This window comes from Cetorhinus maximus, chromosome 2 (genome assembly GCF_964194155.1).
Source record: "Cetorhinus maximus chromosome 2, sCetMax3.hap1.1, whole genome shotgun sequence".
NCBI classification, from domain to species: domain Eukaryota; kingdom Metazoa; phylum Chordata; class Chondrichthyes; order Lamniformes; family Cetorhinidae; genus Cetorhinus; species Cetorhinus maximus.
In genome coordinates, this window is record NC_135880.1 from 31,745,288 (window position 1) to 31,817,376 (window position 72,089).

Below are 72,089 nucleotides of genomic sequence, written 5' to 3' on the forward strand. Positions count from 1 at the left end.
CCAGCGGGGGAACATTTAGGAGACAGTGATCATTGTATTATACATTTTAGGATGATGATAGAAAAGGACAATAGGCAATCCAGAGTAAGAATGACTAACTGACTTCGATGGGGCAAGAACGGAGCTGGGCCAGATAGACTGGAACAAAAGATTGGTGGGAAAAACTGTAGCTGAACAATGGGCTACCTACAAAAAAGAATTGGTTCGGGCACAGTCAAGGTATATTCCATTGAAAGGGAAAGATAGAGCAAATAAATCTAGAGCTCCCTGGATGAAAAAGGAGATAGAAATTAAGATAAAAAAGAAACAGTGTGCTTATGACAGGTGTCAGGTAGAAAATACAGTTGAGAACCAAGAGGAATACAGAAGGTTCAGAGGGGAGGTGAAAAAGCATATTAGTGAAGCAAAGAGGGATTATGAGAAAAGACTGGCAGCCAACATGAATGGGAATCCCAAAGTCCTCTATAGGCATATAAATAGTAAAAAGGTGGTAAGAGGAGGAGTAGGGCCAATTAGGGACCTAAAAGGGACCTAAAAGGGAATTTACATATGGACAAAGGGGCCATGGCTGAGGTATTAAACGAATACTTTGCATCCGTTTTTACCAAGAAGGTAGATGTTATCCAGGCCATGGAGACAGAGAAGGAAACTCTGTCACTAGAAGGGTTCAAAATTGATAAGGAGGAATTTTGAATAGACTGTTGGTACTTAAAGTTGACAAGGCACCAGGACTGGAAGAGACGCATCCAAGGATATTGAAGGAAGTGAGAGTCGAAATTGCAGGGGCACTGGCCATAGTTTTGCAATCTTCCCTAGACTCAGGGGAGGTGCCAGAGGACTGGAGAATTGCAAACATTACGCCCTTGATCAAAAAAGGTTGTAAGGATAAGCCCAGCAATTGCAGACCTGTCAGTTTAACTTCAGTGGTGGGCAAGATTCTATAAACAATTATTTGGGATAGAATTAGTTGTCACATGGAAAAATATGGATTGATAAGGAAGAGCCAGCATGGATTTCTAAAGGGGAAATCGTGTTTAACTAACTTGATGGAGTTTTTTGAAGAGGTAACAGAAAAGGTTGATGAGGGTAATGCTGTTGATGTGGTGTACATGGACTTTCAAAAGGCATTTGATACAGTGCCACACAACTGACTTGTGAGAAAAATGATTGCTCATGGAATGAAAGGGACAGTAGCAACGTGGATACAAAATTGGCTGCAAAATAGGAAACAGAGAGTAATGGTCAATGGATATTTTTCGGGCTGGAGGAAGGTTTGTAGTGGAGTTCCCCAGGGGTCGGTATTGGGGGCCTTGCTTTTCCTGATATATATTAATGATCTAGATCTTGGTGTGCAAGGGACAATTTCAAAGGTTGTGATGATACGAAGCTTGGGAATATTGTAAACTGTGAGGAGGACAGTGTAGAACTTCAAAAGGACATAGACAAGTTGGTGGAGTGGACAGATAGGTGGCAGATGAAGTTCAATGCGGAGAAGTGTGAAGTGATGCATTTTGGTAGGAAGAACATGGGCAGGCAATATAAAATAAGGGGTGAAATTTTGAAGGGAGTGCAGGAGCAGAGAGACTTGGGTGTATATGTGCGTAGATCATTGGCAGGGCAGGTGGAGAGAGCAGTTAATAAAACATATAGTATCCTGGGCTTTATTAATAGGGGCATAGAGTACAAGAGCAATGAGGTTATGCTGAATTTATGGCCTGAATCTTTTGGTTGGCTTATTGGGGCGGGCCCTGATCGCTGATGCTTAAAATGTCGCGCAGTAATGTAGGGCATGCGTCCCGATGTCACTGCATGTCATTCCGGTCTTCAGTTCGGCGGGCACATACCAGAGTCGGCTACGCGCCCGTCGAATTGTCAAAGGCCAGTTAACAATTAATTGAGCTGATAGTCTGGGCTGCCCATCCAACCTTAAGGCTGGCGAGCCGGCGAAGAGCCCAGACAGCCTTTGCATTTCTCATGAAACCATATCCATCGGCGCGATGAGGTTTCATGAAAGGTTTATAACTTTAATAAAAAATGTTAATAAAATTCATAGACGTGCCCCAGCTCATGTGACACTGTCACATGAGGGGACATGTCCGAATAATTTTTTAAAATCTTGTTTTCAGTTTTTCACAATCAAATTAATCTCCCTGAGTCAGCTCCGTGCCTCAGGGAGATTCCTGTGCTCTTTCATACGCATGCACGAAAGAACACATGCCCTGACTCTCCCTCCTCCCCCCACCCGCACAGGGAGCGCTCAGCACTTCAGGGTGCCTGTCACACACGTAAATGGCAGCACGCAGCAGATTGCAGACGGCGATCGGCTGCGCGCCTGCCCACGCCTGCTCCCGCCTAGCCCGCACGACGGGGAGAAAATTCTCCCCATATATGACACTCACGAGACCTCAGCTGGAGTATTGTGTACAGTTCTGGGTGCCACTTTATCGGAAGGATGTGAACACATTGGAGAGAGTGCAGAAGAGGTTTAAGAATGGTGCCAGGGATGAGAAACTTCAGCTATGAAGATAGATTGGAAAGTTTAAGACTGTTCTCCTTGGAGAGAAGAAGGCTAAGAAGAGAGTTGATAGAGATGTTCAAAATCATGAGGGGGCTCGATAGGGAGAAGCTGTTCCCGCTCGTAAAAAGATCAAAGACAATGGGCACAGATTTAAAGTGATTTGCAAAAGAAGCAAATGTGATGTGAGAAAAAACTTTTTCACTCAACGAGTGGTTTGGGTCTGGAATGCACTGTCTGGAAGTGTGGTGGAAGCAGGTTCAATCAAGGTATTCAAGAGGGCATTAGATGATTATTTGAATCGAAACAATGTGCAGGGGTATGGGGAAAAGGCGGGGCAATGGCACTAGGTCATAATGCTCATTTGGAGAGCCGGTGCAGACACAATGGGCTGAATGGCCTCCTTCTGTGCCATTAGAATTCTATGATTCTGTGATATAAATTAAAATCTCCGATGATTATGCCTTTCAGACAAGCTCCAATTATTTCTTTCTTTATGCTTAACCCTACCATGTGGTTACTATTAGGGGGCCTGTTTACAATTCCCACAAGTGATTACTTGCCTTTACCATTTCTCATCTCTACCAAATGTTTCCACATTCTGGTTTCCTAAATTTAGGTCATCCCTCTCTATTGTGCTAATCCCATTACTAACTAACAGAGCCAACCCTCCACCTTTTCTTCGCTTCCTGTCCTTCCTAAATATCCTGTACCCTTCAATATTCAGGTCCCAATCCATGCCCTTTTGGAGCCATGTCTCCGTAATGGCTATCAAATCATAAGTATTTATTTCTATGAGCGCTCTCAGTTCATCTGTTTTTTCTTTTGAATGTTGAGTGCATTCAGATACAGAGCTTTTAGTGTTATCCTTTTATTCTTTTTATAACCTCTAGTTTCATCTGTTGATTTATTGTTAGATTTGTACTCTCTATCCCTTCCTGTCACAGCCTGTTTTTCATTTTCTGTAATAATACCTTTTTCTTTTGCCTTGTCTCTACTCTTTGGTTTACCACATCCTCTCAAATTTGATCCCTTGCCCCAACTACTTAGCTTAAACCCTCTCTACTTCCCTAGTTATGTGGCTCGCAAGAACACCAGTCCCAGCATGGTTTGGTTGTAAACCGTCCCAACGTTACAGATGCCACTTTCCCCAGTACTGGCCTCAGTGTCCCACGAACCGGAACCAGTCTTTGAACCACACATTCACCTCTCCAATCTGATTTGTCCTATGCCAATTTTCAAGTGGCTCAGGTAATAATCCAGAAGTTATGACCTTTGAGGTTCTGCTTCTTAATTTGGTGCCAAGCTCCTCATACTGACTATGCAGAACATCCTTCTTTGTCCTGCCTATGTCGTTGGTACCAACATGGACCGTGGTGACTGGGTTCTCCCCATCCCACTGCAAGTTCCTCTCCAGAATTATCTGATCGTGCAGCAATAAAATTTTTCACAAAGTGAATTTGTAACTGCGCTGTGTTAAATGATGACTAAACAAAACCGTTTTTAAAACATGAAAATTCAAGATTTCCCATAAATAAGTCCAGACAAGTTTAAATAATGTTAATATTAATTTAAAAGGATTATCATACATTCTGCATCTCTGCAATTATAGGTACAGGTTTGCCAATGTACCCCTGTAAGTTGAACCAGGAGATGACGACTTGCAAACAACGGAATGGCGCACCCCATTCACTGTCATTATCATAGTCCTGCAAGCAGTGATGAAAGATATAGGATCCATGTACTAGAGCAACCTATTCCAAAGTAAATAAAACATAAAATTTATAAGATCAAAAGTGCTTATAACTGAGTTAAAATAGAATTCTTTTCCCCAACCTGCGGCCTACTAATGCACTACAGTATTAAAAATGCTTACAATGACAAATAATTCTGTTAATGTGGTTATTTTGCTTTACTTAAGCAGTGTATAGTTTTGTAAATTTAGACACGTACCTTAAATTCATCAGGGTTGGGAGCAGGAATATACTTATGTATATCTCTCAAGTACTCAGCTGCTATCTCATCACTTGGAAAACGATAAGCCATGCGACGGCGGAAGACGGGTTTATCGCCTAGACCAAGTTCAGCATGCAGCTCCTGGACACATCAAAAAATGTATAACTTTTAAGCTGACAACTTCATAAGATCCTTAGGTCATCATTTAAAGAATATTATCTTACAAACTATGACAATAGTTCTAGCCTAAAACCGCAATCAAAAAAATCCATAAGGCTCTAAATTCTGCAATATCTTGGTTATCCTTACTATAATCTACCTAATAACAGAGGATAGCTACATATCTGGCAGCTGCTAAGACTGCTGCTCTTTACGTCACAACAACTTCCAATTCCAGAATTAGAGCTGCATAATTAGATCCTGTAGAAAATGTATAGATTGCAGTTCCACTCTATCCTGTCCCTAGATTAGAATGTCCTTTGACGTCGCAATGTCTGCAATGGATGCAATCAGAAAAGCATAAAGCACAGGATACATTTCAAATGGTAGGCAGGCATGGTCCTTTCCCAATGGGCTGAAGTCTAAACTTAATTACTAGAAATCGAAATGGATGGGGAATATGACTTCCACTCTTCACTGATACTGCCAGGCATATTGAGTTTTTCCAACACTTTGTGTTTTTATTTCAGATTTTCAGCATCTGCAGTATTTTGCTTTTATTTAAGGATATACTTGCCTTGGAAAGAATTCCAAGACTGATTTCTGGGATGAAAGCATTACCTTTTGAGGAGAGATTGAGTAGACTGTGGCTATATTCCCTTGAATTTAGAAGATGCTATCATTGAAATACATATCAAATTCTTAGAGATTAAAAAGGTAGATGCTAGAAAGATATATCCCCTGGCTGGGGAGTCTAAAATTAGGGTCAGAGACTCAGAATAAGACGTCAGCCATTTAAGACTGAAATAAGGTAAAAGTACCTCCCGATATCATTCCTGAATGGCCTAACTATAATTTTGAGATTATATAGAATATATAGAGGAAGGTGTGACATGCCCTGCACAACATGAAGCTATTAAAAATTTTAAAGCTGTACTTTAAAAGAGGCACAACAGCTTTTACGATGGCTAGCAACGTGTATTGTGACTTTGGTAATATCAGCTCCAGACAGACCTAAAATTCAAGTAAATATGGACAATCACAAACTGTGGTGAAATTCAAAAGCCCCTTTATTAGGGATGAACTGTCAACAGAACAAGGCTTTAACATATTGGCCGACTCACTCTTCTATTTCATCCTGTGCCACAGAGACATTGAAACTCAATGAATTTTCCTGAAAGGGAAATTTAAATGGAAAGGGTCATTCCATTACAAAAATCCTGGCTGTCTCAAAACTCTCAAAGTGTGAAAGGCTATAACACAGGATGTGTTCAGCCCAATCCAACTTATTTTTTTTTGGAAGAACTTTGGACTCATCACAGGTCACGTGGTTAAGGCAGCATGTTTATTACCTGTTGTTTTAAAAATTACAGCAGGAGCTATTCAGATCTGAAATATTGTGACCGATACCATCAGATGCACCATCTAAGCCATTGAACCAGCTGCATGACAACTGCGCAGCCAAGGTAATGTACAGATATACTTTGAAAGCGGGAGAATGACTCTCCCTCAAACTGCTCCAACTTCAAGTTTACCTGAGAGCTGACCTCTTGGCAATTCAACTACAAGAAGCCTCGCCGCTTACTGATTATCCTCTGCTTTTACAAGGCCCCCACTCCAGCTAAAGCATCAATTCATTGAAGAAACCACAGGCTTGCTATGTAAGAGACTGAAATAATTCCAGATTGTAATCGAATTGTTTTCTTCATCTGTATCTACTCCTGGGCCAGAATGTTACACTTGTTGGGCAGGCGTGTGCCCAACCTGAATGAACATAAAATGACGCGTGATGACGTCGGGTGAGTGTCCCGGCGTCATTGCGCAATTGTGCGATATTTCGGTCGGCGGGCGCGTGCACGGGAGTTGGCAGCGTGCCCACTTACAATTAACAGGCCTATTAAGGCCATTAAAGTCCCAACTAAATGTTATTTCTTGTTGCCTGTCCATCCTTACAGTTGGCAGGCAGACAAAAAGGCCAAGCGGCCTTTGCACTTTTTAGGAAACCTCATCCATTTACTGCCAGTTCAAGGGACATCACCATTCACTCTCTCGCACTCACCATCATTGTCTTCATCCTGTCCATGGGACCACCCACCACCCACACAGGCCAGGCACACTTATCATCTGGCTTGGCAGATGTCCTGCTTACACTTTCTCCATCTCTATTCATGTAAGACAAGCTGGCACACAACAAGAGGGAGAGGTCACAGACTGATGGCAGAATGCACAAGATCAAGGTCAGTATGGACTTTGAAAACAGAGCCATCCAGCTGCCGGCAACAATCTGGACCGTCCCTGTGCTGATGGTGAGGTCGGTGGTGCTCTACCTAGTGAGGGTCCAGCAGTGTGGCATCTATCGGCAACCATGCCGTGAGTGATGTGTCCTGTTTCACAGGCCACTGCCATGCACTAATTATCTCCCCTTGCTTTCACAGGCATATCGATCAAACAGCCAACAGTGTTCTCGACCCAGTGCATCCAATCAAGCCCCGAAGAAACTCTAAAGAGGGACCTGGAGGCATCCTCCCTGAAGTACTGCCACAGCGCTCACCCACACCCTCCGCCAATGCAGAGACACACAACTCGGTGGGACCTAGCTTTGGAATAGCCTTGGAATTACAACCTGGTGAACACATTTACAGCAGGTGGAGGCAGGGACTTGCCAGGTGTCCGGCACTCAGGGGACTGCTGGAGGCCATAAATTTGCTGACCCTAAGTCAGATGATGAGCCTCTGGACTCGGTCATGTCACAGTTGCTGGAGCTGCAAAGGCAAGCTCGGGAACATCAGGAAGGGATGTCCACTGCACTCCTCAGATTGAAAGACACTTCAGGTTGAGGTGATAGCACCGGCATGCCAACACACCGAGATCAACACTGGTAGGATGGCGGCCACCATAGAGACCTTGGTCCAGGACTTTGCTCCTGCACTACTGAATTGCTGATGCCATAGTTGGCCTCCAACAGCATGCACGCGAGAGGGGTGCCGGGCTGCTTGATCTCATTCCAGCTATTCCTGCTTCTCAAGGAATCAGCCTGGGGCTTCGAGGCACCCATAGGGAGGAGGATCAGCAAGTGCACAATCCGGGCCCATCCATTCAGGTGACTCTGACAGTGCCCAGCCCATCCAACTCCCCTCTTCCTGTGACCTCAGCAGCTCCAGCTCCACAGGACGAGGAGGGTGGCACTGCCACACAGCAGGACCCCAAAAGCAGGCCGGGGCCCTCCAAGTCTCGGCCCTCCAGAGACGCCCGCCAAGGTCTTCACAGACAGGGCATCTGAGTCAGCAGGGTGCCTCCACCTCCACTGTGGATGTTCGGGGAGCGCCAAGACATAGCGGAGAATTAGTTGCACAGCCTGGGCATGGGTGTTAATCACATACTGTTCACTATTGTCAATAAACTCTCAAGGATGTCTCCCTGCCTATGGCTCCTTGTTCTGTTTCACACTTAGGTGTGAAAACTTTCTGCACAAGATAAAGGCAGGTGTCTCAGCCCAGGGCCTCTTCCCTCTGCACTGTGCAGCCTTCAGACCAAATTGTTGGTCTGGCCTCACTCTCCCTGGAAACATTACTGATGCCTGCCCCTTGGCGATGCGGGTCATTGCTGCCAGAATGTCGTGGGCAGGCGTCACAGAGTTCTCTCATTCTCTCTGTGTGCTCTCAGCACTTTTAAGGAGGGGCTGGCCTCCCATCTCTTCAGCATTTGTGACCAGTGATGTTGTGCTCCTGAGGGGCTCAAGTGCTAAAGGTGGACAAAGGATCAGATGCTTTTAAAGTTTCATGGCTGCGTCTCTATAATATGGCCTTGACCATAGAGCGCAAGTGATCTACCCTTGGCCAGACAGGAGTCAGACATTCTCAGAGGCCATGTGAAGACCTATAGAGTGTCCTCACTGCATGTCATCATCATCTTCCTGGAATCGAGCGACTTAGGGCCTCCACTGCGTCTCCATGATAGGAGCATTCTCACAGAGGGTATTTGCGCTGCCATAAGCTAGACCAGAGTCAAACATTCACAGATGCGATGTGAGGATCTATGGTGTCTCCTCACTGCATGTTGTCATCATACTCCACAAATCTAGCAGCTGTGAGGGCCCCCCAAGAGCATCTGCCTCATCGCCGCCCCCGAGGACCTCCTCACTTTCATCCCTGTTGGCATCCTCCTCATTGGAGGAGATGTGCAGCTCCTCCAAGTCTTCCTTAGCCAGCTCCTCTCCCCGTTGCAGCACCAGGTTGTAAAGGGCGCAGCAGGCAACGATGATGCGTGACACCCTCTGCGGACTGTATTACAGGGCTCCACCAGACCGGTCCAGGCACCGGAACCTCATCTTCAGCATTCCGATGGTCTACTCCACCAAGTTGTGAGCTGCAGCATGAGCCTCATTATAGCATAGCTCTGCTGCAGTCTGAGGCCGCTGCAAGGGTGTCATCAGCCATGGTCTCTGTGGATAGCCCTTGTCCCCGAGGAGCCAACCCCGCAGCTTCTGTGGAGCCTGGAAGACCCCAGGGATCTGTGATCGACTAAGGATGTAGGTGTCGTGCACACTCCCTAGAAACCGTGCGCACACCTGCAGGGTGCGTTTCTGGTGGTCGCACACCAGCTGCATATTCAGTGAGTGGAACCCCTTGCGGTTGATGTAGTTCACCGTGTGTTGTGACAGAGATCTGAGCATCAGGTGAGTGCAGTTGACCGCATCCTGCACCTGTTGCAAACTCGAGATCTGGGCAACTCCAATTGCTGTTGCGTCCTGGCTGTCCTGGTCCCAGGCAAAATGCACAATGTTGTGTGCCCTTGCAAAGATAGCACCCGTGACCTCATGGATACATTTGTGGGTGGAGGCTTCTAAGACCTCACAGAGGTCAGTTGTGGAGCCCCGAAAGGAGCCACTGTCACTTTCATGGCCACTGGCAGTGGATGCCCTCCATGTCCCCGTGGTGCCAAATTGTGCAGTAGCTGGAAGAGGTGACCGATGAGTTCCCTAGACATGCTCGGTCTTCGGCAACACTGATTCTCGGTCATCTGCAGGAATGACAGGCGGCGTTTGTAGACCATTGGTGTCGCTAGGCGCTGACCAGCCACAGTTCACTGTGGCTCTTTGGTGGTCTGTGCAGGAGCCCCGGCCGCCCCTTCTTCCTGATGGTTGCTGCTCTTGTCTCCGCGCAGCCAGGAGCCTCAGTCAGTATCTCCTCCGTCAGTATCTTCACTCTCTGTAGGCCATCAGACATACAGCTAGTTCACGAGGCTCCATGATCCTGATGTAGTCCTCCTGCAGGATGGAAGAGAGAGACATATGGGTTAGCCTGGGTGTACTAAGAACCTGTCCTGATTAAGTGTGAAGGCCCCTTAACAATTCCCGGAGAGTGCTGGCCATCATTTGGATGGCCAGAGATTAGAGCGCTGCATGGCTGCCCAAAACCCCACCCACTTCCGCCCCACTCCATCTGATCGATTGGCGGCAGCTTTGCTCATTGGACTGCATGCTGTGCTCTCAGCTCAGGCGCAGGCATTCTCCTAACCCACACTGCAAGGCTGCACTGTTAGTTGGAACCATGAAGAAGATTGGTCTAAACCGGGATGATATGAGGACCTCCAGCAGTGACTGCTCCATGGCCAGCTTTAGTGAGGAGATTGTACAACGTGTGCAGTCGTCCAACTGTTCTGCAATCACTAAAATGTTCATGACTTTGCAGCCTGTGCTGGGGTGGGGGGGGTGGGGGGCTGCAGAATGAAAATCTTTGGAGCACTTGGTGGCACTTTGATGCCTCTGCATTGCTTGAGTGGGCAGATAAGCTAGAAGCCTGACTCCAATCATATTAATGTGGCTGCGCCTGAACTGTCTGAGTTGCAGAGGAATGGTCACTTTATATAGGTTTCCCTAATGTGTGGCCACTTCCCTCGCCAACACTACCCCTGACCCCGAATGCTTGTGTGTTATATTCAACAGCAGGCCCTTGCCCCCCTCACCTCACAAGTCGCCTGAATGGTTGCCTGACCCCCTCACAAGTTGCCTCAATGGCAGGGCTACCCTTAACTCCGATCCCCCAGCATCCTTCAAGCTCGAAGCCCCTGGCGAGTGCTACACAACATTACTGTGTACTCACCTCCGAGTTCCCGCAAAGTGCAGCCTGCCAAGTGCTTGTCGCTTATGTGCTGTTGTGAAATCCGCCGACATGGACAGACGATCCAGCGGTGGGGAGGGGGGACGATTCTGGCAGGCAGGCCTGAGAGTAATATACTGATGTATTACAATAAGGTTCCCAACCTCCGGTGGCGGGAAACACGGCCCACCATCAGCAGGCTGAGCAGACAATCACGAACTAGTTTCCCACTGTTGTGAAAGCGATTGCGGCATATTGTCCGCCCACGCCACCGATCACGCCCGATGCCAGCGGGCACGGATAATTGCGCCCATAATCTTTGTCTGTGACAGCCTCGATCAGATTGACCCTCAATCTTCTAAGCTCAAGGAAATATCTAGGTTTATGCAACCTGCTCCTATAATCTAAACTTACAAATCCTGGGAAAATTCAACAAGTAAAACTGGTCAATTGTCAAAGTACTGTGGACCTCCCCGGCTTGAACATAGCTATAAGTCTGCCACAGAGGGTTGACTCCATTCCAAACATCAATCACCAGCCATGTCATCTTGCAGTCAACATATTCTTCACTTCCCTCCAAGCAGAACAATTATTCACAGTTGATGGCAGGACAGAAGAATTGAGGATAGCTGTTGGGGATTGATATCTAGTGCAAGGACAGTAAGTGCAGTGATTCTTACTCAAAATGTCTTGTGGCTTCTTATCTGGATAGGTGACTGATCCACGATATGCGAAATGTAAGAGACGAAAGATTAGAAGCAAGTAACTAGCGAAGTGATTTATGGTCACTCAGAAGCAAGCACTTTCGCTGCTTCCAAGAATTTTACTGAATATTGGGCACATATTACATTACGCTTAGTTACCATGGGTAGCATGGCATTTATTTTGGGAGACAACGTCATGCCAAATCACATTTTTCATTAATAACCAACAGAAGCACATTTGGAACCTGTCAAAAGACAGGTTGTGACATTTAAAAAAATGAGCATCAATCTAAAATTGAAGAAAGAAATTGCTACTTTAAACATTTAGTAATTCATGGACAGACTGTATAAATGAAAAAAAGTGACCTGGGCTCCAATCATACTTTTCGTTGCGGTTGCAGAGTCTCATCACTGATCCCAGCAGGGTATATTACTGTAGTAAGAGTAGGTTTCTCTTGCAATTCAAAGTGGTATGCTTGCGGCATTGGGACAGATTTTCCATTTGTATATCGCTGAATGCATTTGTCCATTGCAGAAAGCTGTTCAGTAACTGCTTCCACAAACTGATCCTGTAGCCTGTTAAAAACATCATTTTTAGTTACCATTAAAGACATGTTCTAAACAACATAATTTGATATATAGCATAATTTGACAAGAAACTTACTTTATCTCAGACACAAAATTGTGTAGGAGTAGTTTAGCTTCCCTACCAGCTTCTACTTTCTCCCCAAATAATGGCAGAATAATTTAAATAAAACACCTTTACACTCAATAAACATGGAAGTGATGGCATATTTTCCTCATTTTACTATCAAATTTACCCGATTCAAATTTCACAATTTAGGCCCATTGCTAAATAACAGGTGCAGGAATGTCATTGAAACTGGAATTCTGATCAAAGATCTACAGTAACAACTTTGATGGAGCTACTTAGTATTTACAATATTTCTACCTTATATTTCAGATTTCAAGATTTCCGTGTTTTCTTTTTAGATTTTTTAAAAGACTTGTTCTGGGATCCATTTGCAAAATGGATATCAAAAAGGGGCAGGACTGGGTACTCAATATTCCTGGATACAAGGTACTGGATTTGCATCATGGAGATGGTAATTACAAACAGTCATTCAAAAACAACTTCAAAAAACCCTTATCCTATTAGATACTCATAGAACTGTAAAGACAAACAAACTCACAGCCCTCCTGACAGCTACATCAACAACCTCTTATATGATGAATCCATTTGTGGGTTTGGAACTCAGCCAAGCATTCATAACACAATTCCATTGTACAAACAACCTTTGCTGAGCTGAATCTATTAGTGAATTTGAAACAGAGTTAAGCATTCAGAGAACGAAGCATAAACATTGCATAGCTGTACAAACAAAACAATCAGAGCTGAATACGTAAAAACATTTGAATTAAATCAAAAAGCTCAGCCATCTATTCAGCCTTTGTAGCAGTGGGCAGCATTTCATGTGTTGTGGGCTTTTAAATGCACCCCCACTAATTCCAGCTGCTTCTCAGAGCAGCAATAAATAGCTGCAGATGCAGGTGAGACTTCTGTCCCTCACTCAGGAGGAATTCCCTATCAGCGAGCTGCTGACCAAATGTCACAGCAGTGCCATTAGGAGTAGCAGCCACTGCTGAGACTACAAACAGTCCTATGAGTTGACAAACCAGAGTCAGGATGGAGATAAGTGCCATGGGATATCATGGCGGGATCAGAGGGGTGACTCGGGGAGGTGAGGATTTTGACCAGAGGGTCGAGGATGGCAGGAGCACACAAGGGAGGCAGATCTTACTGGGGTGTCCCCAATCAAGAAAGGGAGACCATAAGGAAGTATCCCCCTTTTGGTCCTAAGGCATCCAGGACATCACTGCAGGAGCTCCTGAGGGTAGTGTCCTCGGCTCAACCATCTTCAGATGCTTCACCAATGACCTTCCTTCCATCATAAGGTCAGAAGTGGGGATGTTCGCTGATGAGTGCACATTGTTCAGCACCATTCGCGAATCCTCAGATACTGAAGCAGTCCATGTCCAATTGCAGCAAGGCCTGGACAATATCCAGGCTTGGGCTGACAAGTGGCAAGTAACATTTGCCTCACACAAGTGCCAGGCAATGACCATCTCCAACAAGAGAGAATCCAACCATCGCCCCTTGATGTTCAATGGCATTACCATCGCTGAATCCCCCACTATCAACACCTTGGGGGCTACCATTGACCAGAAACTGAACTGGGCTAGCCATGTAAATACTGTAGCTACAATCACAGAATCACAGAGTGCAGAAGAGGCCTGTCGGCCCATCGAGTTTGCACCAACACGTGAGAAACACCTGACCTACCTACCTAATCCCATTTACCAGCACTTGGCCCAAAGCCTTGAATGTTATGATGTGCTAAATGCTCATCCAGGTAACTTTTAAAGGATGTGAGGCAACCTGCCTCCATCACCCTCCCAGGCAGTGCATTCCAGACTGTCACCAGCCCCTGAGTAAAAAGGTTTTTCCTCACATCCCCCCTAAACCTCCTGCCCCTCACCATGAACTTATGCCCCCTTGTGACTGACCCTTCAACTAAGGGGAACATCGGCTCCCTATCCACCCTGTCCATGCCCCTCATAATCTTGTACACCTCGATCAGGTTGCCCCTCAGTCTTCTCTGCTCCAATGAAAACAACCCAAGTCTATCCAACCTCTCTTCATAACTTAAATGTTTCATCCCAGGCAACATCCTGGTGAATCTCCACTGCATCCCCTCCAGTGCAATCACATCCTTCCTATAATGTGGCGACCAGAACTGCACACAGTACTCCAGCTGTGGCCGCACCAAGGTTCTATACAACTCCAACATGATTTCCCTACTTTTGTAATCTATGCCTTGATTGATAAAGGCAAGTGTCCCATATGCCTTTTTCACCACCCCACTAACATGCCCCTCCGCCTTCAGAGATCTATGGACACACATTTCAAGGTCTCTTTGTTCCTCAGAACTTCCTAGTGTCATGCCGTTCATTGAATGCTTCCTTGTCAAATTACTCCTTCCAAAGTGTATCACCTCACACTTTTCAGGTTAAATTTCATCTGCCATTTATCTGCCCATTTGACCATCCTGTCTATATCTTCCTGTAGCCCAAGACACTCAACCTCACTGTTAACCACCCAGCCAATTTTTGTGTCATCCGCAAACTTACTAATCCTACCCCCCCACATAGTCATCTTGTTGTTTAAGCAAATGACAAATAATAGGGGACCCAGCACAGATCCCTGTGGTGTGCCACTGGACACTGGCTTCCAGTCACTAAAGCATCCTTCTGTCATCACCCTCTCCCTCCTACAACTAAGCTAATTTTGAATCCACCTTATCAAATTACCCTGTATCCCATGTGCATTTGTCTTCTTTATAAGTCTCCCATGTGGGACCTTGTCAAAGGCTTTGCTGAAATCCACATAAACTACATCAACTGCACTACCCTCATCTACACATCTGGTCACCTCCTCAAAAAATTCAATCAAATTTGTTAGGCATGACCTCCCTCTGACAAAGCCATGCTGACTATCCCTTATCAAACCTTGCCTCTCCAAGTGGAGATAGATTCTCTCCTACAGAATTTTCTCCAGTAGTTTCCCTACCACTGACGTGAGACTCACTGTCCTATAGTTCCCTGGCTTATCTCTACAACCCTTCTTAAATAGTGGAACCACATTAGCTGTTCTCCAGTCCTCTGGCACCTCTCCAGTGGCCAGAGAGGAATTATAAATTTGTGTCAGAGCCCCTGCGATCTCCTCCCTTGCCTACCTCAGCAGTCTGGGATACAAAACATCCGGACCTGGAGATTTGTCCACTTTTAAGCCTGCCAACACCTCCAATACTTTGTCACTCCCGATATCAATTTGCTTAAGAACCTCGCAGTATCTCTCCCCAAGTTCGATACCTTCATCCTCATTCTCTCAGGTGAAGACGGATGTGAAGTATTCATTCAACACTCTAGTGATGTCATCTGGTTCCACCCATAGATTGCCCCCTTGGTCCCTTGTGGGCCCTATTCTTTCCCTGGTTATCCTCTTCCCATTATATACTTATAGAATATCTTTTCACCCACCCAGGCACATACCACAAAATCATGAGTATTTCAGTGGACTGCAGAATACTTGGCCGACTGCACATGTATAATCTCCTTGCTAAAGCTGGCCATGGAGCAGTCACTGCTCGAGGCGCTCACAGCCCCTTGCAATGTCATCATCATGGTTTGGACTGTCTCCCCAATAGTTCAAGCTAACAGTGCAGCCTTGCAGCGCGGGTTAGGAGAATGCCTGTGCCTGAGCTGAGACCACAGCATGCAGTGCAATGGGCAAAGCTGCCACCAATTGGTTGGGTGCAGTGGGGCGGAGGTGGGTGGGGTGTTGGGCAGCCATGCAGGGCACTAGTCTCTGGCCACCCAAGTGGTGGCCAGCATTCTCTGCAAAGTATTAACGGGCCTTCACACTTAACCAGGGCAGGTTCTTGGTACACCCATGCTAAGCGCGTGTCTCTCTCTTCCATCCTGCAGGAGGAGTACATCAGGATCATGGAGCCTGGTGAACTAGCTGTATGTCTCGTGGCTTACAGAGAGTGAAGACGATGGAGAAGAGAGCGACTGAGGCGACTGGCTGCACAGAGGCAGGGGCAGCACCCCCAGAGAGTGGCGGCTGGGGCTCCCGCAGTCAGCCACAGTGAGCCGTCGCTGGTTGGCAGCTAGCGACACCCAGGATCTAGAGGCGCCGTCTTTCATTCCTGCAGATGACGGAGAACCAGTGTCGCCAAAGACTGCCCAAGTCTAGGGAACTGATCAGTCACATCTGTCAGCTACTGCAGGATTTGACGCCACGGGAACATGGAGGGCATCCACTGCCAGTGGCTGTTAAAGTGACCTGCCAGTGGCTCCTTTCAGTGTTCCACAGGTGACCTCTGTCAGATCTCACAAGCCTCCATCGACAAATGCATCCATGAGGTTGCGGATGTCATTATAGGAAGGATGTAAGCACATTGAAGATAGTGCAGAAGAGGTTTACAAGGATGGTTTCAGGGATGAGAAACTTTAGCTATGAGAATAGGTTGGGGTTGTTCTCTTTGGAGGGAAGAAGGCTAAAAGGGGATTTGATAGAGATGTTCAAAATCATGAGGGGTTGGACAGAAGCAAGGCAATGGCACTAGGTCATCATGCTCATTTGGAGAGCTGGTGCAGACACGATGGGCCAAATGGCCTCCTTCTGTGCCGTTAAAATTTTGTGATTCTGTGATTTGCGAGGGCACACAACTTTGTGCATTTCGCATGGGACCAGGACAGCAAGAGCGACTGGATTCACCCAGATCTCAGGGTTCCAACAGGTGCAGGATGCGATTGACTACACTCACGTGGCGCTCAGATCTCTGTCGCAACAAGGGGTCAACTACATCAACCGCAAGGGGTTCCATTCATGGAATTTGCAGGCGGGTTTGCTCGCGCTGTTGGGAGGAGTTTAAACTAATTCGGCAGGGGGAGGGGACACAGAATGTGAGCAGAATAGGGACACGTCATAATACAGCAAAACAATCAAGTCAGAGGGAGTACAGCTGCATTAAGTTTCAAGGGAATAAGGTAAGGCTGGATGGCCTCTACTTTAATGCCAGGAGTATTACAGGTAAAATGGATGAGTTAAGGGTGAGGATTGACACATGGAATTGTGATATAGTAGCCATCACTGAGATGTGGTTGAGGGAGGGGCAGGATTGGCAGCTCAACATTCTGGGATATAGAATCTTCAGGCGAGACAGGGGAGGGGGTAAAAGAGGAGGAGGCGTTGCGTTATTAGTTAAGGAGTCAGTTACTGCAGTAAGAAGAGATGATATCTTGGAGGGGACATCGAATGAAGCTTTGTGGGTAGAGTTTAGGAATATAAAAGGGGCAGCCACATTGTTACATGCTTATTTTAGACCCCCAGATAGTCAGCGGGAAATTGAAGAGCAAATATGTGCATAATTTGTGGAGGTGTGTAAAAACAATAACAATAGGGTGATATTAGGTGATTTCAACTTTCCCAACATTAATTGGGATAGACAGTGTTATGGGCTTGGATGGAGTGGATTTCTTGAAATGTGTACAGGACAACTTTTTAGATCAATATGTAGAGGGTTCAACAAGGGATGGTGCAGCGCTGGACCTAATTCTGGGGAATGAAGCCAGACAGGTGGCTGAGGTGGTGGTGGGGGAGCATTTTAGTGATAGCGACCACAACATGGTACAATTTAAGTTTGTTATGGACAAAGAAACAGACAAGTTGCAAAAAATGTTTTGGATTGGGGGAGAGTGGATTTTAGTAAAATAAGGCAGGATCTGGCCAAGGTAGACTGGGAACAGTTATTTGTGGGGAAATCTACAGAGGAGCAGTGGGGGGCATTCAAAAAGGAAAAGGGGAGGGTACAGGCTCAACATGCTCCCTTTAGGGTGATAGGAAGGAGTAACAAGCCCAGAGAACCATGGATGACCAGAGATATTCAGGTTACGATGAGAAGGAAAAGAGAGGCCTTTAGCAGGTACAAGGGAAGCAAATCAGCAGAGGCATTAGTGGAGTACAGAAAGTGCAGGGTGGAGCTTAAGAAAGCAATTAGGAGAGCAAAGAGGGGATATGAGAAAGCTCTGGCTGGCAAAAGTAGGGAAAATCCCAAGATATTCTATAAGTATATAATGGGAAGAGGATAACCAGGGAAAGAATAGAGCCCACAAGGGACCAAGGGGGCAATCTATGGGTGGAGCCAGATGACATCACTAGAGTGTTGAATGAATACTTCACATCTGTCTTCACCCAAGAGAATAAGGATGCAGGTATCGAACTCGGGGAGAGAGACTGCGAGGTTCTTAAGCAAATTGATATAGGGAGGGACAAGGTATTGGAGGTGTTGGCAGGCTTAAAAGTGGACAAATCTCCAGGTCCGGATGATTTGTGTCCCAGACTGCTGAGGGAGGCAAGGGAGGAGATCGCAGGGGCTCTGACCCAAATTTTTAATTCCCCTCTGGCCATGGGGGAGGTCCCAGAGGACTGGAGAACAGCTAATGTGGTTCTGCTATTTAAGAAGGGTTGTAGAGATAAGCCAGGGAACTATAGGACAGTGAGTCTCACGTCAGTGGTAGGGAAACTATTGGAGAAAATTCTGAAGGACAGAATCTGAGAATCTATCTCCACTTGGAGAAGCAAGGTTTGATGAGGGATAGTCAGCATGGCTTTGTCAGAGGGAGGTCATGCCGAACAAATTTGATTGAATTTTTTGAGGAGGTGACCAGGTGTGTTGATGAGGGTAGTGTAGTTGATGTAGTTTATATGGATTTCAGCAAAGCCTTTGACAAGGTCCCACATGGGAGACTTATAAAGAAGGCAAATGCACATGGGATACAGGGTAATTTGATAAGGTGGATTCAAAATTGGCTTAGTTGTAGGAGACAGAGGGTGATGACAGAAGGATGCTTTAGTGACTGGAAGCCAGTGTCCAGTGGCGTATCACAGGGATCTGTGCTGGGTCCCCTATTATTTGTCATTTATATAAATGATATAGATGACAATGTGGGGGGTATGATTAGTAGGTTTGTGGATGACACAAAGATTGGCCGGGTGGTTAACAGTGAGGTTGAGTGCCTTGGGCTACAGGAAGATATAGACAGGATGGTCAAATGGGCAGATAAGTGGCAGATGGAATTTAACCCTGAAAAGTGTGAGGTGATGCACTTTGGAAGGAGTAATTTGACAAGGAAGTATTCAATGAACAGCATGACACTAGGAAGGTCTGAGGAACAAAGGGACCTTGGCATGTGTGTCCATAGATCTCTGAAGGCGGAGGGGCATGTTAGTGGGGTGGTGAAAAAGGCATATGGGACACTTGCCTTTATCAATCAAGGCATAGATTACAAAAGTAGGGAGATCATGTTGGAGTTGTATAGAACCTTGGTGAGGCCACAGCTGGAGTACTGTGTGCATTTCTGGTCGCCACATTATAAGAAGGATGTGATTGCACTGGAGGGGATGTAGTGGAGATTCACCAGGATGTTGCCTGGGATGAAAGATTTAAGTTATGAAGAGAGGTTGGATAGACTTGGGTTGTTTTCATTGGAGCAGAGAATACTGAGGGGCGACCTGATCGAGGTATACAAGATTATGAGGGGCATGGACAGGGTGGATAGGGAGCAGCTCTTCCCCTTAGCTGAAGGGCGAGTCACAAGGGAGCATAAGTTCAAGGTGAGGGGCAGGAGGTTTAGGGGGGATGTGAAGAAAATCTTTTTTACCCAGAGGGTGGTGAAGGTCTGGAATGCACTGCCTGGGAGGGTGGTGGAGGTGGGTTGCCTCACATCCTTTAAAACGTACCTGGATGAGCACTTGGCACGTCATAACATTCAAGGCTATGGACCAAGCGCTGGTAAATGGGATTAGGTAGGTAGATCAGGTGTTTCTCACGTGTTGGTGCAGACTTGATGGGCTGAAGGGCCTCTTCTGCATTGTGATTTTGTGAATGTGCAGCTGGCGTGCGACCACCACAAACGCATCCTGCAGGCGTGTGTACAGTTTCAAGGGATTGTGCATGACGCCTACATCCTCTGTCACTCGCAGACCCCTGAAGTCTTCCAGGATCCACAGAAGCTACAGGGATTGTTCCTAGGAGACAACGGCTTCCCGCAGAGGCCATGGTTGATGACACCCGTGCGGCAGCCTCAGACTGCAGCAGAGCAATGGTATAACGAGATTCATGCTGCAACTCGCAACTTGGCGGGGCAGACCATTGGGATGCTGAAGATGAGGGTCCCGTGCCTGGACCAGTCTGGTGGAGCCCTGCTATACAGTCCGCAGACTGTGTCACGCATCGTCGTCGTCTGCTGCGCCCTTTACAACCTTGCGCTCCAACTGGGAGACAAGCTGGCTGAGGAGGAGATGGAGGAACTGGAGGTCTCCACCAATGAGGAGGATGCCAATGGGGATAAGGGTGAGAAGGTCCTCTAAGGCGACTATGACGGGGATGAGGCCTTCACACTGGCTAGACAAGGCAGCACACTCGGGAGGCCCTCATAGCTGCTAGATTTGTGGAGGACATGCAGTGAGGTGACCCCATAGATCCTCACATTACATCTGTTAACATTTGACTCCAGTCTGGCTTATGGCAGCACAAATACCCTCTGTGAGAATGCTCCTGTCATGGAGATGCAGTGGAGGCCCTAATAGTCGCTCGATTCCAGGAGGATGATGATGATATGCAATGAGGATACTCCCTAGATCTTCACATAGCCTCTGAGAATGTCTGACTCCTGTTTGGCCGAGGGCAGCTTGCTTGCACCCTGTGATCAGGGTCCTAGCATGGAGATGCAGCCATGAAACTTTAAAAGCATCTGATACTTTCTCCGCTTTTAGCACTTGAGCCCTTCAGGAGCACAGGGTCACTGGTCACTGATGCTGAAGAGATGGGGACCAGCCCCAATTTAAAGGTGCTGAGAGCTCACAGGGAATGATGGAACTCTGTGGCACCTGCCCATGACATTCTAGCAGCAATGACAAGCACCATCGAGGTGCAGGCGTCAGTAATGTGTCCAGGGAGAGTGAGGCCGGACCATCACTGTGGTCTGAAGGCTGCACAGAGCACAGGGAAGAGGCCCTGGATTGAGACACCTGTCTTTATCTTGTGCAGAAAGGTTTCACATCTGAGTGACAAGAACACTGCTCATCAGAACAAGGAGCCGCAGGCAGGGAGACATTCTTAGGAGTTTATTGACAATAGTGAACAGTTTTTACAAGTGATTAACACCCGTGCCCAGGCTGTGCAACTGATTCTCCTTAACTTTCCTAACCTTGCTGCTATGTCTTGGTGCTCCCCGGACATCCACAGTGGAGGTGGAGGCAGCCTGCTGACTGCTACACCCTGTCTGTGATGGCCTTGGTGGGCAACCTCTTGAGGGCCGAGACTTGAAGGGCCCCTACCTGCTTTTAGGGTCCTGCTGTGTGGCAGTGCCACCCTCCTTGGCCTTTGGAACTGGTGCTGCTGAGGTCACAGGAAGACAGGATTCGGATGGGCTGGACACTCCTGGGGTCACTTGGGTGAATGGCCCCATGGCGTACACCTCCTGATCCTCCTCCCTATGGGTGCCTGAGGGCCCCAGGCTGACTCCTTGAGGAGAGAGGGTAGCTGGAGTGACATCGAGCTGCCCGGCACCCCTCTCGCATACACGCTGTTGGAGGCCAACTATGGCACCAGCAATGGAGTTAAGCCTGCGCAGCAGTGCAGGAGTGATGCCCTGGACCATCCATGGTGGCCACCATCCTACCAGTGTTGAACTTGGTGTGTTTCGTTTCAGAGTGAAGGCAGATGGACTCCTCCATTGTATGTTGCAATCTGAGGAGTGCAGTGGACATCCCTTCCTGATGTTCCCGAGCTTGCCTTTGCAGCTCCAGCAACTGTGACATGACCGAGTCCAGAGGCTCATCATCTAACTCAGACACAGCAAATTCCTGGCCTCCAGCAGAGCTCCGAATGCCAGACACCTGGGAAGTCCCTGCCTCTGCCTGCTGTGGATCAGAAAGTGCGATGTGCTCACCAGATTGTGATTCCGGGGTTACTGTAAAGTTAGGTCCCACCAAGGTGTGTGTCTCTGCGCTGGTGGAGGGTGCGGATGAGCACTGTGACAGAATTTTAAGGAGGGTGCCTCCAGAGGTTTTTTCGGGGCTTGATTGGAGGCCCAGGGTCATGGACTCCGTTGGCTGTTTTCCAGATGTGCCTGCGGAAGCAAGGGGAGATAATTAGTGCATGGCAGTGGCCTGTGAAACAGGACACATCACTCACGGCATGGTTGTCTGATGGATGTTGCACTGCTGGACCCTCACTTGGTAGAGCACCGCTGACCTCATCGTCAGCACAGGATGGTCTAGATCACCATGCTGGATGGCTCTGAATTCAAAGTCTGTACAGACCTTGATTTCAGGCATTCCTCCACCGGTCTGCGACCTCTCCCTGTTGTTGTGTACCAGCTTGTCATGCATGAATAGGGATGGAGAAAGTGTAAGCAGGACGCCTGCCAGGCCATTTGATAAGTATGGCTGGCATGTGCGGGTGGTGAGTGGTCCCCTGAACGGGATGAGGACAAGGGCACTGAGTGTGAGAGAGTGAATGGTGATGTGCCTTGAACGGGCAATGAGTGAGATCCCTGTGGATGTGTGCTGGGTTTCTGAGTGTGTGAGTTGAGCGTGATGGAAAGAGTGACTTACCCTGGTGGAATGAAGGAGATCATTCATCCTCTTGCAGCTCTGGTTGGCTGTCCTCTTTTGAAGGGCTTTGCTGCTGACCACCGCTGCTACCGCCTCCCAAGCCTGGTTGGTCACGGCACTGCCCATCTTGTGGCCAGAGCGGGGGTAGAGGACATCCTGGCAGGTCTCCACGGCATCCAGAATGCATTATAATGACGCGTCGCTGAACCTGGCGGCTGCCTTCTGTTTGCCTTTTGTGGGCATCTGCCCTGCAGCAGTCGTTGGCTGCAAGCACTGAGGTGTGTGCATGTGGCTGCACTTTAAATCTGCCACCCGGTGTGGTGAAGCAGCGAGGTGATGGCAGGCAGGCGAATGAGAGCCCGCCTGCCATGGAAACGGCATGATTCCCTGGAATGCATAAATAATGTGATGTGTTTGGGACGATCCGGCATGAAAACCTACCATCGTTTTACCCACCCGCTACCGCACTTAGTGCAAATCTGGGACAATTCCACCCAATGTCTTGGGGGGATCAAAGACTCAACCTATTAGGTTAGAGCTAAAAACAATAGAGGTACCTTTTTACTACTGGGAGTATTCTGTAGGCCACCAATTGCAATTCCTGTGTCATGTCAGTACTTCAGAACACTTCATGTGACTTGAGGGACAACATGTCTAGGAAGTGCCTGCAGCTGCTTGACCTCAAGCTCAGGATTTCCAAGCTTGAGGGGCAGCTGGAGTCGTGGCAGAGCATCAGGGAGAATGAGAATTTCCTGGATCATATATTCTAGGAGGCGGTGAGCCCACAGGCAGTGAGAGTTCAGGATACTAGATGGGTGGACATCCAGAAAGAAGAGTAGGAAGAGACAGGAGGTACACATTTTGGGGGTTTGTACTATTGTTGTAAACCATGCTTTATATCAAAAAAAAGATTTTTGAATTTACTGGTTGAAAATTCCTAATTGATTAAAAAGACTAAAGCCATGCTACAGTGACTTGGGATCACACTCAAAGATGGCTGCATATTTCCATCACTGTACATTCTACATTCCTGAATCATTGAATGGAGGTAACCTGTCGACAAAGGCGCACAAGGAACAAAGGCCTTTGGGGAGTATGAATGGGGGCAATTGTCTATCCCTTTAGCAAAGCATCCAGACAATCACCTGGGTATTCAACTGGGTGGAGACAAAACATTAGACATAATCTCTTGGACAATGGGGTCCTGGCAGGAAGAGGAATTCCTAGCCATAGTCTAATCAGGTTACAACCGGAATACAGCATGACATATCTGGGTCACTGGGCAGTTGGAGAGAGGGGGTCATGTGACAAGCCAACCTTTTGTGTATTTAAGCAACTGCCTTTTCTGCAGATACGACAAGCAACTGAGGTGCTGCAGGAGCATGACCATAAGTGCGCACCCCCCTATGCTGTCTCTCTCAATCTGACTTGCAAGTTTTGAACCCGGTCTGCTGATTTTGATTGCCCATGTGCCAAACGCAACATCGCTATTGCTATCTTCAGAAGAAAAGGTAAACCATCCGTCGATATCTTTACACTGCCTCAACGCCAACCCAGAAGGACCACCGAGTTCAGCCTGAAGGCAGCCAAGTCACCAACCTTTGACTTCTTTAACTTCACTGTAATTTTACTTAGACCAGGTTAAGTATGATAAAAACTATCTTCTTTTCTTTTTTAAAACTCAAGAAAGCCACCCTTTTATTGTCAGCACATAAACAATTAAACATTCACTGAATTGGCAAACATATCCACGTGAAACCAGCAGTGGGAAAAGAGGAGAGCATTCATCCCCTCCTTGCCTGATCATAATAGTTACTGTCAACTTGGTACACAGTTTGGAACCTGCTGGGAGTGGTGACACATTGAAGGAGGGCAGTCCAGGCCATGGCACCAATGCGGCAAGGGACTGCACAGGAGAGAACAGAAAGAGTAGAAATGCAGTCATTATACTGGATTATATAGTTAGGAAGATAGACAGGCATTTCTGTAACTGTCCCATATGATGTATTGCCTCCCTGGTGCTAGGTTAAAGCACATCACAGAGAGGCAGTTTTTAAAAATTATTCTTTCATGTGATGTGGGCAATGCTGACAAGTCCAGTAATTGTTTCCCATCCCTAATTGCCCTTGAACTGAGTGGCTTGCCATGCCATTTCAGAGGGCAGTTAAGAGTCTGGAATCACCTGTAGGCCAGACCTTATAAGGTGCAGGATATTCTGCAGGGGTGAGAGGTGTGGTACATGTTGATACTAACAACATAGAAAGAGCAGGGATTGAGCTCTTATGGTCAGATTTTCAGAAGCTAGGGATGGTTAAAAAGTAGGTAGTAAAACTGCATTATTCCCAGTGCCAAATGCTAGAGAGAGGGATAATAGATCGGGAGGGTCAATGTGTGATTTAAGGCTTGGTGCAGGTGGAATGATTATGATTCTTGGGCCATTGGGATCAATTCTGGGACAGGAGGCACCTATTCAAAAGGGACACATTACACCTCAACAGGACTGGGACCAATGTGCTCATGGTGTGGTTAACAGCGTGGTTGGCAGGCGTGGAATTGATTGGACTACTTTACAGAGAGCCGGCACAGACTCGATGGGCCAAAATACTACTCGTTGTCGCATAATGACACTATAACTCTATGTGTCGAATGTTACATAGAGGCGTTGGTGCAACACCCCCAGCATAAAAATTGGGAGGGAACCTGCCTCCATTTGGGTTGGGAAGCTTTGGCCAATTTAATGGCCATTGGGTTGTGAAGTGGCTGGGGGTGGGTGGTATTTCTGCCCCCATGTAGGAGAATGTTCCACAAGTGGCTGTCAGCTCTCTAGCCCCAGCAGTGACACTGGGAGCAGTGCAGTTGCCAATGCTAAGGAGCCATGGGCCGGATGTGGATGTAAGTTGGGGTTTTGCCAGGGCCAGTCTGGCAGATCTGAGTGAAGGGGGGTGGGGGATCATGGTTGGAAGGGCAGGGTGGGGTGTGCACAAATCAGAGTATTGTGAGGAGGGGGCCTTCTTTGGGCACAGGATGCATTAAGGCTGCCAGTTTTCACAGAAAGAGGCCTTTATGTGGCCACCAATTCACCTCTTAAGGGTCTCAATTGGCCAACACCTTGCATGCAACTGGAAATCAGAGAGGCAAAGAGGGTGTTTGAGTAGAAACTGGCAGCTAACATAAAAGGGAATACAAATTCTTCTGAAAGCCAATAAAGAGTAAAAAGCTGGGGCTTTTTAAGGTCAACAAGGGGAATTTAAACTTGGAGGCAGAAACTGTGGCTGAGGTGCTCAATGAGCACTCTGTACCTGTTTTTACCAAGGAAGAAGATGCCTCCAAAACTATAGTGAAAGGTGTAATTGAGACACTTGAAGGACTAAAAATTGGTAATGAGGATATATCAGAAATGTTGGCTGTACTTAAAGTTGATAAGCCGCCAAGACCAGATGGGATGTATCTGAGGATGCTAAGGGAAGTAAGGGAAGATTGACACCCCATCCACAAACATTCACTCCCTCCACCACTGACGCACAGTGGCAACAATGTGAACCATCTACAAGGTGCATTGCAGGAACTCACCAAGTCTCCTTAAACAGCACTTTCCAAACCCATGACCACTACCATCTAGAAAGACAGGGAAGCAGACACATGGGAACACCATCAGCTGGAAGTTCTCCTCCAAGACACTCACTATCCTGACTTGGAAATATATCGCTATTCTTTCACTGTCGTTGGGTCAAAATCCTGGAACTCCCTTCCTAACAGCTCTGTGGGTGTACTTATACCTCAGGGAGTGTAGCGGTTCAAGAAGGCAGTTCACCACCACCTTCTCAAGGGCAGTTAGGGATGGGCAATAAATGCTGGCCTAGCCAGCGACGCCCGTGCCCCATGAATGAATTAAAAAAAAAGAAATTGCAGAGACAGTGCGGATTAATTAGGAAAACCCAGTATGGATCTGTTGAAGGCAAATAGTGATTAACTAACTTGATTGTCTTTTTTGAAATAGGTGATGAGAATAATATGGTCCAAGTAGTGTATATGGCCTTACAAAAAGCATTTGATAATCTGCCAGGTCATAAACTTGCCAGTGAAGTTGAAGCCCCTGGAATAAATTGAACAGTGGCAGCAAGGATATGAAATTGGCTGAGTGACTGGAAACAGAAAGCAGTGGATAACGGAATAAAACAGAAAATACTGGAAATACTCAGCAGATCTGACAGCATCTGAGGAGAGAGAAACTGTGTTAATTATTCATGTCAAGAACCTTTCTTCAGTCATGGATAATGGTTGTTTTTCAAACTGGAGGAAGATACGCAATGGTGCGTCCTAAGGTTTGGTACTAGCACCACTGAATTTCTTAATATATCAATATCCTAGACTTGGGTGTGCGGAGCACAACTTCAAAATTTGCAGATGACACAAAACTTGGACACATTGTGAACCGTGAGGAAGATAATGGTAAACTTCAAGAGGACAGCGACAGGCTCGTGGAATGGTCAGACATGCAGCACATGAAGTTTAAAATGGTATATTTTGGGAGAAAGAAAGAAGAGGGGCAATATAAAATGAAGGGTACAATTCTAAAGAAGGTGCAGCAACATGAAGACCTTAGGGTATATCTGAATAAATCACTGAAGGTGACAGGGCGGGTCAGGAAAGTAGTTAAATAGGCATTTGGGATTCTGAGCTTCATGAATTGATGCATAGAGTGTATAGATGCACAAAAGCTAGGGTGTTATGATAAAACTTTATAAAACTGTTTCTACCTCAACTGGAGTATTTTGAACAATTCTGGGCACCATACTTTACGAAGGATGTAAAAGCTTTAGAAAGGGTGGTCTCCTTAGAGACAATAAGCTTGAGAGGAGATTTGATGGAGGTGTTGAAAATCATGAAGGGTCTGGGTTGAGTGGGTAGGGAGAACCCAAAACTGGGACATAACAAATGAGCTGTTTTTTTTTTGCTCAGTATATGAATGTTTCTTTAAGAAATAAACTGGTTTCTGTGGATCCTAGTAGGGGTGCAAGGGAATCCTGGGAGACCCATGTCGTCACTGAACTTCTTTTCAGCTGAGGCTGGGTATACCAAAATGCCATAAGAATTCTGCATTCTTCTGACCTATTAGCTTGTTGATACTAATAAAATGCCATTTACCAATAAAATTAAAAAAATGTCTCTGTGGTATCAACACTGGGCAGAATTCTCCCCCCGTTGGGGGGGATGTTTAGGAGCGGGCGCATGGAGGCACGCCTCCGATCGACGTCTCCTATTGGGGACGCACCGCCATTTTACATGGGCAAGCCAATTAAGGCCCGCCCAGCGTGCCATCCGCAAGGAAGCGCGGGCCGGGGGAGGGGGTCCCTAAACTGAGAGTGCGCTCTTTTGTGCATGCATGCGAAAGAGCACACTCATCTCCCTGAGACTAAGTGCTGCCTCAGGGAGATCGACAGCAAATTTAAAAATGTTAACAATAGAAAAAAAATTCCCCTGACATGTCCCCTCATGTGACACTGTGTTACTGAAAGTGATGGACCTGTCCCAGCTCATACAGGAGTTGGGACATGTCCACCACTTTCATTAACACTTTTATTTAAAAATTTAAAAACCTACATGAAACCTCATCCCGCCCGTGGATGAGGTTTCATGTTTTTTCCAATGCCCGTCAGAGTTCCTGGCCTGCTCGCCAACCTTATGGTTGGACTGGCAGGTCCATTAAGTACTTTAATTACTTTGTCAATGGCCTCAATTGGCCATTGACAGGTCGGCGGGTGCACAGCTGATTCTGCCGAGCCCCTGCCCACCTGAAAATTGAAATGAGGCGGGGTGACATCGGGCGGAACTCCTGATGTCATCCCGCATCATTTTATGCGTTGGCGAGCGGGAAATCCTGGCCACTGTGTTTCTTTGGATTATGGTCAGTGCTTTCCAAAGTTAAGGAAGGAAGTCTCTATACGTATTTCATTATTTGCTTGGGATCTTCAAGAGGGTGTCACTGTTCACCCTCAAACATGGCAAGTTGGATAAACATTGCTTTTAAGGAGTTAGTCAACAGCAATAGGAGCAGATGAAAAAATTCCATAGAGGTACTTAGGTCAATGCCGAAGAGTTTAAATAAATTGAGATCTTATGCCTCCAGAGAAGGCAGTACATTGGCACTAAGTTTCCAGCAAGTGTCTCAGAATAATACCAAGTAAATTGGGTCAGCAAATATTCAGCTTAAGATATCATGGAGGCACTTGGTTAAACTGAACATGGACTACATTATTGCACTTTTAACATACTAAATTAATTCATAAATAATTCAATACTTAGGAGAATACATACTTTCCCCATGGGTCTTCTGGATGTGCAAATACTACCACATCGATAGGGAGAGTCAACTTGAAGTGGATGCCTGACATGTTATTGTGCTGGATAACTATTCCTTGAAGGAGATCAGGCCTTGTCACTTCAAAGTGAATCTGCAGGTTTATCACTTTCTGAAAGTTAAAAATAGTTATGCTAGAATTATTACAGTTGTTAAAGGTTGTAAGGTTAGGACAGTTTACAGAGTAATAGAACACAAGGTCAGCAGGTATTGAGTGAAGCACTGGGGTGAATGAAAATGGAAGCCCAGGCTTAGAATGTTGTTGGTGTGCTCTCACTGCCAGAATGATCTCCTTTACCAATGTGGCAGGCAGCACACTGCTGGCTGGAATTCAAGGCCCCTAACTTTAGGGCTAAGAGAAAATATACCATTAGAGTTCTACCGTTGTGTCCCAAGAAAGCAATATTCATGTTAATATGAGCAGGTGCCGAAATGGCGTATTTACTGAAATCTGTTTGCCCTTTCTTTCTTACAAATCTGAATTATTCTATCCACTGAAAGTCACACAAGGTGACTCTCTTGCTCTACTGTTGCCACTGCCCCCGTAGGGCTCCATTGTAGAACAAGAAGGGGAAAATTCAAAGGAAGCCAATCAAGCGGAGTTTCCAGGACTACACCACATGGACTGCAGCGGTTCAAGAAGGCAGCTCTCCACCACCTTCTCAAAGGCAACTATGGATGGGCAACAAATGCTGGCCCAGCCAGTAAAGCCCACATCCCGTGAATAAATTAAATAAAAGTTGCAAAATTCTTTACAAAGCACCCACAGAACATAATTCTTTGACAAATTCTGAAAAGAGAAGTATTTAATTCAAGTAACTTTCCAGCTGGCAGTGTGGATTCCTGAGGCCCACTGCTTTGGATCAGTCTCATATTGTAATTTCCATTGTTTTCTATGGAGAATGTCATGAAGTTTGGGAACTCTTATCCACAGCATGGGATAGTAGCATCAGGAGCAATGATGAAAATCACAAGGACTCGCTCCATGAACTGGCAGAATCAAGAATAGAGGGGAAGGAGGAGAATATTTCTGAAATGAAATGGGGATGAAGGGGGAAAATAGAATCATCGGGAACTCCAGGCAGTTGGGGAAGATTGACTCTATGAACTGGGATGGAGGGAAGTGGGGAAATAATAAAATATAAATCAGATTTATCATTATTAATATGCAAGCCAAAACAGTGGCCAGAATTTTGCCCTTGGTGGGGGTGCTTGGCAGGGGCGGTCGGGAAGCCGACCACTGCTCGCGATCGGCACCGCACCACAATTTTACGCAGGTGGGTCAATTAAGGCCTGTCCTGCGTGGAATGCGAGGGGCAACGCTGAGCGCTGCCTGTGTGGGCGGGTGGAGGACAGTGTGCGGGCCTAGTGCAAGCTTTGCGCATGCGCGTGAAAGAGTGCTGAATAATCTCCCTGAGGCACAGTGCGGTCTCAGAGAGATGAAGCGCTGTTTAAAAAAACTAATGAAGAAAATAAAAATGTCATAAAACATGTCCGCTCATGTGACTCTGTCACATGAGCAGGGACATGTTTTTAATTCAAGTGTAAAATTTTTATTTTATTGTTATTTGCTTTAGGATGAGGTTTCCTAAAAAATGCAAAGGCTGCTTGGCCTTTTCACCTCCCCGCCAACTGTTAGGTTGAACAGGAAGTGAAAAATTCAGCACATTTGTTAACTTAATGACCTTAATAGGCCTTTTAATTGTCGGTGTGTGCGGTGCCAGCTCCGTTGCACGCCCGCCGACCGAACTATCGCTCGGCCAACGTCAAAGCACTTTATTTCATGCTTGGGTGTGTCGGCCGCGCGCCTGCATGCCAAGCGAAAAATCCTGCCCAGTATTTCCATTGCTCCATCCGGAAATAAGGGAGGTCCCTACAACTTTTGGCATATTCTCCTAGTTATCATTGTTAAGATCTGCACTAAACAGTAACCTGTAAGGGCACTGGGTGAATTGAAGTATTTTTTTCGCAGTCCAAAAGAAAATCACCAACTTATGAAGGACAAATGAGGAAATGAAAGAAGTAAAGTCACATTTTGAATTAAGTACAGCATTAAACTAAAAAAAATTGCTGAGCTTTTCATTCCTGGCACCACTTTGCAGTAGCTTTGCTACTTTCTCCTATAGATAATTGGATGTCCAAGGGTTTTAACGGTGAGCTAACTATTGCGTAGTACAAATGTATTACTTATTTGCTCTTATACTAATAAAATCACCAAATGATACAGCAGAGAAAGAGGCCATTCAACACATCATGCCAATGCCTATTTTACCTTTGTGTATCTCCCTGCATTCATACTTATATGAATGAAACAAACAATGGCAATGTTAAAGTTGATGTTATTGGATTAGTAATCCAGAGGCCTGGACCAATGATCTGGAGACATGACATGACATCAAAGCCACATTTGATCGAGTGTTGCAAAATTGAACTCAGGTGATGAATCAGTACTCCTTCATATTTAATCACTGGGAAGAAGCACTGTATGTGTGTAAAATAGTATGAGGATTATGAACTTCTGGGAACCACAAGACATAACACAAACCTTACCCTGTAGAGAGACCTAACCCTGTATGACGGTAATTCCAAGTTAGCTTCCAAGGATAACATAACTATTTGACAGCTGCTTTGTGAAGTAGAGGCAGGGATGACCACAAGGGACTGTTTGGGTCAGTAAGCATGAGTCCTGGGATAAGCATAGCTCCATAAGTAATAAGTGAGCTATAGCCACGGCTGCCTTTTTGTCCTCTCAATAAATAACTGCTCTTCCCCTTCTAAACCTATGAGTGCCATTGGAACCCAGAAAGAAATTCCCATCCTGACCATTTTCAATACTGCAAACAAAATGGTTGGCATTGTATTAAGAAGTAACCCTTGCAGTGGCAAGAACAAAACCTAGACAGCAACAAAAATGAATGAAACAACAAAAAATAGAAAAAGCAATAGGGTTAGTGAAATACAGATACAATCAACCTAAAAGTAAAATGTTATAGTTACCTTTAAGAAGCCCTCTCCTACAAGTCAGGGCACCCAAACATTACCCAGTCCATTCACGAGAAAGTCATGAGATCAGTGTGGGACCATTTTTAAATAAATAATAAGACTTGTGAAGCCTCCAGTCAGCCCACTCTTTCTTTACAGAATGAAACTGACAGTGAGTTGGGTGTGCCAATTTGTGCAATTGATGCTGCAAACCATGCTCATGGTTTTGAATATTCTCCAATGCCAGTGAAGATGTGGCAAATTCCCCCTATTGTGTATTACTACTCAAGGTGTGTAGCTGGCCACCTTAAAATCATTGCAGATGTTACCTCATCATAGATATCCATAAATTCAAGAAATCCTTAAAGTCAAAAATTATAAGCTTACTTTATATACCTACCAGAGGTAAGATCTTTAACGATCTCCTTTTGGAAGCCTGTTTAACTGTGTTACTGATCTCAAACCTGAAATAAAAATTGTGCTGTGATAAGACAACACACAAATAGTCCTGGCATAGATGTCCTGGTATTTTTTTTAATCAATATTGGCATAAATGTATTAAATTAGAGAGAAACTAAAGGAAATTCTTCATTTCTATCCATATAAAAGAGACTAGAAAAATATGAAGATCAAGATTTCTTTCATTTTCATCCATTCCATCAGAACAAATGTATTATCCACACTGGACTAGAGCAAAACACATCACCATGACAGCAGGATTGGATCTAGACTGCATAAGCATTAATTCAATTTTCTCTATACCACTGAGTTGTTTTTATGGTCGAACACTGTATAAAGAGGCTGAATTCACAAGATATATAGCAAGTTGTACAGAATTCTTGGTACAGAATTAAATAAGTTCAAAGAAAAAGGGATGCTTTATCAGGAGTTTACTGCTTAGGCATACCATCGAGCATAACAAAGATAGTGCTTTGCTGCACCACCCCTGATTCCAACAATCAAAAAAGACCTAGCTCCAGCTTAATTTTACTCTTTGTTAAGAATGCTACTAGTCTAACAGTCTTACGATAATGTATTTGACTAATGCTTATGGGGATAGGGCGGGGAGTTGGAAGTGCTTGCTAACCAAATAGTTTTGAATAAATTGAGGTGGTAGAGAGATGAATATAGTGCAGTTTCTTAACCTCTGGAATGTAGGGAGGAATCTTGTGGAGGCTTTGGGAATCTCGCCCACCTGGTGGGGAGCTGGCAAGACCCTGTGTCACCTCCTTTCAGGAAAGGACTTCCTTGTGGTACTTAGGCACTTGACTGTCCAGCGGTGGGCCTTCCTCTGGGATCAAGGGCCCTGGGACAGACGTCCTTCCTGCCAAGAGTTGCTGGCCAGTTAGAAGCTGGCAGCTCATCTGTACTCAGCAGCATCACTGGAGAGGCGGTGGATGCTGCCAGTCATACATGCACCAGGGTCCTCGGATTGAGGAGGGACCCAAGCATCAGGTGAGTGATGGCAAGAAATGGGGTATGAGTTGTGGATGGGGGGAGTGGGGGAGATGGGGAGAGGGTTGGAGGTGTGGCTCTTAGTGGGTCCCCACTTCCCATTGCTGGCTCCCACGATAAGCCACTGAGAGCACTGAGGCTCACCCCTGGAATTGCGCAAGCAAACACGCCAAGGTTTGCTTGTCATGCTCCCTGAATGGCAAACCACCCCCCCACCTGCCGCTTGGTTAATACCAGTGACAATGGGATGAGTTCCTTAAGTGGGCATTAATTGGAAAATAAGAATGGGCCACAAAAGCTGGCCTTGCCAGTCTTGCCATTACCCCATGAAAGAATAAAGGAAAAAAAGATACCTCTGTGGCCAAGCTTTCGGTCGCCTGTGTTTATGGGCAGAATTTTCAGGGTGATGTGCGGATGGGCGGGCCCCGCATGTCAGTGCGTAAAATGATGTGCGGTGACATCGGGCGAGCATCCTGACGTCACCGCGCGCCATTGCGATATTTCGTTGGGCGGGCGCGCGATGAAGTGCGATGCGCTCCCGCTATTAATTAGTGGGCTATTTAAGGCCTTTAACTCTGCAATTGATGCCGATTTTCAGGTGCCTGTGTAATCTTTGGCTCGGCGCACGGGTGCAACGGGCAGGCGGATAAGCAACTTTTTAATAAAACTCATTCACGGGCAGGATATGAGGGCTCAGTGGGGTTGTCAATCTGGTCTGTGAAGTATTTATTGCAGAAAGTTTTTAAAACTTGCCTGTGAGATCTGTAGCAGTTCAGAACGAATTCCAGCAGGTCTCTGTGTACTTTTAATCTTCAGTTTAGCACTCTTCAGTCAGGAATCTTTATCTGCAGCTTTCCGAAGGCTTCCCTTTAGCCTGGATATGGGTTCTGACATGTCTACTGGAGGCAGCTCCTCTGAGGAGGAAGGGAGGGATAGAATGAGGAGCAGGCCAGGACTGAACAATCAGTCTCCAGGGGAGCCACCTTTGGGAGTACAGGTGCAAGCACAAGGGGCACAGGGCCAAGAGGTAGTCCAAGGTGGAGGGGGCTGCAGAAGACGCCACTACCCTGCTGCCAGGGTATACAGACAGAGAAGCAGCTACCTCAATATGACTGAGGTGCAGTGCCGAAGGAGGATCTGGCTGTCAAGGGAGACAGTACACTACATCTGTCAGATGATTGGCCCTGAGATCTGTCCTGTGGGCGGACACCCCATGCCAGTGGTATTGAAGGTCATAGTTGCCCTCAACTTCAATGCCTCTGGCTTCTTCCAGGGCTCAGTGGGTGATCTTTGCGGTGTCTCCCAATCAGCTGTCCACACTTGTGTCAAGCAGGTTACAGACGCTCTGTTCAGATAGGCATTGACCTTCATCCACTTCTGCTGCGACCAGGCAAGCCAGACACAGTGTCCAGGGTGCTATAGACTGTACACATGTGGCCATCAAGGCACCAGAAGGTGAGCCCAGTGCCTTTGTCAACAGGAAGGGCTTCCACTCCATGAACATGCAGAAAGTGTGTGATCACAGGATGCTGAGTCTACAAGCCTGTGCAAGGTACCCAGGCAGCTCCCATGACACTTACATCCTCAGACACTCCCAGGTGCCGGGGCTCTTCAGTGCTCCAGCCCAGCTGGATGGATGGCTGCTGGGTGACAAGGGTTATCCTCTCAGAAGGTGGCTCATGACACCCCTCCGCCATCCAAGAACAGAAGCTGAGCAGTGGTACAATAGGAGCCACGGTACCACAAGGGCTGTGGTGGAGAGAGCCATCGGTCTTCTTAAGATGCACTTCCAATGCCTGGACCGCTTAGTGGGCGCACTCCAGTACCCTCAGATCGTGTCTCTGTGATATTGGTAGCATGCTGCGCTCTGCACAATCTTGCGCTGGAAAGGGGGGATGCAGTGGACGAGGAAGACATTGATGCAGTGGACGCGGCTGCATACGATGAGTCCAGCACTGATTCGGATGATGAGGAAGCACAGGGCAATGATGAGGGGCTGAACGCTGACCCGGCACCACACCAAGGAGGCAGGGACACCCGGGAGACTTTAATCCAACGAACCTTCAGCGAGCTCCACACAAATGGATCAGGAGGGCCAGCCTTGCCTGGCACTTCCATAAGCGGCACTTAAGTGCTACATCTTCCACCTCATCAGCTGCAACTAAGGGCTTTTGACATCAACCCCAATGTCCACTCAAACACTCATGACATGTCTGTGAAACATACAAATGCAGCACAAAGGAGCCACCCTCAGCCATGGTAACACATCTGGTCTTAATTTCATCCATGATATGGTGCAACAAAATGAAAGCAAAACGATTTTACAATAGCAATAAATAATAATTCCCTTATCTAGGGCCAACACAAAAGCACTAGTGAGAAACCTGTGGTGTGCCTTTGGTGCCTTATGCTTACGTTTGCGGGTGCTACATCTAGGTGCCGCCCCATCACTCGGGATGGCTTCTGAGCCAGCCTATTGACTCTGCTGTCCTGGTGATCTTGGCGGACATCCTCTGGCCCGTGGAGCCTGTGCTGGCCCCACCTGGGAGGGAGTGGCCAGTTCCAGAACTGGCGTCTCCCCAGTTGTTGCTGCCTCAACGGATGCAACAGTCACTGGCAGAGGGGCGGAGGAGCTGCTGCCCCCATCCGCAGCGCCCTGAGAGGAGCCCGCAGAGATGACAGGCAGCTGCTGCGCCAACGTAAGGTTGGTTCGGACCGCTCTGCTCACCATAGATGGATGGGCACCAAGCTGGGAAACTTGGTGCCCAGGTCATCTCCCACATTGCCAATGACCAGCTGTGGCTACTGGCACTGTGAGGGCTTGCAGGTCCAAGCATATCCCCAGGAGAAACTGCTTGTTCTCCTGGAAGCCCCTTTCCAGGAGAGTCGCCATTCTCTCCATGGAGGAAGCATGAGGCTCTGACATGAGGCTCATGGCATCACTCATGCTCCGTGTGGACTCCTCCACCATGGACACCAAGCGAAGCATGGTCTCATGCAACACTCTCAGATGCTCCCGCACACTCGGCTGCATTTCCTGCAGCTGGTACATCGCAGACGACTCCAGGGGCATGTCATCACGGCCTGACACAGCATGTGTCTGGTCCCCTGCAGTCCTCCGGCTGCTGGCACCATCGGCACTCTCTGTCTCTGTCATCTCTTCCAGCGATTGTGAAGTGCCCTCTCCATTGTGCCCTGGGACAGTAGCCAATGTTGCAATTCCCACTGATGTGCTAGAATCTGCACTGGAGCCTGCCCGGCAGAAATGGTGTGACACAGGTGACAATTCACGGCCCTCAGGTGTGAGAGGGGGCATCTGTAATGGAGCCTGGTCACCAGCCTCTGATGATGCTGAAAATAACAACAAGGACAGAGGATCAGTTAGCGTCCATACAGTGACACACTTCATCCCTTTCCCCCAGGCTCATTATGCGCTCAACCTTCCATAACCTAAGGAGACGAGCATTGGTGGGGTGGCAAATAGTCAGGAGGAGGCCCAAACATTACAGGCGGATACGGGCAGGCTGGTCAGATGGCCTAAGGAATGCCACATGGAATGTTATGTGGATAAGTGTGAGGTGATGCACTTGAGCAGGACAAACAAGGTACGGGAATACACGAGGAATGGTAGGACCGTGGAAAATAAGGAGGATCAGAGGGACCTTGCTGGGCGTGTCGACAGGCCCGTTAAGGTAGCGGGACAGGCACATAAGGCGTTTAAGAAGGTCAATGCCATACTTGCCTTTATTAGCCGAGGAATAGAATGTAGGAACAGGGAGGTCATGTTGCAAGTGCAGAAAACGCTGCTGAGGCCACAGCTATAGTTCTGCGTTCAGTTGTGAGCAGCGCTTCATGGGAGGGATGTGATTGAAGTGGAGAGAGTGCAGAGGTCGTTGACCAGGATGCATGCTGGGCTGGAGAGTTGGAGTTATGAGGACACATAACATAGACTGGGGATATTTGCCCTGGAGCACAGGAGATTGAGGGGTGACATTTTTGAGCTTCATAACATTATGAGGGGCATAGATTGGGTGGACAGAAAGCAACTTCTCCACTTGGCGGAGGGATGACTAACCTGGTGGAATTTATTTAAGGTAAGGGGCATGAGGTTGACAGGTGAGGTGATGAGGAACTTTTGCACACAGTAATGTGGGATGCACTGCCTGAAAAGGCGGTGAATGCAGAAACCCTCCTAACATGTAATAAGTATTTGGATGTGCAATTGTGATGCCATGGCATACAAGGCCATGGGGATAGTGGTCAGAAATGGGATAAGGCGACTTTGGAAGGTGCTTGACATGCGCATCTTCGAAGGGCCGAGGGACCTTTGTGTATGACCCACACCTCTGACTCTATCAGTCTGTGAATGAGCAGTGTTGCTACATTAACGATTCCAACAATCATCAGTGCTTTGGATGGTGGGGAGACAGACCGGATGTGACTGTGGACCTCAAATACCTGTCCGCTCCACCCCAGCCTCACCGACACCTGTGGACCTGGGTGCATGGCGCCTCTCGAGCTCCAGGGCCTCCTGCTCAAAAGGGCTCAATATCACCAACTGGGCCTGGCTGCCTCCAGTCTGCAAATGCTCATAAGCTTTGTGCTCATTTTTCTACTGCAAAACAGAGAAGACCATTGATTGGGGCTAAATGCACATGTACTCTGTACGCGCACACCACACCCCAACCACAGTGGCCTATCTCAGGCCTCCAGTGCCTCCTGTTCATGCAACTGTTGATCGGTCATAAAAATATAGTACGGCTGCTCCCAATGCCACCCCCCACCCCGCAACCCCCAACGGCCACCTTGGACACATTCTGCGTCCATCACTTTAAGAAACACACGGTCTTAGTTCACATGGCAAGGAGGCACAACTAGGTGCGGCGCTGAAGGTGCCAGATGGCTCTTGGCCATGAGACCTTGAGGCTCCCCTTCCACAACCTCATCACTGTGAATAGGGCATGTGTTGGAGTTATGAGTATGCGCCTAGCTGCATCTCCTGCAGGTTGCCCCCAGGCTAGTCATGTTGCGGGGAGAACCCATCTTCTCATGAACCACTAAGGCTGATGTAAGCATGTTCACTTGCCCACCTAGCGTGCGACAAATGCCCAACATGAGTCAATGCAGTCACGACAGTAAGACTTGCGGGGGGAGGCCCTCAAAGGCTAAGGCTACCTGTTAGGTTAAATGCCCAACTCCATCATGGTACTCACCCTTCCAGAGTACAACAAATTGTTGAAGCGCTTACGGCACTGGATCCAGGTGCGCCGCACCACATCGCGGGAGCTCACCACCTCCGCCACCTCCTCCCAGGCACGTTTTGTCATGTTGGGGGGGGCCTCCTCCTCCCATCCTGGGGAAACAGCACCTCCTGCCGTGCTGCCACTTTCTCGACAAGGGCAGCAAGGCAATATCAGAAAAGCGAGGGGCACTCTGGCCCACTGCTGGCCTACCCTGCAGCCTGCCCTGCTCCTGGGCCACACCTTACAGCCTGCCCTCCTCCTCTGGCCTTCCCTCAACATTGGCCTGCTGTGCTGACCCCCTGCAGTACCACCTGCAGCTGGCCATAGTGAACAGCCTAAAGGAGGCTGCCTGGCCTTTTTTTAAACAGACTGCCGGATCGCTATTGGACCCAGCGGTCTGTACACGCCCGCCACAAACTTCACACTCCTGCTCTCCACGGGAGCCGGAAATACGCTAGGAGGGCCTTAATTGGCCCGCCCGCGCAAAATGGCAGCGCAGCCTCGATTGCGGGCGGCGATCGGGTCCGCGGCCGCCCGCCTCAGCACCTGCTCCGCCCACCCGCCAAACGGAAAATTTTGGCCTATGTGTCTCGTTATCAAATTTTATTTGGCAATATCCCTATGAAGCACGATGGGATGTTTTTCTACATTTAAGGCACCATCGTTGTGACTGCGGTTGTTAATCAGCCACGGTGACCAACTCGCCAGCTTTTAATCAGCCTAGGCAGATTTTTCAAATTTCTACCAATTGAAAGCAGCAGCACAGTGGCTGGTTGCTTCTACATTACAAACCAGGTCGCTCTATCACATATTGCAATAATTTTCTAAACCTGCTTTGACTTATGAAAACAAAAGTAAACAGCCACATGGCAATTCTATTTTAAACTGATAGAAAGCCTTTTTATCTTACTGTTAGATATAATTACATTTTGTTCCATTGATCTATTTGTGTATGTTTGGTGATACTGAACACTGATACTCAGTGTACTGAGACAGCCAGCTTAATTGTGCCATAGTGTCTCAATGCTTGAAATGAATGAAGATTAACAAAAAGATGTCTCCAAGCAAGCATGGAAAAAGCAACTGACTTGATCTTATTTTTAACAGTAGCACTTTTCACATGTATTCAAAATGTCAGTAGAAACAGATTTCTAGCTGAGGTTTGTTTTCATCTCAGGGGAAAAGGTGTAGTGAAATCATATTCACAGGACACAGATTACTTTGAATACTAAAGAACAATTTAATGTCTACAGAAATATCTTTTTTAAAAAGGACCTTAACCGCCTAGGTGAGGAAACAGCAAAAATAAATGTCCAGCGAACTACTTTGCTTTCTTCACTAGTTAGTGATTTAGTGAGTCACCAAGTTTATTGAGCATATTGGTACCAATATTCCAAAAGCAAAATCACAAGTCGACAAAACTGATATTGTGTGATATCTTTCTTGTGATACATATAATGCATCAGCTTAAATTACTCCTATCTCTAGCACCACCTATAAACATATCTGCAATCACCTGCACATCATTTTACTGTTATATAACTTAGAATATTATCTAGCTCAATGCCGCTCCAGACACAACACAAATTTTGGAAGGACAAAATCAATTCTTGAGAGATGGATTTTCTCTGAAAATGTATTACTCGCACCGTAAACTTTATTGAAACCCTAGTAGCCACAGCCCTGACATCAAAAACATGCAGTAATATAACACTGACATATTTAACAGGTTCCATTCTGCTCTTACCGAATATATTTTAAGATGGCTTTGCAGAAAGAGTCCTCTTTCAGTGTTGATGGACGTGTGCTGGCATGGGTTTTGGGCCACATGTACAGTGAGCCACTGAGACCACTTAGGGTGAAAGCCTGAGAATTTACCTTAGTAATCAGCTCATTAATGGCTTCCTTGAAACCTGCTTTAATTCCTTCTTCTGAATTCAATGAAGAAAAAGGAAAAATATGTAATAAATGCTGTTGAGGTCAACATTAAAGTTTACAGCTTAAGTCTTCCATTATATGTCTATGAATAATAACCATCATCCTTGTATAGCTATGCAAGTGGCAAATTCGATTTTTTGAAATTATACATTTACACCAAACTAAATTCTTCTACTCCTGCCATAGCTATGTCGGAATTACACACTAATATCCGTATTCCAACATTTATATGGGTAGCGCCAGCTAAACCAGGCATCATCTGCTGAAATTGCAGTCCTGATAATGAAAACTTTTAATTGGAAATAATCTAAAGATGGATCTTGAAATTTCAAGTGATGGGGCTGTGACTATTTTCTTTGGCAGCTTGTTTCATTGTGAGAATGTCCTGGGAAGAAAGATTGTTGATCCACAGTCATGGAAACAAATGGTCTTTATAGTTTGTTTGTTTTGTCATTACTGGAGGACACCAGGTGCCTGTTTCTGTCAATTCCCACCAGTCCATTCCATAGTTTATAGAACATGGTCAGACTATTTTTGTCCCTCCTTTGCTGTAGTGAATCCCATTCCAAATCTTTGATCAAGGATGTGAAACTAAATGCTGCAGCAAAATTTAACAGGCATCACATAAACGATCTCTAATTACATTCAAATACTTACTCTGTAGTTGTCAACCTGATCAAAAATTCAAAAGTTTACAATTTGTGTGGGTGCCTTGTAGAGAAATAAGATACTTAACACAATATGAAAACAAGAAAATGTTTTTATATACTCAAAGGTAGCAAGGCTAGAAGGCCTCCATTCACATTTATTGAGAGCAAATTAAGCAGGTACATTGTAAGAACTCCTTGATGTAGAAGGTATAGCAGAGCATCAGGTAAGATATATTAATTGAAGAAATGGCTGCAAAGATCAGATAGTGTAAACAGATGTCAAAAGGAACAAAGAGCCTGTGATAAAAATATGTATTTGTCATTTTTAAAAATAATTTCTAGCAATTAGGTTTAAAATGCAGGCTTACAGGAAGCTTACAGAAAGTAGGCATAAATGGGTCTTATTCAGGTTGCCAAGATTTAACAAGTGGTGTGCCTCAGGGACCTCAACTGCTTACAATTTATATAAGTGACTTGAATGAAGAGATTGAAGGGATGGTTGCCAAATTTGCTGATGACACAAAGATAGGTAAGAAAGTAAGGTGTGAAAAGGACATGAGGAGACTACAAAAAGATATAGGTAGTTAAGTGAGTGGGCAAAGATCTTGCAAATCAAGACTAGTCAAGCAACAGCCTGACATAGTCATCCTCATGGAATCATACCTTACAGGTAATGTCTCAGACTCCACCATCACCATCCCTGGGTATGCCCTGTCCCACCGGCAGGACAGACCCAGCAGAAGTGGCAGCATAGTGATATACAGTCGGGAGGGAGTTGCCCTTGGAGTCCTTAACATCAACTCTGGACCCCATGAAGTCACATGGCATCAGGTCAAACATGGGCAAGGAAACCTCCTGCTGATTACCACGTACCACGCTCCCTCAGCTGATGAATCAGTGCTACACCATGTTGAACATCACTTGGAGGAAGCACTGAGGGTGGTAAGGGTGCAGAATGTTCTCTGGGTGGGGGACTTCAATGTCCATCACCAAGAGTGGCTTGGTAGCGCCACCACTGACCGAGCTGGCCGAGTCCTAAATGATATAGCTGCTAGACTGGGTCTGCAGCAGGTGGTGAGGGAACCAACAGGAGGGAAAAACATACTTGACCTCATTCTCACCAACCTGCCTGCCGCAGATGCATCTGTCCATGACAGCATCGGTAGGAATGACAGTCAATGTGGAGATGAAGTCCTGCCTTCACACTGAGGATACCCTCCACCATGTTGTGTGGCACTACCACAGATGCCCATCTTCAGCCAATTCGATTCACTCCACGTGATATCAAGAAACGGGCTGAAGGCACTGGATACTGCAAGGGCTATGGGCCCTGACAACGTTCCGGCAATAGTACTGAAGACTTGTGCTCCAGAACTTGCCGCGCCCCTAGCCAAGTTGTTCCAGTACAGCTACAACACTGGCATCTACCCGGCTGTGTGGAAAATTGCCCAGGTATGTCCTGTACACAAAAAAAAGGACAAATTCAACCTGGTTAATTACCGCCCCATCAGTCTGCTCTCGATCATCAGTAAAGTAATGGAAGGGGTCATCAACAGTGCTATCAAGCGGCACTTGCTTAGCAATAGCCCACTCACTGATGTCCAGTTTGGGTTCCGCCAGGGCCACTCAGTTCCTGAACTCGTTACAGCCTTGGTTCAAACATGGACAAAAGAGCTGAACTCCCGAGGTGAGGTGAGAGTGACTGCCCTTGACATCAAGGCAGCATTTGATGGAGTTTGGCATCAAGGAGCCCTAGCAAAACTGAAGTCAAGTCAACCTCCTACCCAAAATCCACAAACAGAACTGTCCTGGCAGACCGATCGTGTCAGCCTGTTCCTGCCCCACGGAACTCATTTCTCGTTATCTTGACTCCCTTCTCTCTCCCCTTGTCCAGTCCCTTCCCACCTACATCCGTGATTCCTCTGACACCTTACGTCACATCAACAATTTCCAGTTCCCTGGCCCCAACCGCTTCCTCTTCACCATGGATGTCCAATCCCTCTACACCTCCATCCCCCACCAGGATGATCTGAGGGCCCTTAGCTTCTTCCTTGAACAGAGGCCCCAACAATCCCCATCCACCACTACTCTCCTCCGTCTGGCTGAACTTGTTCTCACACTGAACAAATTCTCCTTTAACTCCTCTCACTTCCTCCAAATAAAAGGTGTGGCTATGGGTACCCGCATGGGCCCCAGCTATGCCTGTCTCTTTATGGGGTATGTGGAACATTCCTTGTTCCAGTCCTACTCCGGCCCCCTCCCACAACTCTTTCTCCGGTATATCGATGATTACTTCGGTGTTGCTTCATGCTCTCGTCGGGACCTGGAAAAATTTATTAATTTTGCTTCCAATCTCCACCCCTCCATCATTTTCACATGGTCCATCTCTGACACTTCTCTTCCCTTCCTTGACCTCTCTGTCTCAATTTCTGATGATAGACTGTCCACCAATATCCATTACAAGCCTACCAACGCCCACAGCTACCTCGACTACAGCTCCTCACACCCCGCTTCCTGCAAGGACTCCATCCCATTCTCTCAGTTCCTTCGCCTCCGTCGCATCTGTTCTGATGACGCTACCTTCAAAAACAGCTCCTCTGACATGTCCTCCTTCTTCCTTAACCGAGGTTTTCCATCCACGATCGTTGACAGGGCCCTCAACCGTGTCCGGCCCATATCCCGCGCATCCTCCCTCACGCCTTCTCCTCCTTCCCAGAAACATGATAGGGTCCCCCTTGTCCTCACTTATCACCCCACCAGCCTCCGCATTCAAAGGATCATCCTCCGCCATTTCCGCCAACTCCAGCATGATGCCACCACCAAACACATCTTCCCTTCACCCCCCCTGACGGCATTCCGTAGGGATCGTTCCCTCCAGGACACCCTGGTTCACTCCTCCATCACCCCCTACTCCTCAACCCCCACTTATGGCACCTCCCCATGCCCACGCAGAAGATGCAACACCTGCCCCTTCACTTCCTCTCTCCTCACCGTCCAAGGGCCCAAACACTCCTTTCAAGTGAAGCAGCATTTCACTTGCATTTCCCCTAACTTAGTCTACTGCATTCGTTGCTCCCAATGCGGTCTCCTCTACATTGGAGAGACCAAACGCAAACTGGGCGACCGTTTTGCGGAACACCTGCGGTCTGTCTGCAAGAAAGACCCAAACCTCCCTGTCGCTTGCCATTTTAACACTCCACCCTGTTCTCTTGCCCACATGTCTGTCCTTGGCTTGCTGCATTGTTCCAGTGAAGCCCAACGCAAACTGGAGGAACAGCACCTCATCTTCCGACTAGGCACTTTACAGCCTTCCGGGCTGAATATTGAATTCAACAACTTTAGATCTTAAACTCCCCCTCCCCCCATCCCCACCCCGTTTCTCCCCCCCCCCCTTTTTTTTCATAATTTATATAGATTCTTCTTTCCCCACCTATTTCCGTTATTTTTAAATCTAAAACTAAAACCTTGTTAGTCTGTCCACCCCACCCCCACTAGAGCTGTACTTTGAGTATCCTGTCTTCCATTCTTAATTAGCACTTTTCTTAGACAAATATCACCACCTTCAACACCTCTTTGATCCTTTTGTCTGTGACAACTTTTGATTATCTGCTCCTATCACGGCTTGCTTATCTCCACAATCACCACACCCTCAACTTCTCTCTTTTCCCTCCCCCGCCCCCCACCCCCCTCCACCTTAAACCAGTTTATATTTCTCCTTTCTCCTAACTATGCTTCAGTTCTGCCGAAGGGCCATGAAGGCTCGAAACGTTAACTGATTTCTTCTCCGCCGATGCTGCCAGACCTGCTGAGTTTTTCCAGGTAATTCTGTTTTTGTTTTGGATTTCCAGCATCCGCAGTAGCTTTTAGCTTTTTGTTTTTATGTCTGAAGTCAATGGGAATTAGGGGTAAAACTCTCCACTGGTTGGAATCACACCTAACACAAAGGAAGATGGTTGTGGTTGTTGGAGGTCAGTCATCTCAGCTCCAGGACATCACTGCAGGAGTTCCTCAGGGTAGTGTCCTAGGCCCAACCATCTTCAGCTGCTTCATCAATGACTTTCCTTCCATCATAAGGTCAGAAGTGGGAATGTTCGCTGATGATTGCACAATGTTCAGCGCCATTCACGACTCCTCAGATACTGAAGCAGTCCATGTCCAAATGCAGCAAAACCTGGACAATATCCAGGCTTGGGCCTACAAGTGGCAAGTAACATTTGTGCCACACAAGTGTCAGGCAATGACCATCTCCAACAGGAGAGAATCCAACCATCGCCCCTAGATGTTCAATGGCATTATCATCACTGAATCCCCCAATATCAACATCCTGGGGGTTATCATTGACCAGAAACTGAGCTGGACTAGCCATATAAATACTATGGCTACAAGAGCAGGTCAGAGGCTAGGAATCGAGCGATGAGTAACTTGCCTCCTGACTCCCCAAAGCCTGTCCACCATCAGCAAGGCACAAGTCAAGAGTGTGATGGAATACTCCCCACTTGCCTGAATGAGTGCAGCTCCTACAACACTGAAGAAGCTGGATACCGTCCAGGACAAAGCAGTCCGCACCACATCCACAAACATTTACTCCCTCCGCCACCGATGCACAGTAGCAGCAGCATGTACCATCTTCAAGGTGCACTGCAGGAATTCACCAAGGCTCCTTAGACAGCACCTTCCAAACCCAAGAACACTACCATCTAGAAGGACAAGGGCAGCAGATAGATGGGAACACCACCACCTGGAAGTTTCCATCCAAGTCACTCACCTTCCTGACTTGGAAATATATCGCCATTCCTTCACTGTCGTTGGGTCAAAATCCTGGAACTCCCTTCCTAACAGCACTATGGGTGTACCCACACCACATGGACCGCAGCGGTTCAAGAAGGCAGCTCGGCACCACCTTCTCAAGGGCAACTAGGGATGGGCAATAAATGCTGGCCCAGCCAGCGAAGCCCACATTCTATGAATGAATAAAAAAAAATGGGATATAATATGGGAAAATGTGAAATTTTGGCAGGAAGAATAAAAGAGAAGCATATTATCTAAATCGTGAGAGTTGCAGAGCTATGAGGTGCAGGAGGACCTGGATGTCCTAGAGCATGAACCACAGAAGGTTAGTATGCAGGTACAGCAAGTAATTAGGAAAGCCAATATGTTATCATTTATTGCGACGGGAGCTGATACAAAAGTAGGGTTATGCTTCTGTTGTACAGGGCACTAGTGAGACCACATTTGGAGTACTGTGTACAGTACTGGCCACCTTATTTAAGAAAGGATATAAATATGTTGGAAGCAGTTCAGAGGAGGTTTACCAGACTAATTCCAGGAATGGATGGGTTGTCCTATGATGGAAGATTGGACAGACTAGGCTTGTATCTGCTGGAGTTTAGAAGAGTAAGAGGCACCTTGATTGAAACATATTAGATCCTGAGGGGTCTCGACAGGGTGGATGTGGAGAGGATGTTTCCTCTCATGGGAGAATCTAGAATTAGGGGTCACTGTTTAAAAATAAGGGTCACCCATTTAAAAAAGAGATGAGGCAAAATTTTTTCACTCAGAGGGTTTTGAGTCTTTGGAATCCTCTTCCTGAAAAGGTGGTGGAAGCAGAGTCTTTGAATATTTTTAAGGCAGAGCTGGATAGATTCTTGGTAAGCAAGAGGGTGATAGGTTATAGGTGGTGGATGGGATGCAGATTTCAGATTACAATCAGGTCAGCCATGACATTAAATGGCGGAGCAGACTTGAGGGGCTGAATGGCCTACTCCTGCTCCTTGTTCACATGTTTAGCAGATTTATTAAGGACAAAATAATAGGCAGAGATATTCCATTGTCAGATTAGGAGATGGGGCAACATATTTAAAATGTTAATGGATACACCTTCCAAACACATGACTACTACCATCTAGAAGGACAAGGGCAGCAGGTACATAGGAACACCACCACCTGGAAGATCCCCTTCAAGTCACTCACCATCCTGACTTGGAAATATATCGCCGTTCTTTTGCTGTCACTGGGTCAAAATCCTGGAACTCCCTTCCTAACAGCACTGTGGCTGTACCCACACCACACGGACTGCAGCGATTCAAGAAGGCAGCTCACCACCACCTTCTCAAGGGCAACTAAGGGTGGGCAATAAATGCTGGCTCAGCCAGCGAAGCCCACATCCCGTGAATGAATAAAAGAAAAATTAGTTTCCATCGGCGCACAAGACTCACATTGCACCCCCCATTTTTGGGGATTAAAATTCTCTCTAAAATTGTGGTCTGTTCACCATGGAAACAGAGTGTTCATCTGATTCACTCAACGATGCTAATACATTCATGAGTTTTCTGAAAAAGGTATACTAATGCCTTGTGGATTGGTTTTAGTTCTCTGTTATAGCATTCAATATGTTACTTACTCGATCAAAACCATTCATCATTTTGAAAATCTCTAATAAACCTCTCCTTACCCTTCTCTGCTTTTAAGAGAACAATGCCAGGTTATCTAGTCTCCTGACACAAATGAAGTCCCTCATCCTTGATATCATCAAAGTAAATCTCCTCTCCAAGGTCCTGGCATCTTCCCTAATGTGTGGTTCCCAGAATTGGACACAATCATCCAGCTCAGGCATAAACAACATTTTGTAAAACTTTAACATAACTTAGTTGTTTTTTTGACTCAGGGTGGGCAGAATTCTTGTATCCTGTCCATAGTCCATGAGCAGAAAATTTAGCGGGAGCTCAAAAAGCGGAAACCTACCAGCGTAAAATAGTTTGCAATTCTCCAGATGGTGGGTTAATGATGGGTCGGGTATCCTGCTGAGCAGTGGTGTGAATGGCATTTGCATTCATGACCATCTTACGGGTGCCCATTAAATTAACTTTTTGCCGAGCCTTCCAATCTTGCTTCGCGCCAGCGGGAAATCACGTCAGTCTGAATCTCGTTCGAAAAACGGCAGTGTGCACAGGTCGGACCTCACTTCGCTCGTGACTTCGAGGTGAGTGCACCACAAATAGCCTACCATCCACAGCGCTGTGCCGGTCTTGCTGCGATGCCAGTGGAATGCCACACGACCGGGGTCTGTAGGATTGGTCTGCTCCCGGTGGCTGCCTCCGTAGTCACAAGGGCACGCCTGTGCAGCGGTACTCAGGCAGGGCTCAACTTTCAGACACTGACGAGTATTGCAACTGGCTGGGGTGGGATGAGGGGGGTGGCGGGGTGCGGTGGGTGGTGGTGTAGGGGTGGTCTGCTCCAACTGGGTACCACCATTGTCCAGAAGGACAGCACTGTGCAGTGGTACTCATAGAGGCTGAGCATTCGGAAATCAGCATTTCGACCTGGGGAGGGGTTGGTGGTGCGGGGTGGAACACACAGGGGCAATGGGGAAGGAAGGCTTCATAAGGGGCTGGGGGGGGAAGGAAGGCTTTGTAAGGGGATGGAGGAGGAGGAGGGGGAACGGTGGGAGGCAGGGGGTAGACTGAGGAGTGGGAAGCTGGAGCCCGACAAGGATAACTGAAATGCTGACAAACAAGGGAGTGAAAAGGATATCACATGTATGAATGGGAGGGGGTGCACGCAAACTCTCAAATAGGAAAAGGAGGGGGGGTGTTGTTCGTGTGCCACAAGAGGGATGGGTTGCATGCAGAGTCATAAAGGGGGTGGTGGGTGTTGGGAAGGCAGACAGTGTAGTCTTTGGTCATGAATGGGGAACTCTGTGAAAGTCAAAATCCCTGGTCTGGGGCTTGCAGTCAGGGGTCAGAGAGTAGAGACACCCCTAGGGCACTGTGGAAAGCAGTCAGAAAGTAGACAGTCCTGGGGCTCTCTGGACCTCACAGTTAACCGCCAGAGAGTGGAGCCGGTCATGGGGCGCAGCGGGCATGCTGCAGGAGTAATCATTGGGAGCACGGTGAACTGCAGCTCTAGGGAGGGGCAAGGGCTGTGTGCTCAGTAGGAATAATGCACAGCTTGGTGTGCAGGGCTGTCTCACAGTTGCTGTCCATGGGCTTGCCTGTCTCTCTTTTGGGCCGCAGATGGTATGGTGATGGTAATGGGAGGCATCTGCAGCCTGTATTTGGGGAACACATGATAAAGTGGGTCAGGGGATGTGAAGCTTTCCTGGGAGGGTTCACCTCGGTAGGTGCCCGTGCACATAGCCTCCAGAAAGGGAGGGTAGAGGTCCATATGGGTCATGGGTACTTCAGTAGTGATGGGCTCGAGGGGGAGGGTAGGAACGTCCACCACAACAACTATGGGATCTTGTATTATTGACGGAGGCTGGAGAATAACAGGAGGGAGCTCTACCTTCACATTGTGAGGCTTCAGGCAGATATCTGAGAAATGGACAGTGAGAGAGGGAACGTAGAAGCTCATTTCGAAATAGTAGTGCAGATCTTGCTCTACTGGAGTTATGGCACAGTTATAAATTGAAAGTAGAAGCAATTTTGAATGGGAGGGGTCTGAAGCTGTGTGGGAGGAGCGTACTGCTGGACTAGAAGTCAATTGTTTAATACCACAGTTGTTGCATCTCAACATTAATACATCAGAATGTAAAATTTGGGAATGCAGGCAATCGGTAAGGAGGCACAGTTGCAGCGTATATGGCATTCCATTGATGGAGGCCAGCCATGTCTTCTCCAGAATTGGCATTCCTAATGGGTCAAAGGGCATCCAGTCATTAAGCATCAGCAATTTATTGTTCATTAGAATGCCAGGTCAGAGATTGGAGCACTGAGCCAGGTTACAAGTGCTTGTCATTCAAACTTTCTCATAGCGATGAGGGATTTAGATTTAATGTTTCTGAGATGGCTCTTGGTCACCTCAATGTGGGTGGTAGCTCCGCAAAGATAAGGCAGCATCAGCGACAATGCAAATAGGGTAGAAAGTACTATAGACCATTACTGTAGCTATAGGTAACAGATTGTGAGCTTCACTATTTTGACCCATTACTTATTAATGTCTTCAATGTTTCATTTCGGATAGAAGGTAAAAACAAAAATGAATCCAGAGCTCAACACTACCTTTTTGAGGGTCCTAATGCAATGGAGGAGGTGAAGGAGGGAGTCGTGATGCAGAGCACAGTTCCAGGAGGAGGCCCTGTCTGATGTTCAGGATCAAGAGGAACCAGAGCAAGAACAAAAGGGTCAGGGCATCTGTGATGTCCTTTATGCATCTGTGTGTTGCAGGCTTCAAGGTGCCACACAGGTCCCCTGTGGATCCCTGGAATGACCCACAGGCAAAGAAATTGAGTGCAATGGTCACCTTTAAAGCCACTGGCAGGGGATAGCCTCCAACTTCATGGGGCATCAGGTCTTCACGAAGAATGTAGCAGATGTGATTACCAGAGCTCAGGACAAGTGCAGATGTGCCTGGCATTGTCTCTCATTTGTAAACAGGAGAGTCTTCTTTGGTATACCTTTGGTTTGGAAACTCGTCTCCGTTGTCTGGGTCTCTTTTTTATTCATTCATGGGACGTGGGCATCGTTGGCTAAACCAGCATTTATTGTCCATTTCTAATTGCCCTTGAGAAGGTGGTGGTGAGCTGCCTTCTTGAACCATTGCAGTGTGAGTGGTGTAGGTACACCCACGGTGCTGTTAGGGAGGGAGTTCCAGGATTTTGACCCAGTGAAGGAACGGCAATATTTTCAAGTCAAAATAGTGAGTGGCTTGGAGGGGAACTTCCACATGGTAGTGTTCCCGGCTTCGCATCTATTTCAGATTTCCCAAGAGTGCAGGGTGCAACCGGCTATACCCATGTGGCGTTAAGGGCTCCATGGTAGCAGCCCCTAATGTTTATAAACCGCAAAGGCTGCCATTCCATCAGTGTACAATTGGTGTGTGACCATTGGAAGCACATGATACATTTATGTCAGGTATCCTGGGAGTTATCTTGGCTCAAACATTCTGAGTCACTCCCAGGCACCTGAGATTTCGAAGGGTTTGAACATCTGCAGGAATAGTTGTTTGGAGATAAGGGGTACCCATTGAAACGCTGGCTGATGACACTGATGCATCATCCAAGAGTCATTCCAAGGAGAGGTACAATGCTGCTCACAACTCCAAACGCTCCCAAATAGAGCAGGCCATTGGAATTCCGAAGATGTGCCTCATTTGGACCGCTCAGTTGGCTCACTACAGTATCCTCCCAATTGGGTTTCATACATCATCGCTATGTGTTGTGCTCTTCACAACCTGGCATGCAAAGAGGTGATCCCTTGCTAGAGGATGAAATTGAGGAGAATGGGAGCTCTTTGGAGGATGAAGATCAGGAGGCCCAAGAAACTCAAGAGTGTGATGAGGGTCAGTTTGAAAGTGACGATGCCATAGAGGAAGCAAGATGTGGGAGACATGCCTGTGACACCTTAATCACTGCCAGAATCCAGGAGGAGTAAAGTGAGGCCAAGGGGAGATGGCCACAGTCCTCCTGGCCCTCAATGTCATTCCTTTTTATCTCAAGGGACTTCCAACCATTTGCATCAAGAACTAGTCCAGCATTCACACTTGCACCTTCTAGCCTCATGATTCACCAGGCCATGATATCTAAAAAGCTCCACAGTGCCCTCTATATGCACTCGCGCTGATAAGCGAGAGTCTACAGAACAACGAGGGCGATGTGAGGACTGACTTGAAGCAGTCATCGCCACATAATTAAGGAACTACAGCGGCCAGTGAGATGAGGACATGGTTAGGGATCTCCTCCTCCCATCTATGTCCTGTCCTTTGCTGCTACCACTGAAGAGACACAACTACTGCTAATCATTCAAGACTGATGAGCTGCCCTCACACAATGATCAAGCCATTCACATAAACGTCAAATGTGTTTACAAAAGTTCGGTATTTTTACAGTGGTAGCACACCCATGACCTAAATGTAATATTAATATTTCTTAATTTTTCTAACCCTACCACTACGTCTCGGTGCAGCCCTGACATCAGCAGCAGAGGGATGGAAGAGTCTGTCCACGTTCTCTCTGAGGCAGCCTGCTGACTTCTATGTTCTGATGTTTGTGATGACCTTGGTGGATGTTCCCTGGTGGCCCAAGGCCTGGAGGTTCCCGGCCTGATAAGGGTGTCGTGCTTGGGAGATGCATCCTCCTCGACCTGAGCAGCTGGAGCGGATGGGGTCACAGGCAGAAGGGGCTCTGAGAGGCTGGACACCCTTGGAGTGTCCTGAGAAGAGGCCCCTGGGGTGTCCAGTTGATGCTCTGCCTCCCTATGGGTGTGCAAGGGCCCCGCCCTGATTCCTTGAGGAGATGTTGCACTTGGTAGGAGGTCAAAGTGCCTCATCTCCCTGTTGCCTACATCTTGATGGTGCCCACCAGGGTGTGTGGCCATGGAGTCCAGGGCCTAGTGCAAATCCAGTAAAACCTGCTGGACCAAGGTCTCCATGGTGGTTGCCAACCTTCCCATGGTGACCTTGAGGTGCTCCCACGAAATCAGAGAGAACGTGGACAGACTCTTCCATCCTTCGCTTTAGTCTGCTGAGTGACTGCCGACCTTATGCCTTATGTTCCATTGCCGCCTGTTGCTGCATCTTCAGCATTGTATTGGCAGCTTACCGCAGGGGCTCAACATCTGACTCCGAATGAGTGGGTGGCTGGTCTCCAGCAGCCCTCTGAGTCCTAGAGACCTGGGCTGTCCCTGCCTCCGACTGCTGTGGGGGACGTGTCAGTGAGGTGTTCTCCAGAAAGCGACACCAAGCCCAATCTAGTTCTGTGCCCCACTGAGGTGTGTGCTGGTGGAGGGTGCGGGTGAACACAGTGATGGTTCCTCCTGATCTTCCTCTTTGGGTGTGGTCTGGAGGTTGGGACTTATAGTGGGTACTCTTGCGGGCCTTGGTCTGCTGATGCCTATAAGATACAGAATAGAGTTTTAGTTGATAAGCCTGAGGAATATAAGACCACGTGCCAGTCACTGTGATGAACTGATGGAGGTGTGATCCGTACAAGGTTGCTGAGACAATCCGATTTCCCCTTCCCTACAGGAGCGATCCCTGACCTCCCCAGTGATCTCAGCTGCAGTCTCCTCCGACTCACTGAGGGCAATTGTGTGAGCCGTGCCCCCGCCCTGGTCTGCGATCTTTCCCACCTGCTGTGGGCAAGCTGGTGCTGGAGGAAGTGAAAAGAAAGGCATGTGATGAGAAGGGATGGATCATAGGTAGGAATGGTGTTTCGGGCGTGGTTGGCAGCCGCGCTGACCCCCCCCCTGTGATGGCCTTCCAAGCTGCAGAGGTGAGCTTCCTGGAACCATCTCTGGGATACAGGACACCCCTGTGAGCCTGGACTCCTCTAATCAAGGCCTTGGGGGTCGGGTGGGTGAAGCGGGGTGCCGCCTTCTTCTTGAGGCCTGCAGCTTTCTTCTTTTGGCTCGGCTATCCCTCCAACATTGCACTGGAGACAGGTAGGCTGGAGAGAGTGAGATGTGTGTGCTCTGGTGGCGTTTACACATGGCGACTGGACCTTCAGCCCTGCCAGGTAACGGTGGGGCAGACGAATCACCAGCCAGGTGATTCGGAGAGGTACTCGCCTGTGCTTAATTAATGAGCTTCCAAGTGCAGAATCGGGCGCGATTTCCCTCTATTCCAAGCAGGGGGATATGCACTGCAAAACCTACCCACCACTGCACTTAGTTTCAAAATGGAGGATTCCACCCTATGTCTCTCCTTATAAAGCTCAGGGAACAGTGGGCTGTAGTTTACATGCCCCTGCCGAGTGTGTTTTGAGCAGGGGGGGCTTGTAAAATAGGGCAGGTGTCCACCCCACCACCTACCCACCCACACCTGAGATCATACCCATAATATGGGGTGTAGGTGGATGCCAAAATCAGTTGGGGTTGGGGGTGGGGTGCATAATTCAGTCCGGTATGTATTTTTAACAATCATCGCAACTTGTAATATGCAGTAGTCATGTTTACATTTAACAGAAAAAAATCCAACTCAGCCAATTACCTCCCCATTAGTCTTCTGTTGATCATCAGCGAAAAGTGTTGGAAGATATCATATTGAGCCTATTCACTGATGCTCATTTTGGGTTCCGCCAATCGACTCCAGATGTCACATAGCCTTGGTCCCAAAATGGACAAAAGAACTGAATTCCAGAGGTTAGGTGAGAGTGATTGGCTTTGATGGCAACCTTTCACGGAGTGTGGCATCAAGGGGCCCTAGCAAAATTGAAGTTAATGGGAATCAGGGGGAAAACTCTCCACTGATTGGTATCATTCCTAGCTCAAAGAAAGATGGTTGTGATTGTTGGAGGCCAATCATCTTCTCAGTCCCAGGAAATCACTGCAGGAGTTCTTCAAGGTAGTGTCTGAGGCCCAACCATCTTCAGCTGCTTCCTCAATGACCTTCCCTCCAACGTAAGATCAGAAGTGTACTGATGATTGCACAGTGCTCAGTACCATTCGTGACTCCTCAGAAATGGAAGCAGTCTGTACCCGCATGCAGCAAGACCTGGACTGCATTCAGGCTTGGACTAACATGTGACAAGTAACATTTGTGCCGTGCAAGCACCAGACAATGACTATCTCCAACAAGAGAGAATCTAACCATCTCCCCTTGACATTCAATGGCATTACCATCACTGAATCCTCTATTACCAACAACCTGGGGGAGTTGCCATTGACCAGAAAATGAACTGAGCCAATCATGTAAATACTGTGGCTATAAGAGCAGGCCAGAGGCTGGAATTGTGCAAGCAACAATTCACCTCCTGACTCCAAAAAGCCCATCTACCATCTACAAGGCATGTCCGGAGTGTGACACCTGCTTGGATGAGTACAGCTCCAACAATACTCAAGTAGCTTGATACCACCCAGGAAAAAGCAGCCTGCTTGATTGGTACCCGATTCTTACCCATTTAAGAACATAAGAAATAGGAGCAGGAGTAGCCCATCGAACCTGCTACACCATACAGTATGATCATAGCTGATCTTGGGTTTCAACTCCATTTTCCTGCCTGCTCCTCATATCCCTTAAATTCCTGAGACACCAAAAATCTGTCTGTCCCAGCCTTAAATGTATTCAAAGATGGAGCACCCACAACTCGCTGGGGCAAAGAATTCAGAAGATTCATAACCCTTTGGGTGAAGAAATTTCTCCTCATCTCAGTCCTAATTGATTGGCCCCTTACCCTGAGGCGGTGTCCCCATATTTTAGATTCCCCGACCAATGGGAGCAATCTCTCAGTATCTACCCTATCAAGCCCCTTCAGAATTTTGAAAGTTTCAATGATATTGCCTTTAATTATCCTAAACTCCAGAGAATATAAGGTCCATTTACTCAGCTTCTCATCATAGGACAACTCCCTCATCCCAGGCACCAATTTAGTGAAACTTTGCTGTACCATCTCCAATGCAAGTCTGAGACCAATAATTATTTCAGATATCTTACAGACTTCATGCTTATTGTTCCACTTTCAGTAGCAGGGCCCTCAAAAGTCAAGGTCATAGGTGTAAAAGATTTCTGAAGAAGCATTCTCCAGAATACTTCCTATTGTGAACTGCTCTCTCCAGAGATGCTGACTGATATGTGTGTGTTCCCAACATTTTCTGCTAAAGGTGTTCAAGATGCTGTTAGCAGCTAGTCTGGGTGGGTTGAAAAACTGAAGAGATGAGCTTAGTGGATCAAATGGATATTTCTTGTCCTTGACTTTTTTGTTATATATGAACATATGAAATAGGAGCAGGACTAGGCCACTTGGTCCCTCGAGCCTGCTCTGCCATTCAATAAGATTGTAGCTGATCTGATTGTAACCTCAACTCCACATTCCTGCCTACCCCTGATAACCTTTCACCTCCCCTTACTTATCAAGAATCTAGCTAGCTCTGCCTTAAAAAAATTCAAAGACTGCTTCCACTGCCCTTTGAGGAAGGGAGTTCCAAAGACTCACGACCCTTAGAGAGAAAAAAATTTCTCCTCATCCCTGTCTTAAATGAGTCACCCTTTATTTTTAAACAATGATCCCCAGTTCTAGATTCTGCTACAAAAGGAAACCTCCTATCCACATCCACCTTCTCAAGACCCCTCAGGGTCATGAAGGTTTCAATCAAGTCGTCTTTTACTCTTCTAAACTCCAGTGGATACCAACCCAGCTGTCCAACCTTTCCTCATAAGACCACCCAACCATTCCTGTACAATTGGAGCATAACCTCTCTGTTATACCTTTGTATACCAGGGTCACAGTCTGAGGATACGGGGTAGACCATTTAGGACTGAGATAAGGAGAAATTTCTTCACCCAGAGAGTGGTGAGCCCGTGGAATTCGCTACCACAGAAAGTAGTTGAGGCCAAAACATTGTATGTTTTCAAGAAGGAGTTACATATTTCTCTTGGGGTGAAAGGGATGAAAGGATATGGGGAGAAAGTGGGAGCAGGCTATTGAGTTGGATGATCAGCCATGATCATAATGAATGGCGGAGCAGGCTCGAAGGGCCAAATGGCCTACTCCTGCTCCTATTTTCTATGTTTCTATGTATTCAATTCCCCTTGCAATAAATGATAATATTCTATTAGCTTTCCTAATTACTTGCTGTACCTGCATACTAGCCTTTTGTGATTCATGCATTAGGACATTCTAAATCTCAGAGCTCTGCAATTTCTCATCATTTAGATAATACGGTACTCTCGCTACATCCTGCAAACCAGAAAAAGACCCTACTCTTTGCTTCCTGTTAGCTAGCTAATCTTTTTTCCATGCCAAAGTATTACCCCCTACACCATGAGCATTTTCAGTATTAACCTTTGATATGGCACCTTATCAAATGCCTTCTGGAAAGTACTGTACATCTGCCTTTCCCTTCGCTTTATCCACAGCACATGTTACTCCTTCAAAGAACTCCAATAAATTGGTTAAACATGATTTCTCTTTCACAAAACTATGTTGACTTTGCTTGATTGGCTTTATATTTTTCTAAATGCCCCGCTATAACATCTTTAATAATAGCTTCTAACATTTTCCCTATGAAAGATATCAGACTATGACCTGTAGTTTCCTGCTTTCTGTCTCCTTCCCTTTTTGAATAAAGGAGTTACATTTGCTATTTCCCAATCTAATGGAACCTTCCCGAATCTAGGGAAATTTGGAAAATTAAAACCAACGCATCAACTATTTAACTAGCCGCATCTTTTAAGACCCGAGGATGAAGTCCATCAGAACCCGGGGATTTGTAGCCCACAGCTCCAACAATTTGCTCAATACCACTTTCCTGGTAACTGTAATTTTCTTGAGTTCCTCCCTCCCTTCCATTTCCTGACTTACAGCTATTTCTGGGAGGTTACTTATTTCCTCTATAGTGAAGATCAATGCAAAAAATACATTCATTCAATCTGCCATCTCCTTATTTTCCATTGTTCTGTTCATATGAACCAGGTTCCTGCTGTACTCCCAAATTCACCTGACCTGTCTCTAACTTGCACTGCTTCAGAGCGTTGTCAATAAAACAATCAAGACATTAGGACAATTAGATGCAACCAAAAAAACTGTTTGGAAGGAACAGGAGGAGAGTCTACATATGATTAAGATTGGGCAATGAAAGCGTTGGAATGTCCCTAAATCGGAAAGGGCACGTGTTGCAAATGATATTTCACAAAGGCGACTTGTCTTTAAATACACAGGATGTGAGCTAAAAACTTTGAACAACAGCTAGCCTGAAGGAACCAGGTTTCCCCTGAATATCGAATGGTCTGCGCTAAAGGTAACAAACTACTCTCACAGAATCTTAGCGCACAAAATCTTATTGCTTCAGAGACATCAAAAATTGAAAGTGAAAATGTAAAACAGTTTCATATAAATATTAAATATGCATCTAACAAGCAATCTACTCACCATCTGTTTTGTTGAGGACTCCTTCCAACTGAACTCCTCCCTTTATTCGAAATAACAAATTTTCAGTATCAAGTGGCAGCTGAAATAAATTGATTGAAACAATCATCTGTCTAAATAATGTGCAGGAAAATCTGTTATCCAGCATGCTCCAGGAATGGGAGGTGCTGGTTAATCAAATGTGCCAGTTAACTGAGATGTAAGGTGAGTTCTGCGATTTCATCCAATGAGAAAGCTCCAGGGTGATCATGGGGGTATTAGGGTCTCAGGAGATGTGCAGGAATGCGTGAATCGAGTGAGCGGTGCCAAGGGGAGATGGTGCTGCAGAGCAGTGGGAGGCTGAGAATGGAGCAGGAACACAAGAAATAAGAGCAGGAGTAGATCATATGGTCTGTCGAGCCTCCTCTGCTGTTCAGTACTATCATGGCTGATCTTGGGCCTCACTTCCCTGCTTGCTCCCCAAATCCCTTGATTCCCTGAGAAACCAAAACCAGCCTTAAATGTATTCAATAATAGAGCATCCATAACCCTTTAGGGAAGAGAATTCCAAAGATTCACAACCCTTTGAGTGAAGTAATTTCTCCTCATCTCAATCCTAAATGATTGGCTCCTTATCCTGAGACTGTGCTTCTGCATTTTAGGTTCCCCTGACCAGTGAAAACAATCTCACAGCATCCACTCTATCAAGCCCCTTCAGAATCTTATACGTTTCAATGAGATCGCTTCTCATTCTTCTAAACATCAGAGAATATAGACCCAACTTGCTCAGACTCTAATAATTGGACAACCCCCTCATCCCAGGGACCAATTTAGTGACCCTTCATTGTACCACCTCCAGTGCAAGTATATTTTTTCTTAAATGTGGAGACCAAAACTGCACACTACTCCAGATGTCATTTCAGGAAAACACTGCACAACTCTAGCAAGACTTCTTCATTCCTGTACTCCAATCCCTTTGCAATAAAGGCCAACATGCCATTTGTCTTCCTAATTGCTTGTTGCACCTGTATGTTAACTTTCTGTGTTCCTTGTGCAAGCACACCCAAGTGTCTTTGAACATCAACAAGTTGTTGCAAGTTTGTCACCTAATATTCAGCTCTTCTATTCTTTTGACCAAAGTGAATAACTTCACACTTCCCTACATTATAATCCATCTGCCTCCTTGTTTCCCACTCACTTAACCTGTCTTTATCTTTTTGCAGCCTCTCTGTGTCCTCCCAACAGCTTACCATTCCACTGAGCTTTGTTTCATCAGCAAACTTAGATATGTTATTCTCTGTGTCTTCATCTAAGTTATTAATATAGGTTGTAAATAGTTGAGGCCTCAGCACTTACTCTTGGGGTACTCCACTATTCACTACCTGCCAAGTTGTTAAATCCCATTTATGCTCACTTTCTGCTTCCTTTCTGTTAGCCAATCCTCTATCCAGGCTAATATCTTATCACCAACTCCACTTACACTTAAGTTGTCTATTTTTGTGGGGTGCCCTATTGAAAGCCTTTTTTGAAATACAGGTACACTACCAGTAGATACTGGTTCCCCTTTATCTACCTTACTAGTCAATTCCTCAAAAAACTCCAATAAATTTGCTAAGCAGGATTTCCCTTTAGTAAAACCTTGTTGTTTTGTTCTAATCAAACTATGTTTTTCTAAGTGCATTGTTAACCCTTCCTTAATAATATAGATTCAGGATGAGGGCAGGCCCCCGATAACTATTACAGGCAAGTTTGACATCTGAAAACAAAAAATAGATCCAACTGCCCCAACCCCACAATTCTGGTTAATAGAGAGAGTTCCCATTTGTGGGGTGCCAGATAAAAGAAAGTTTATTGTATGTTATGATCTAGTTAGGGACCAGTAACCTTTTGTTCAAAGTAGACAAAGTTTGAAATCCCTGTTACCCACTAGGGAAATAAAACCACAAAATTCCACAGTTTTAATCCAAATAAACTTTACCATACAAAGTAATGCAACAGCATTAAATTTTGACATTGCAGTAACATTCCCTGGGTTGATTAACAAGCCATCATCGTGTGGGCCCGAACGAACCCCACCTGGCAGAGCCCTTTCCCAGACAACTCACCTGAACTGAGCTGATTTTTTTCTGTTTGCAATGCATTTCAGGGCGGAGGGAATGGTGGGGGAGTAGGGTAGTTGGGTCTGGTTTTCTGGGGTGGTTGGGTGGTCAGGGTTGTATAGCAGGTGAGGTGGGCAGTCGGGTCTGTTCGGGGAGGGCAGTCGGATCTGGTCGGGGGGCAGTGGCATGGTTGGGGGGGTAGTCGAGTAGCTGGGGCATTGATTGGAGTTGGTGGGGGGGTGGGGGCGTCAGTTGTGGTGTTCAGCTGAGTTACTCTAGCTAATCGCTGAGTTAGGCCAGATGTTAAACTGTGCAGCATTTCCTGGGTAAGTGTGCAGGTAAGAACCGCATGTCTGGCCCAAGTCTCTGCCCTGAACCCAGGATCAGGGACATTTGCGGAGGGTCCCATGCACCATGAAATCAGCCCATAGGAAGTTTAAAATTACTGGACGATTTCCGTGTTTTTCTGTGTCTCAGGATTTCTGCAGGGTCTTGACATGCATCTCCTAACTTACGTCCCACCTCCGACAATCCATAGACTGGAAGATTAGGGCTATTGTCTTCTCTGGTCTTTCAACCTATCAGGGACTATCTTAGCCTCCTGTGGTGTTGTTCATAGGCAGTCTGGGGTACAACACATGTGATTTTGATAACATTTTTGGCCTGTCCCATTAAAGCCACAGTGAGTCATCCCTGTGCAGAAAGACCTTGTGGGTGGAATTGTATGGACCCTCCTGCCAGCGGGATTTTCCAGTCCTGCTGAAGTCAATGGACTTATGAATGGCTCGCTGCATTTTCCGGCTCTGCCCCTGCCACGGCGGGGCCATTAAATTCCACTCAATAATCCCAGAGGGCGATAAAAACTTTATTGCTTGTAACTGCCATTCCAAGACAAACTTACAAACATGCACCTTTAACACTTTTACACGGCAAATTGTGACTCCAGTTCTGACAACTTTCATTGCTTATCTTTATATCTCCTAGGCTAAAAGTGATAAATTTATAAGGACATATTGTATACACTAGGCACTTTCAAGGTCAGCGTTTTTCTCTGGGCCTTAACCTTCACATTAGTCCTGCTGTGTTGTTCTATGAGTTTTGAGACTCACCATTTTTTTTACCGTTCACAATCCCGAGCTCAACCCTCTGTACAAAAGCCTTTCAGTTCTCACTGCTCCAACTCACCAGCTACCAGAGTCGCAGCCTTGGTTACCATGGCAACAATTCACAGTTACCATGGTAGACAGCTTTATGAGGAGCAACAATAATGGGATCATTTGTGACCAATCAGAAACCTGACCCAAGCCAATTATGCAGCAAGTAAAGACAGGCAATAATGGAGTCAGGGGTTTGGTGGCGGAATATTGGTCGTGGAGGGGTTAATACACAAGAGTAGGGTTCATGGAGTTGGGGCTGATAGATCAACATGGATAGACGATTGGTTAACAGGCAGGAAGCAGAGAGTAGGGATAAATGGGTCATTTTTAAGTTGGCAGGCCTTGACTAGAGGTGTGCCGCAAGGGTCAGTGCTGGGGCCTCAGTTATTTATAATTGATATTAATGACTCAGATAAAGAGACAGAGGGTGGAATGGTCCTTGATTTGCACTGTGTGACAAAAGACATTTTACCTGCCAGCCACAAAGGCGGGTTTTCACGACATATCTTCTCCTTCCTGCCTCATGAATTATGCAGTCTCTTCCCTTGCCTGAGGCCACTTCTCTCTCTTCCCCAAGTAAGCCCTAGCCCTGTAGCTGTTGAAGAGCCACCCTGCCTAATGGCTGGCCTGGTATGTAGAGACCTGCCTGTGAGCCCCCCTAAAAGTGACGTGATGCTGCCTGCGAAGCCTGGTGCTGATGACCACGAGTGCTGCCCAAAGCAAGGTAGGCAAACAAACCTCAAAGTCCCGAGCGACGTGCAGCTCGCCAGGTGCATGTCGCTTATTTACAGTTGTGAAACAAGTCGGCGTGATGCCCAAATGATCCAGCATGGGAAGATGATTCCGGCGAGCAGGGCTTATAATGAGATGCTAAAGTATTGAAATTAGGTTCCTGACATGCAGTGGCGGGAAACACACCCGCCGTTGACAGGTGGAGGAGACAATCGCAAACTGGTTGCACGATGGCATAAAACCGATTTTTGGCTTTCTTGCCATATTACGAACATATGAACAAGGAGCAGGAGTAGGCCATTTAGCCCCTCGAACCTGCTCCGCCGTTTAATAAGATCATGGCTGATCTGATAGTAACATGAAATCTGCATCCCACCTACTCCCAATAACCTATCACCCCCTTGCTTACCAAGAATCTATCCACCTCTGCCTTAAAAATATTCAAAGACTCTGCTTCCATCACCTTTTCAGGAAGAGAGTTCCAAAGACTCATGACCCTCCGTTTTAAATGTGCGACCCCTTATTTTTAAACAGTGACCCCTAGTTCTAGATTCTCCCATGAGAGGAAACATCCTTTCCACATCCACCCTGTCAAGTCCCCTCAGGATCTTATATGTTTCCATCAAGTCACCTCTTACTCTTCTAAACTCCAGCGGATACAAGCCTAGCCTGTACAACCTTTCCTCATAAGTCAACCCATTCATTCCAGTTATTAGCCTGGTAAACCTTCCCTGAACTGCTTCCAATGCATTTACATCCTTCCTTAAATAAGGTGGCCAATACTGTAAACAGTACTCCAAATCTGGTCTCACCAATGCCCTGTACAACTGAAGCATAACCTCCCTACTTTTGTATTCAATTTCCTCACAATAAATGATAACATTCTTTGAGCTTTCCTAATTACCTGCTGTACTTGTATACTAACCTTTTGTGATTCATGCACTAGGACACCCAGATCTCTCTGCACGTCAGAGCTCTGCAATCTCTCATCATTTAGATAATATGCTTCTATTTCATTCCTCCTGCCAAAATGAACAACTTCACATTTTCCCACATTATACTCCATTCGCCAGATCTTTGCCCACTCACTTAATCTATCTAATCTGTTTGTAACAAAAACAAAAAATGCTGGAAAACCTCAGCGGGTCTGACAGCATCTGCGGAAAGGAAGACATCTGTTTGTCGCCTCCTTATGTCCTCTTCACAGCTTGCTTTCCTACCTATCTTTATGTCATCAGCAAACTTGGCAACCATCCCTTCAATTTCTTCACCCATATTGTCTGCTCACGCCCGCCATGATGCCTGCTGCCAACAGGGCCGGATGATTCTGCCCAGAGAGTATTGTATCTAAGTCTGTACAAAGCTAGGAGGTCACAAAGAGGCAGCAAAGAGGCATAGACAGGTTAAGTGAGTGGGGAACAAGTTAGCAGATGGAGTGAAATGTGGAGACGTGTGAGGTTATTCACTTAGATCGTAAGAATAGAAAAAGGAGAACATTTTTTAAAAGTTGTGAAACTTGTAAATGTTGATGTTCAAAGAGACTTGGATGTACTCATACAAGGAGCACAAAATGTCAGCATGTAGGTACAGCAAGCAATTAAGAATGCAAATGGCATGTTGCATTTTCGTGAAAGGGGATTGGGGTACAAGAATAAATACATTTTGCTACAACTGTACCAGAGTTTGGTAAAACCACACCTGGAATGCTGTGGGCAATTTTGGTCTCCATACCTGGAAGTTCCCCTCCAAGCCACTCACCATCCTGACTTGGAACTATATTGCCGTTCCTTCACTGTTGCTGGGTCAAAATCCGGGAACTCGCTAACAGCACTGTGGGTGTACCTACACCACTGGAACTGCAGTGGTTCAAGAATACAGTTCCCCACTATCTTCTCAAGGGCAATTAGGGATGGGCAATAAATGCTGGCCTAGCCAGCAACACCCACCTCCCGTAAATGAATTTTAAAAAAGTTAAGGAAAGGTCTACTTATATTGGAAGCAGTACAGCAAAGGTTCACTAGATTTGTCTGTGGAATGAGAGGGTTGCCCTATGATGAGAGGCTAAATAAATTGGGTCTGCATTCTTCAAGAGTTTAGAAGAATGAGAGATGATCTCATTGAAATATTCAAGATTATGAAGGGGATTGACAGTGCAGATAATGAAACTTTTCCCTAGCTGGAGAATCTTGAACATGAAGGCACAGTTTCAGAATAAGGGGCTGATCATTTAGGACATTGATGAGGAGAAATCTCTTCACTCGAAGTTTGTGAATCTTTGGAATTCTCTACACCAGATGGTTGTGGATCCTCCATCATTGAATGCATTTAAGGCCGAGATCTACACATTTTTTTGTCTCTCAGCAAATCATGGGATATGGGGAATGGTAGGAAAGTGGAGTTGACGGCCAAGATTAGCCATGACCTTATTGAATGCCAGAGCAGGCTCAATGGGTAGGATGATCTTCTCCTACTTTATTTCTTATGTTCTTATGTCACCACCATGCTAAATGGGATAGATTCAGAACAGATCAAGCAACTCAGAAGTGGGCATCCATAAGGCGCTGTGGGCTACCAGCAGTATCTGAACTGTATTCCAACACAATCTGTAACCTTGTAGCCCAGCATACCTCTCACTGTATCATTGACTCTAAGCCAAGTGATCAACCCTGGTTCAATGAGGAGTGCAGGAGAGTATGCTTGGAGCAGCATCAGACACACCTAAAAATGAGGTGCCAACCTGATGAAGCTACAATGCAGGGCTACAGGCATGCTAAACAGTGAAAGCAGCATGCAAGAGGCTGAGCAAAGTGACCCCACCACCATTCATGAATGGTGTTGGACATGGTGTTAAACAACTAACTGAGAAGGAGAGTCCAAAAATCTCCTCATCCTCAATGATGGAGGAGCCCAGCACATCAGTGCAAAAGACAAGTCTAAAGCATTTGTAATCATCTTAAGCCAGAAGTGCCCAGTGGATGATCTGGCCTGGTCTGCTCATGTGTTCCCCAGCATTAAAGATGCCAGTCTTCATTCAATACGATTCAGTGCAACTGACATCAAAAAATGGCTTAAGGCACTTGATGCAGCAAAGGAATCATTGCCAGACTCATCATGTGCAGCCGCAGGCACTGCGTCAACGTCTTCATCATCCACTGTGTCCTTGACAATATTCTGGCTGTAGTACTGAAGAATTGTGCTCCAGAACTTGCCTCACCATTAGCTAAGCTATTCCTGTACAGCTGCAACACTGAAATATACCTGACAATGTGGAAAATTGACAGATACGTCCTGCCAAAAAATGGACAACAAATCTAATCCTGTCAATTATGCGCCATCAGTCTACTCTTAATTATCAGCAAAGGAATGGCAGATGTTGTCAACAGTGCTTTCAACTGGTATGTACTCACCAATAACCTGCTCATTTATGCTCAGTTTAGTTTCTGCCAGGGTCACATGGTTCCAGACCATGTTACAGCCCTGGTCCAAACATGAGCAAAAGAGTTGAATTCAGTAAGTGAGGTGAGAGTGACTGCCCTCAGTCTTATGAGGAAAGGTTGTCCAGGTTAGGCTTGTATTCACTGGAGTTTAGAAGAGTGAGATGCAACTTGATTGAAACATATAAGATCCTGACGGGACTTGACTGGGTGGATGTGGAGAAGATGTTTCCTCTTGTGGGAGAATCTAGAGCCAGGGGTCACTGTTTAAAAATAAGGGGTCGCCCATTTAAAATGGAGATGAGACAAATTTTTTCTCTCAGCAGGCTATGAGTCTTTGGAACTCTCTTCCTGAAAAGGTGATGGAAGCAGAGTCTTTAAATATTTTTAAGGCAGAGGTGGATAGATTCTTGGTAAGCAAGGAGCTGATAGGTTATTGGGAGTAGGCAGGAAGCAGATTTGAGGTTACTATCAGATCAGCCATGATCTTATTAAATGGTGGAGCAGGCTTGAAGAGCCAGATGGCCTACTCCTGCTCCTTGTTCATATGTTTGTAACCAAGTTCAGCATCGAGGAGCCCTAGCAAAACTGAAGACAATGGGAATCGAGGAAAACTCTGCACTGGTTGGAGTCATACCTACCATAAAGTAGGATGATTGTGGTTGTTGGAGGTCAATTATCTCAGTCCCAGGACATTGTTCCAGGAGTTCCTCAGGGTAGTGTCCTGGCCCAACCATCTTCAGCTGCTACATCAATGACTTTCCCTTCATCATAAGGTCGGAAGTGGGAATATTTGCTGGTGATTGCACAGTGTTCAGTACCATTTGTGACTCCTCAGATACTGAAGCAGTCCATGTCTAGATGCAGCAAGACCTGGAGGACATTCAGACTTGCACTGGTAAATGGCAAGCAACATTCGTGCCACACAAATGCCAGGCAATGACCATCTCCAGCAAGAGAGAATCTAACCATCTCCCCTTGACATTCAAACGCATTACCATTGTTGAATCCCCCAATATCAACTTCCTGAGGGTTACCTTTGAACAGAAACAGAACTGGACCAGCCATGCGAATACTGTCGGAGACTCAGAATTCTGTGATGAATAACTGACTCCCCCACACCTATCCACCATCTCAAGGTACAAATCAGGAGTGTGATGGAATACTCTCCATTTACTTGGATGAGTGCAGCTCCAACAACACTCAAGAAGCTCAACTGCACCCAACACAAAGCAGCCTGCCTGACTGGCATCTCATCCACACACTATCCTGATATGGAATTATATCATCGTACCTTTACAAACATTGGGTCAAACGCCTGGAACTCCCTAAAGTACTGTTGGTGTACCTACGTAACATGGATTGCAGCAATGAAAAAGGGGGCTCCTACCATTTTCTCAAAGGCAACTGCGAAAGGTGACAAATACTCAACTTGCCAGCCATTCATGCTGGGTCAAAATCCTGGAACTCCCTCCTTAACAGCACTGTGGGTGTACCTACACCACATCAACTGCAGCGATTCAAGATGGCTGCTCACCACCACCTTCTCAAGGGCAATTAGGGATGGGCAATAATTGCTGGCTTAACCAGCGGTGCCCACATCCCATGAATAAATAAAAACACCTGAATATATCCAGGGTTGTACTAATCAAGTTTTCTTCAGCCCATGTTGACTTCTACCTCATTAATATAATTTGGGACATATAATTTAGCCCAAGAAAATGGGTAGGTTTAGTCTGGCAGGGGTAAAAGTCTGACAAGAATCATATTTCCAACCCAAATCTGCTTCAACCCTCCCACTTTTGGCTTCAACCAAGGATGAAAAAGTGGGCAGGTGGACAACCTGCTCTGAGGCAGTGTTACAATCCCAGCTGAGATTACCCCTGGACAAGCTTGATCCCAGAGTAGAACCCAGCTTGATAGATCCTAACCTTTATTTGTTTGCATACATACGTGGAGATTAACTACTGAACAGAGGCACAGAAGTCACTTGGATCCAGTGCTGCAAACGCTTCAATGATTTGTTTTAGTCCGGCAGGGTGAATACCATGTTGACATTGGGCATTTAACCCAGCAGATAGCCTTACCCTCTGCGGCGCCCCCCACCAAGTCTCACTGTTGTGACTGCATTGAATCATTTAGGACATTTTTCCTTTGTTGGGTGGCCAAGCAGATAGTGCCCATGCTGAGGTCAGCCTGAGTGAGTCATGAGGAGATGAGTTCTCCCCCGCACCATGTGTTGTTCTTAGTTGCACATGACTAGTTTGGGGGCAACCTGGAGGAGTGACAGCTAGGCACATACTCAGAACTCCAAGACATGTCCTATTCAGGGTGATGAGATGGTGGAAACGGAGCCTCAAGATGTCCTGGTAAAGAACCATCAGTTGCCTTCTACGTCACACGTGGTTGCGCCTCCTTGCTATGGGAGGAAATACCATGTGGTTCCTGATGTGATGTATGCAGCATGTGTCCATGGCGTTGGGGGGCGTGGGTAGCAGGCCTAGCATCCTGGTCTGAGTGATCAGCAGTAGCGGGGACAGGGGGCACTGGAGGCCTGAATGCCCCACTGTGGTTGGGATGTGGTGTGCGCGAGCAGAGTCCATGTGCAATTTGCCCTAATGAATGGTCTCTCTTTTTCAGGAGAAGAATTCTCATAACGCAGCCGAGCATGTGAGGACTGGAGGTGGCCAGGCACAGCTCTCCATATTAAGCCGTTTCAAGCAGGAGGCCCTTGAGCTGGAGAGGCACCTTGCACCCAGGTCTACTGGTGTCGGTGAGGCTGGGGTGGCACGACCAGGTATTTAAGGCCAACAATGAGGTCCGCATTGTCCTCCCAACAGCCATAGCACTGAAGATTGTTAAATTAGTTATTGTTGCAACATTGCTAGGCCATTAGTTCTGGAAGGTTGAGTGCATAAATAGCTGGGGGGACAGGCATGAAGTTTGTCAGTGTGTGCACGCTAACTTATCCACTGTCCTTGTTCTTCTTTTCAGCATCATCGGAGCATGGCTGAGAGGAGGAGCAGCAGATGCCCCCTCTCATACCTGAGGGCCCTGAAGTCTCACTAGCGTCACACCATTTCTGCGAGGCAGGCACCAGCGCAGATACGAGCACCTCGGTGGGAATTCGAACATCGGCTAGTGTCCCGGGGCACAGTGCTGAGGCCACTTCACAGACGCTGGGGGAGCTGGCAGAGACAAAGAGTGCCCATGGTGCCAGCAGTCGGAAGACTGCAGGGGACCAGGCACATGCTCAGTCGGTGCCTGATGACGTGCCTCTGGAGTCGTCCGCGACGCATCAGCAGCAGGAAATGCGGCCGGGTGTGTGGGACCATCTGGGTGAGATACATGAGGCTATTTTTGGCACGGTCTCCATGGTGGAGGATTCTTTGCATGAGAGTGGCGACTCTCGTGGAGAGCCTGCTCCAGGAGACACGCCAAGGCTTCCCAGGGATGCTCTCTGACCAGCAAGCCCTCACATCAGCCATGGCCTCAGCTGGTCACTGCCAGTTTGGGAGATGGTGTGGGCATCAAGCTTCCCAGCTCATTGCCCATCCATCCACGGTGAGCAGGGAGGTCCGAGGCGACCTCATGTCGGCGCAACAGCTGCCTGTCTTCTCTGCGAGCTCCTCTCATGGCTCTCCGGATGAGGGCGGCAGCTCCTCCATCCCTCTCCCAGTGACCGTATCATCCGGTGAGGCTGTGACAACTGGGGAGATGCCAGCTGTGGAACTGGCAGCTCACTCCCTGGTGGGGCCAGCACAGGCTCCACAGGCCAGAAGACAGCCGCCAAGGTCATTAAGGCCAACAGGACAGCAGAGTCAGCAGGCTTAGCATAAGGCACATTAGGCACACCATGGGTTTTTCACTGGTGCTTTTCTGTTTGACCTGAGGTTAGATCCTTATGATTTCTTTTTGATTGTTGACACCACTGTTTAATAATTGTGAGAACATCTGATTCACACATTAAATGCCAGATGTGTGGCCATGGCTGAGGGTGGCTCGTTTCTTCTGCATATGTATGTTTAAGAAAAGTGCCATGAGTGTTTCTTTGGACATTCATCTTTATGTACAAGGCCCTTAGTTACTGCTGATGACCTGGCAGATTTTACACTTAGATGTTAAGGATCGAGGCGCCAGCCCAGGCTTGTCCTGGTGATCCATCTGTGTTGCGTTAGCTGAAGGTTCGTTGGATTAAAGCATCCCGGGTGTCCCTGCCTCCTTGGAGTCATCGCAGGTCAGCGTCTACCCCCTCAGCATTTCGCTGTGCATGCTCATCCTTGGAATCACTGCTGGGGTCATCGTGTGCATCCGCAGCCACTGCGTCTACATCTTCATCATCCACTGCGTGAGCCTCTGGCTCTTTCCAGCGCAAGATTGTGGAGAGTGCAGCATGCAACCAGTATCACTGAGACACGATCTGGGGGATACTGGAGTGCGCCCCCTGAACAGTCCAGGCATCAAAAGCGCATTTTGAGAAGACAGATGGCTCTCTCCACCACAGCCCTTGTGGAGCCGTGGCTCCTATTGTAGCGCTGCTCAGCTTCTGTTCTTGGATGGCAGAAAGGCGTCATGAGCCACCTTCTGAGGGGATAGCCCTTGTCACCCAGCAGCCATCCATCCAGCCAGGCTGGAGCACTGAAGAACCCCAGCACCTGGGAGTGTCTGAGGATGTAAGCGTCATGGGAGCTGCCTGGGTACCTTGCACAGACTTGTAGAATCTGCATCCTGTGATCACACACTATCTGCATGTTCATGGAGTGGAAGCCCTTCCTGTTGACGAAGGCACCGGGCTCACCTGCTGGTGCATTGATGGCCACATGTGTACAGTCTATAGCACCCTGGACACGGGGGAAGCCAGCAATGTCTGCGAAGCCTCTGGCTCACTGTGTCTGGCTTGCCTGGTCCCAACGGAAGTGGATGAAGGTCAATGCCCATCTGAACAGAGCGTCTGTAACCTGGTTGACACAAGTGTGTACAGCTGATTGGGAGACACCGCAAAAATCAACCACTGAGCCCTGGAAGGAGCCAGAGGCATAGAAGTTGAGGGCAGCTGTGACCTTCAGAGCCACTGGCATGGGGTGTCCACCCATACTGTTAGGGGAGATCTCAGGCCCAATTATCTGACAGATATAGTTCACTGTCTCCCTTAACAGTCGGAGCCTCCTTCGGCACTGCACCTCAGTCATATTGAGGTAACTGCTTTGCCGCCTGTATACCCTGGCGCAGGATAGTGGTGTCTTCTGTGGCCCTTTCCACCTTAGACTACCTCTTGGCCCTGCACCCCTTGTGCCTGCGCCTGTCCTCCCAAAGGTGGCTCCCCTGGAGGCTGAATGTGCACTCCTCTCCTCCTCCTCTTTCTACCCCTCCCTTCCTCCTCAGAGGAGCTGCCTCCAGTGGACAGATCAGATCCCATACCCAGGCTAAGGGAACGCTTGCTGAAAGCTACAGGTCCAGAAAAGAATCCTCACTGAAGGTTAAGAGTCTGGAGAAAGCTGCTGGGATGTGTTCTGAAGTACTGCAGATCACACAGGCAAGTTTAAAAAACTTTCTCCAATAAATACTTTACAGAGCAGATTCACGACCCCACTGAGTCCTCTTATCTCGCCCGTGGATGAGGTTAATAGAAATGTCTCCTACCCGCCTGCCCATTGCATCCATGCGCCGACCCGAAGACTGCACAAGCGCCGAAAAATCAGTGTCAATTGAAGACTAAAGGGCCTTAAGTGGCCCGCTAATTAATGGCGGGTGAGCGTCGGACTTCACTGCGCACCTGCCCAGCGAAATATCGCGATGGCGCGTGGTGATGTCGGGACACCTGCCCAATGTCACCGCGCATCATTATAAGTGCAGATGTGTGGGACCCGCCCCTCGCACGTCAAACGAAAAATTCTGCCCTATATTACAATACTCTTGCACCCACAACTATATCTTTACAGATATGTACAGATTTGTAAGGATAACACAAATTACAAAAGCTATCTTATTCTTTAATGTTCAGAGTAAATACATGGTCCATGTACACCAATGGCGCCCTGTGGTCAGACACACCACACTCTGAAACCACATAACACATGTCACCTCAACCAGATGCTATGGCTCTCTCCTCAACTACCCCCCAGATGCTTGTCACACCATGAGCCAACCAGTCTTACTGAATTCTGTCCTTCACATGAGAGTTTCCATTCTCCACTATCCAAACACCTCACTTTGGAATCTTCTCCCAAATCGACGCTTTCTCACAGACGTCTTCCGTAAGGGTTCACCTCCAGGGTTTTGAACTCTCCTTCTGGTGTTCCTCTTCCCTGGGTCGCCACATGCATTCAAGTTTTCTTCCACACACTATGTCTCTCTGACTCAGCCATCATCAGTACGCCACTGCTTCACATGCCCATAGCAAACAGCTATGGACCTTCAGTTGTCTCCTTGTACCTTCTTGCCTCTTGCAAGCTATTTTCACTTTAAATCTGCTTTATGCAGCTTTTGACTCTTTAAATCTGAAGCTTGGTGCCTTTCTCTCTGCCCCTCACTCTTAGCTTCAGTTAACAGGACTTTTTCCCAGGTTCCTGTCCATCCTTTGACTA

General features: G+C 46.9%; 1 protein-coding gene across 1 annotated transcript; it reads right to left on the bottom strand.

The window, feature by feature from the left end:
• Nucleotides 1-4,098: 4,098 nt before the first annotated feature.
• Nucleotides 4,099-58,213, bottom strand: LOC144689928 (ufm1-specific protease 2-like). Its single transcript, XM_078557448.1, has 7 exons — nucleotides 58,108-58,213; nucleotides 40,466-40,649; nucleotides 32,421-32,484; nucleotides 28,996-29,150; nucleotides 11,816-12,008; nucleotides 4,469-4,612; nucleotides 4,099-4,269 (listed from the first exon to the last, which is right to left on the bottom strand). Exons 1-7 carry the CDS (start codon nucleotides 58,211-58,213, stop codon nucleotides 4,099-4,101), a joined length of 1,017 nt encoding a protein of 338 aa, XP_078413574.1.
• Nucleotides 58,214-72,089: the final 13,876 nt, after the last annotated feature.

What these genes read in the sequence shown, in the direction of transcription:
- LOC144689928 (XM_078557448.1), bottom strand. Translation starts at nt 58,213, where the DNA reads ATGATTGTTTCAATCAATTTATTTCAGCTGCCACTTGATACTGAAAAT. An exon ending in AGTCCTCAACAAAACAGATG is followed by an intron (nt 40,650 to 58,107) that starts GTGAGTAGATTG and finishes CATTGAATTCAG; the next exon opens with AAGAAGGAATTAAAGCAGGT. An exon ending in CCAACCCTGATGAATTTAAG is followed by an intron (nt 4,270 to 4,468) that starts GTACGTGTCTAA and finishes ACTTTGGAATAG; the next exon opens with GTTGCTCTAGTACATGGATC.